The 72,089-nt window shown below is 41.4% G+C and overlaps 1 pseudogene; it reads right to left on the reverse strand.

Annotated features, from left to right (window-relative positions):
* Positions 1–35,712: 35,712 nt before the first annotated feature.
* LOC130835545 (ankyrin repeat domain-containing protein 13D-like) lies at positions 35,713–48,100 on the reverse strand (annotated as a pseudogene).
* Between the last annotated feature and the right edge of the window lie 23,989 nt (positions 48,101–72,089).

Genomic DNA, 72,089 nt, shown 5'->3' on the forward strand with positions numbered 1-72,089 from the left:
GAATCAGGGCACAGGTGTTGGAACTGGAAAGAGAGAAGCAGAAAGGTGAGACCTTGAAAAGGAAGTTGATAGGACCAGACAACTCAGTGGAGAGAAGGGAGAGGAATGAGGCCAAAGAAGACTCCCTGGTTTGTGGCCTGGGAAACCTTGTGAGTGTCACTACTAATTGAGGTACAGAGCACAGATTAAAACTGGATATGAGTAGTTTTGTTCTGGGTCTGCTTAGTGTGAAGCATGTTAGAATGTCTAAGTGGAGAGGTCCAGTAATCCACTGAAGATGGGCATGTGGTCCTAGTGGACCAGCAAGGTGGGTCTTGCATGCAGATGCAAGTAGCAATAACCTACACGTGTGATTTTGGAAATTCACTTGTCCTATTCGCTAACCCAGTTTGACCTCTGAAATCCAACTATTAGCACTTCACACGATTAGCTTAAAGGTAAAGCCCCTTAAACTTCTGCACTTGTGTGTCTCCTGTAACATGGGAGACTGGGATTGCCACCTTCGTCACCACTTAGCCTGAAGATGGTCCTAAGCATTTACATGTCCCAGTTACTCCTGCTCTCAGATCTAAGACTATGGCCAGGAAGAACTAGAAATAGAGGTAGGTACCTTTCAATCCTGCATAATGCAGTGATAGTCAGAGAGACATGGAGCTTTCGTAGATAGAATATCCCTGGGGTTTTTCTTCTGTCTTCACAGGCTCCTTTCCTGATTTAGAATTTTTATTTCTTTATTAATAATTTGAATGCTGAAATCTCAGGAAATTCCATGTCTATTTCTCCCATCAAAATGAGAGAAACTCATCAGATAAAGTCATGAGTCCATTAAGATTGAACGGTGCATCTCCATTAAACCACAATTTACATTGTAAAACAGATGAATAAAAGTGGAAGCACTCTGTTGGAAGGCAAATATATAAAAGAATCTTTTAGGGCTATGTAAATTACATGAAATAATATCATGAGAAAACCCAGAGAGAGAGAGAAAATAAGAGACCGAGAAAGGTATTGACTAAGAAAAAAGCAGAATTGAAAACCTGCAAGCCCATTAAGTGGTGTGACTCACAGCTCCCAGTTTTCGGCAGACAGCTGAAGCCACAGAATGTTCGGAGCTGCAGACAAACACTTAAATTAGGTGTCCTGGTAGAGCAAGGGCTCCCACTGCGAAAGCCTGTCCTGCAGCTCATTTGAGGTCATCACTCGCATGTTAATTGGTAGAGCTCCCAAGAGCCCCTCCGAGCCAAACGCAATGGGTTTCACAACTGGCTGCAGGTGGGCCCAACACATCGCTCATTTCAATCTGTCCCAAAGAGTTCAAGAAAACAATCACATGTCAAGCACTATGTCATATGTGCCATAGAATTCTGGTTGTTCCAAGTCATTAAAAAGTGGGAAGAAGTGGAAAGTAGTGATTCCTAGTGCTATTTCATAGCTCTAGGATGGTTTGGGACCTAGAACCTTCCCCAGTCCCTCACTCAGGCTGGCACTGCTGTTACAGGAAGAGCTTTGCCCAAAAAACCACTGGCTTAAAGGATTGGTATGTCTGATAGGATTAGATGTTAGATGGAAACAAGATACATAAAGGGACGTGAGAAAGATCAGTGGTCATTTTCCCCTGAAGAGGGCTTACGTCAAGGATGTGCTGGAACCAGCACACGTGTACCAGCTCACGGGAAACAATCGTGGACGTACATGGCTTCCCATCTCTGCACTCAGTGACGTCACGTTAGCAGCTTGAAATTGGCTATGGGAGAAGTATTTACACCACTGACATTGGCAAATGCCACAAATCAGGGCCTTTTCTTTTTCTCCCCAGAGAGCCAGTTATAAAATATTTCTCAGCATACCACTGGGACTTAATCCAAAGATAATTTGGCGAGCAAAACAGCCACAACCCTGCAAATCTCTGATCAACGGCCTTCTGGGTACGGTCAAGTTAGGGGCTATGTGGAAGTCTGTAGAATCTGGAAAAACAGAAGGAGTTCTTCTGGGAAAACACACCTTCATTATGCAATCATAGATGTGGCCGTAGACCAGGGATCTGACAGTCGATATGGAAAGGGCCGTGTAGAAGGTACTGCTCAGGCATGGAGAGGGGATGCTTTCTCACTTGACTAAGGACTCCAGATAGAGGAACAGATTGGGAGGGCCCAGGGAGCTGGGCTTCAGGAGGACTAGTGGACAGGGCTTCTGACAGCTAACCTCTGCTTGCACTGGAGTCCAAACAGAAGAAAAATGGGCTCCGACAGCACAGTGCTTAGGCACCACAGAGAATGTTCCCAGAGCCAGGGTCAGCAAGCCCTGGGCTGAGTTCTGAGTGACGTGGCAGAAGCTCCTTCTGGTGGATCCCACCTGCCTGTGAGTCTGCGCTTCCCACCTGGCTGAAGCAAAGGTGGGAAAACCTCTTCTGCTCCTTTCCTGGGCCCGAAGACTCCCCTTTCTAGACGTATTATTCACCCTAAAGGGGCTTCTGATGGGGTGGAGGAAGAGTAGAAGCTGTCAAAGGCAGAATAAGAAGGGCCCTGAAGGCAAGGGGAGGGAAGTTTCCTTCCACTTGGAGGGAGAAGTCAATTTGTTTGAACAAGTCTGGGACGAGCCGGCCTTTGCCTGAAAAGCCCTCTGTGAGTCCTTTTGAGGCATATGTGTTGAAGATGCAGGAATCAGCTCAGGCCATCAACACACACAGCACCGTGGGTCCACGGAGTGAGCTTCCTATTCGAACCAGCTGCCTGGCAGAGGTGTGTCCTTGCCGTTGGGTAGCATGAGAGTGCAGGCAACCGTACCTGTTCACCTCAATCCTGTGACCCAAGTTCAAAGGCAATGTCTTCCCCAAGAAGGCTGAGCACAGGTAGGTTTTTCCTAGAGGGCAGCACACTTCCCTGATGGCTTAATCTGGAAGAGTAACCTTTGCTTCCTCAAGAAAGCACTGACTTAATTATAAAAAGGACATGAGGACAGCTTTAAGAGCTGATATTCAAAATATTTCACAAGCATGATATGGACACAGACCAATCAGCACAGATGCTAACCTCAGTGCCGGGCTCCTGGGGACCTGAGGGCCAGGCTTAACTCCTTAGGTGCTGGATTGGGGGAGGTCTGAAGGGTCCTGGAGCTGGAGCGTGGGTCAGTGGGCAGCAGGAGGACACCCTGGGAGGAAGGGGAAACACCAGGCACTAGAGAAATACTGCAGTGTCTTAACAACCTGTCAAGCTGTTCCTGTACATCCAGCTATGAAAATCTGACCATCAAGGATCAAAGGGGAAAAGTCCCTCCTGGTTGTGTTTCAGTTTCTACCGTTGGTAAGCAAGTGCCTGGCCTTGTGAGCTTTGAGTTGAAAAGCAGCAGTTTGGGATTTTTATTCCTCACATATGTGTTCAAGTAGGTTCTTTACTTTCATCTCTGTCTTAAACTTTTCCATTTCTTAAGAGCACCCTTTGATGTCACTTTGATGACATTTATTTATTATCTTCTCCAAACCTGCTACGACACTGGTACCTTGAGTCACAATACTGATCCATGCGCGATGTTCTATATTTAGCAGCTACCTCAGCATATCTGAGTCTGCATGTAGCCCTAAATAGCTACAAATAAGGGAGCAGCAGCAGCAGCAGCCCTTCAAAAGCCTTTGTAGGAAGTGTTGTGCCAGGGGTGGTGTGACACGCAGGGAGCTACAGGTGTGCAGAACAGCTACGGGGAAACCCAGGTGGGAACTGATTACAGAAACCGCACTGTGCCCCGTGAAGCACGTTCCCCTCTTTCTTTGAGATGGGTTGTAAGGAAACATCGCAGCGTGTTTGTCTGTCTGCCCAACCCTATTTAGCAAGAAATGATTGCTCTTTGCTTCTTGTTACCCTGCTCAGATGATACTATGGCAACCAGGCTGCATAAAAAGGAGGGGGGGAGGTAGATGCTGCTTAGCAACTTGAAGATTTTTAAAAGGCAAGTCCTCATTTTAACAGCAACAGTTTTTAAAATGCCAATTTCGAAGAGAGGAAAGAGAAGAACATTAGAGAAAGCAAATGGGAATGAAACAGGAGAGGAGTTAAACCAAAAAAAAAAAAAAGAGAGAGAGAGAGACATCTGCACGACACCTTCTCAGAGCTCTTTCATGTGCTTCCTCACAGAAATCCTGGGATCTCGGCAGGGTCTCTGTCCGCTGATGGGGAAACAGGCTCACAGGGGTGAGTGGCATCCTGGAGGGCTCAGCTAGTTCGTGAGGAGCAAGGCTGGAACTAACATGCAGAAAAGCCTGATTCCAAACTGCACACTCTTTATCACACCAGGTTTAAAAAAAAAAAAAAAACAAAGATTCATACAATCTGAGAAGAGGAAAAGAAAATAAAACCCTATGAAACTGTCAACAATGTGAAAAGAGACAGACATCTGTTTTCAGGTAGAAGCTCAACAAAAAGGACAAAAATACATTTAAATATATTCACAGAATTCAGTTCAAACTAAGAGGTGCCATTTGCTTATTTACTTACTTATTTGGGGCACAAAGGGGTGACCAGAAGACTGTGCTGAACTGCAGCGTCCCTTGAATGAACTGGAGGTTGCTTGCTTCTGGAAACCAGAGCATCTGGAGGGGTTCCTGGACATTGCAAAGATTCAAGGCAGCAGGGGTGAAGAGGAAGGGAGGGGAGGAGGGGAAGACTTGCTCTGACTTAGCAAGAGACTGTCCAAGTGGAAAAATGGGCCTGAAAATAGATGATCACATTGTTTTGATCAGGACCATGTGACCAGAGAGGCTTTAAGCGCCTACCCCGTCCTCATTGACCCACAGTACAGTTCACAGCTCCTCTGCCATGCCGGCCCTCCACTCTGGGAAACAAAGTACTAGATGGTTTAAAAACCAAACAGGCCTCCAATGAGGAGTGATTGTGGTGGTCAGCTTGATCGCAGTGTCCAGTAACAGGTGACAAGGACAACAATGGGGAAACAATCTGTCGGGCTCATGAGCGTTCGCCGATGCAGAGCCTGGCAGAATGAGTTTCTGTACATTACGCCCTTTCCTTAACATCTCAGGGTTTAGAGATGCCACTCAAGATGGAAGGGCTGAATCAGGACTGCGCTGGTGAAAGATCTGCCCTCGTTTGGAGGTGGGGGAGTGAGGGGTTGAAACAAGCTGCTGGCTGAGTTTCCTTGTCAGTCATTCCTCCGCGAGCATTTCTGGAGGCCCTCCATGTGTTGGGCCCCAGCGTGGCCTCCACGCCTGTTCCCCTCACTCTCAGACCCTCGGCCGCCCTGAGAGGGGAGGACCCAGAGCTCCGAGGGCCTCAGGCCTCCCAGAAGAGGCCACCATTTCCTTCCTGCTTAATAACACAGTGCTGACAAGACAAGTGCTGTTTTGGGTTCCAGCGGTCACAACCAAGCTACGTGCTGGCTCTTCTTGGCATTGTTTCCACTCGCTCTTAATTGAATGGATGCAGAGGCAGAAAGAAACAGTAAACAGACTGCTTTCTCCTGGCCTCCTGGTAACCCAAAGGGTGTAGGGGATTCGCAATGCTCCTGACCAACCATCAGCCACCAAGGATGAGTTCTAAAGGGCCAAGAGTTTGCAGGGTGTGGGATTGCAGGGGTGGGACTGGTCTTCCTCATGACACAATATATATGGAAAGAGTCAGCTTCTGGGTTCTAGTCCTAATTGTGCCATTGGCTCCCCTATCCAGCTTTGCATCAACCCCGTGCCCCTACGGAATTTCTTAACAGCCCCAAACATAATTCCCCCAATCTGTTCATACTGTCCATCAAACCACGCTGAGCCCTCCCCCACAGGGCAATACTCGTTCCATCTTGGACATTGCAAATGGTGACAAGTTACAACTGACATTTGTATGGTAATTTCAAATACAGAAATCATTTTCAAATTCATTGTCTCATGTATAGAAAAGCAGCTTTAGCTGCTTAGAGAGCAACATCCCCATTTTATAGATAATAAGTATCAGAGAGATGTAGTTTAGCTGGGCTCCTCCAGGGTCAGCTCAGCCGGGTGACTGGTAGGAAGCTAGTAAGGACTGGGATAAGGTCCAGCTCCAAATCCTCTGCTCTTTAAGGATTTGGAAAACTTCTCTTGTGGCTTATGTTAATTAAACCTAATACCTGCCTTTTAAAGCAAAGCAAAACAAATATGTTCTCTTTTTCAAATATTGGCCCTCCAAATATTTGAAGGCAGCTACTGGCTGCCCTCCGGGGCCTTGCTCCTCACAGTTGAAAGTGCACAGAATTCACCCGGGAGCGTGTGAAGCCACAGGTTCTGATCCAGCAGATCAGGGTTGGGGCCTGAGATTCCCTTTCCTAACAAGCCCCACCTCCTCTCAAATCAGTTGCTCAGAGCAGGAAAAACCAGTATAAAATTAAGAAAAAGCCTTACATATTCTTGTTTCCTGTTCCCCTGCGTTTATAAAAGTCCTAACTTACATCCAGCACTTAATAAATGTGCGATGTTTGGACAGAAGGAAGACGGACACAGCAAAATCAAATACCTCCGCCTTCTTCACCCCAGCCGCATCCTGGGTTTAGAAACAGCCTTTGCCTCTCACACCTTACTACACTCAACTGAGTCACACAGCTATCGTGTCTCAGTCGGAATAACTGTGATACCCATCAGTTGCCTCGCACAGGTGTCGGGCACACGCTCGAAAGATGCCTCATAAAAGCAGTGATTCCCTCTCAAACAAAACCGAACCAAAGAAAGCAGAAACGTAGAAAGAAAAATGGCCAAAACACCGCGTCCTCATTGCAGTGAGACAGGAAAAATGCCCCACTGAAAAGAACACGCGGCAAGGAGAGCTCCTTACGCCTCTCCCCGAGGGGAACCGCGCGGCTCGCGGGGCGCAAAGGATGCTGCGGGGGAGCCCGGGCCGTGCTCTGCTGCCCTCTGCTGGGCGGAGCGCCCGCCGCGCCCGCGTGTCTGGTTGCATCGCCGCGGCTGCCCGGGGGGCCTGTATCCTCCGCCCGCAGGTTACGCAACATCAGACTGCAACCAGAACGCGTATGAGAAAAGGAAATCACGGACCTCTTGGCGCTTCGATTAAATCAAAAATATAGGAGAAGGAGAGGGCAAGAAAATAGCAAGTGTCTTCCCAACACACCAGGCATCGAGCAAGGTACTTAGAAAGTAGTCTGTGCAGGAACCCTTAGAAGCAGGGGGACCCCTCCTGTTTTGCAGATGAGGAACCTGAGCCTCGGGGGAGATTGGGGGCATTACTGAGGGGAGCAGAGCTAGGGAGGGACCTAGCCAGGTTTGAAATGAGGGCCTTTCTGACTTCAGGATACCAGGCTTCTATGCCTGGCTCTTTCATTCCTTAGCTGTGGGGCTGGACCGAATACTCAGCCGTGTGGGCTCTTGGCACTCTTCATTTTCCAAATGTGGGGCTGACTGAGGCGAGCTCTGAGTTCTCCGCTCAGCTCTCACATTCGGAGTACAAGCTTCTGTTACTGTTTGCACTAGTTAAGCAGGAGTAGACAGTGGAATCATCTCCCCCAGGGGACCAGGCATTCCTTTTCTCTTTTTTTAATTGGAGTATAATTGCTTTACAATGTTGTGTTAGTTTCTGCTGTACAATGACGTGAATCAGCTATATGTATACATATGTCCCCTCCCTCTTGGACCTGCCTCCCACCGCCACCCCCCATCCCGCCCATCCAGGTCATCACAGAGCACCGAGCTGAGCTTCCTATGCTTTGTAGCATGTTCCCGCTAGTTATCTCATCTACCCACGACAACGCACAGAACTACCACATGACCCAGCAGTCCCACTACTGGGAAGATACCCTGAGGAAACCATAACTGAAAAGGACACATGCACCCCAATGTTCATTGCAGCACTGTTTACAATAGCTGGGACGTGGAAACCACCTAAATGTCCAACGACAGATGAATGGATAAAGAAGATGTGGCACATGTACACAATGGAATATTACTCAGCCATAAACAGGAATGAAATTGGGTCATTTGTAGAGATGTGGATAGACCATGCATTTCTCATCAAGCAGGGCATACTGGGGACTAGCTTCCACCCCCACCCTGTAGCCTTCAGTGTGCCAGGTCCCCAGACACATTCTCCAGAGGCTACCTGGCTTTCATCCTTCTCCAAATCATGTCAAAGGCTTAGAGCTGTATTCTTGAAACAAGCCCTCAAGTTTTAAAAATTTGACCATTGGTGAAATTTACCAGAGAGTCAGCCTTGCCCACCCAAGACACACAGTTGATGTTGCTGAGAAAGGAACACTACAAACTGAGCAGGTTCATCCCATGCCTGTCAGGGTCCAGGAGACAGGAACATTTTTATATTATCTGGGGCGAGTCCCTGAGGTCCCAGTTAACGAGCTGTTGGAACTTTTAATTTTTTTGTCTGCTTCATTGAGGTGAGATCAACATACAAAAAGCTGTAGATATGTAATGTATACAACGTGATGTATCTGGAGGTAAGTATATGCCCACGAAACCATCATTATAATCAATGCCATAAATTTATCCATCACCTCCAAAAATTTCCTTCCCCTCTGTTTCTGGGTTTCATTTCATTTTTTTATCATTCACCATTTGCTTCAGGCAGACTTGCTTTCAGTCTGAATCAATCCTCAAGGAGTTTTAGTTTGGTCCTTTACTGATATGAAGTGGGTGGACGTTTCAGTCCTGTCTAGTTTGGATATTGACTTAAGACGTTCTTCAAGTTCATTGTGATCTTCAGCTCATAAAATATATAAGGATGGCTTTGTCCACATGGGGCTGTGAAGCATCTCTGCCTCTCAGACAATTTAATGGAAAATTTCAAAATCCCAAAACAAACAAACTGGAAGACACCTTAGAGATTATATGATCCCATTCTCTCATTTTATGGATGACAGTTTGAGCTATTTGTCCAAATAAGGGTAGTTCTCTAGAAACAATAAAAGGAGACAGACAGAGCATCTTTTCCAGGGCTTCGGATGGCACTTTCCTACATTGGGAGGAAGGCACTAGGAAAGCTGAGTCAATACAGAATCAGGGCAGCCATCAGAAAGTTAGGATTCAGCCTGATTATTAGGTTCACCAGCTAAGAAAGTCAGATCTAGTGCCAAAAATAAATTAGATCTTTCCCAGAGCTCTCCCTCTGAACATGGCGCCTGGAGGGCTACTCTAGTTTCATGAAAACACTATACCTCACATTATCTAAGAAGGCCCAGATGATGTCCACTCTTGAACCGATGATAAAATACCGATCAAACGCTAATCAAACCCACTTAGTCAGAGGCGGCCAAGTTGCAGTGAGAGATGGTATCTGGCAGAGTTTCCGGACTGAGAGCGCATGCCAAGCGTAATTGAACGTGAGTATGATAAACAACGATGGGCCTCTGACAGACGGTGATGCTGTCAGGACAAGGTTCCCAGCCGTTTGGGAATTATGGTGAGATGCTGGGAGGTCCAGCTACAAGCCCCAAATGCTGTCATCCCAGCTTAGAGAAAACTCCTCCCCCTCTTCCCTTAAAAAAAAATAACTGCTTCATTCTGGTTTTCTGTTTGTTTGCTTGTAGGGTGTTTTTCTGTCCCGTGCACTATTTTCCCTAGTAACACTGAATTTCTGTGGCTTGTCTTTTATTTCATACCATGTGGAGAAATAAAACTACACAGGAATGCACAGCCCCCCACCCCCATCCCCGGGTGCTGGGAAGTGAGGGCGTCGGGCGGGGGCATTCGTGAAGCCCCAGGATGAACTTGGCCCATGTTCCAGGAACATAATTGTAAATCCCAGCTTTTATTTTTTGCAGGGGAAAGAGAAAGAGATAACACTGATGTATTATGGAGCAGCAAGTAAATTTTACATGGATTTTTCAGATACAGCCGATTTTAAGGAAATTTCTTGTTTGTAGCTGATGGCTTCTAGCTATTGACCCCTGAGCTCTTGGGGGCCCACGCCTGAAAAATGTCAGATTAGACATTTCATTCCTTCTACAATTTTTGCCTTGCAAATAGGATTATGACTACTGCTACCAGGACTACTTCTACTACTTACTCATCTTACGATTAATACGACTGCTACTTCTGCTATTACTGGTGCTCATAATAACATGCACTCCCATTTTCTTCTTTTTTTAAAAGCTGGAGAAATCCCGGGTCTCCAGGAGGATAGGACGGTTGGTGAGTTCTGCAGAGCCTGAAAACATGATGCTGCCTTAGGCTTCCCACCTAAAGACACATCGACATAAGAACGAATGACGGCTAAAAGTAATCATAAGTCACACAGGCCAATCCGCCTACACAGTGCCCATCAGTGCTTGCCAGCTTGTTCAGACCCACCATAGCCATGGCATGCTGATGTCTGTGTGACACGCTGGGGTCGGTGGACGAGGCTGTGCGTGGCCAGCGGTCTTGGGCAGGGGTCCAGCTACCCCAGGCCTTCTCTCACTGAACTGAAGGGGCTGACGTCCCACCTGTATCCCAGCTGTGGCACACTAGAACATGATCTCATTTAGTCTCCTCGTGGCAGCAAACAATGTTAACAGTTTTTCAGTTAAGAACACAGAAGACGTCTCTTTGGACTGATTAATCACAGATGTGAAGGAGCTTTTATTGGGAATACGTCTGCACGTGACAGCAATCACACAGAAGTCTGTTGTTTTCCCTTCCGGGTTCTGAGATGCCACTTGCTGGTGTTTCCCAAGGGCCGAGGCTGGGTCTCCTCTGAACTGGAGAAAAACGTCATTCATTCGTGTGTTCATTCATTCAACAAACACATCGAGTTCCCCCCATGGGCCGTGTCCTCTGCTAGGCACGGCAGATGTAAGAGTGCACAACCAGGATGTGTCTCCTCCCACCGTGGAGCTTTCCATCTAGAGAAGGACACAGATACACAAGCAATTTGAAGTAGAAGAAATAACAGTGAAAACGGAGTGGAGGCCTGACTTTGGGCATCAGGAAAGATGTCCGGAAGGAAGTGCAGCGCCCAACCCAGGAGCCGATAGAATTAGGCAAGTTAGATGAGCTGGGTGGTGAAAAGAGTTGCAGACAAAGATGGCAGGGACTGGAAGCCGCTGGGGGTGCTGAGGGTGGAAGATGGGGAGGAGAGCAGGAGGAGGTGGAGACGGGGGTTCTGGCAAGGGCAGGAACCAACATCTGCATCGTCACTGTCACTGCAGCCTAGAGCGGCAGGGCCACCCCCACAGCACGGTCCATCCTCACTGTTTTTGGCTGAAGAGTCAGGCGCACCTCGCCCCTGTCACTTAATTTAACCGGGGGCTGTCCTACAGATACACTCGCAGTTGCTGGGAGTAGGAGACCTCATGTGAATAGATATAAAAGTCTACTGGTAGCTGGATTAATGTTGGCCACTTTCCCCCTAGCTGAGCCATCCAGGTGAGGTCCAGGCTTCCAGGTCATCAGGCAGGCAGACCCAGGGGAGGGGAGGGGATATTACCCAAGCTGGAACTATGCCTCAGGAGAAACAAAGCACGTGGACAGAGCTATGGTGCTCCCTTTTTGCCTTCCTGAGATGTATACCTAGATGTTTATGATCTCAAAAACTTTTATCACAAAGTGTTACACATGTGTGTGTGCATTTGTGTGTGTGTATGCATTTATGTGATGTGGCCTTCCTGTGTTCGGAAGTATTGGGACCAGAGTCTCAAGAGTCTGAACATTCCTGCTCCTGTATATTCAGATTTGATCCCACGAAAACACAGAAGAAGCCTGAAGGCTAAATAGAGAAAACACAGCTCGAGCTGGAGCAGGCTGCAGGCACAAAGCCTTCCAGGTATCGGTAGACTGTGGGCACCTTGGCCAGGCCCTGCCTGATGCTGGAGGAGCCACGATCATATTCTTCTCTAAATTCAACTTTTTCACAGCCAGCACGAACTTATTTATGAATGCCAGTTTGCCTTTTCTTCTTGTGTCCCACAAATATTTTTTGAGACCATCCTATGCACCAGATACTATGTTGACAGCTGGAGACAACCTCATACACTTGATGGTGGGGATGTTTAACGGTGCGGCAGCTCTGCAAAGGGCCAGGCAGGGGGGTGAACTTGACTACATTAGAATGAAGAACTAGCGTTCACCAAAAAACTCTACAAAGACAAATCACTAGCTGGCACACACACTCATACAAACCTACCTATAACTGGAGAAAGACTTGGTATCCAGAATATACAAAAACCACACGTGAATCAATAAGAAAGTGACAAAGAAAACAAAGCGGACCCAAAGCTTTGCCCAAAGGGAGAACATAAATATCCAAATAAAATCTGAAAAAATTGCAAGCTTTTTAGTAATCATGGAAATGTAAATTAAAACCACAATGAACTCCATTTTCCTGCTATCAGGTTGGTAAATATTCAAATGCCTGATCAATTCCAAGTGCTGGTGAGGAGGAAGAGCTGGCAGGAGTTGGTGGTAGAAACCATCTGGGAAACAATATGGTGTTATCCAGGCATGTGGAGACCTACAGCCCCTAAAATCCAGCCTTTTCACCCTTCTATGCGAGAGGTAAGAAGCACTTTTGAATCCTTGCATCAAGGACACGTAAAAATAGTCATAGACGCCTAATCCATATGGGTAACACTGGATACACCCAAATCAATGGTTGAATGAGTAAATAAGTGTGAGGTATTCTTAGAATAGAATATTATAGTTAGAAGCATCGACATAGTAAATGAATCTTAAAACTTAATGTAGATTGAAAATACCAAATCATTAAAAAATATATGCAGCTAATTCAATTTATATAAAGGTCAAATAGATAGTGATACAGAAAAGCAGGGTAATTGGATCTTCTTTTTACTCTTTTCCCCCCTTGGAGGTCCTAAAATGGAAATTCATTACCCGTATAATAAGAAAAAAAGGTTTGATGAATATTCTTCCACAGGTGTCACTAGTAGGAGGACTTGGTCCTTCTGCTGTTCCATTTCTCTTCTGCCCCTCACCCTGGACTCCATACTAAGACCTCTTACTCGCCATGAAGTTTCTTTCTTCTGACCTCTACCCGAGGCTTTATGATCTTGGGAAATCTCCATTTACACAGGACTTAACTGAGAGGGAGTGAGACAGGACATGTGAAGTCACTTGTTCCACTGATTTGGGGAATGTTGTAGGAAGAATGTGTGAGGAGATCTCTTCCTGGCACAGAAACATGGATACACTCAGAGGTTAAGTTCAAGAGGGCTTCTGAGACACAGGCATTTGAATTACAAGAGAACACATTGCAAATGGGGACACTTCTTGCTCTTCCAACTATACTTTCCATTTTTTCTGGTTCTATCAGGGTCTGTTTTGCATATCGAAAGCTTGTCCTGTGGCTTCAGAGGCAGGAACTCTAGAAGGCTTAAACTAATCTTGCCTTGAAACCTAACAGTTTGAGTCTTTCCTTAGCACTGATATAAATCCACATCGCCTCATAATGAAAGTTGCTTCATTATATAAGAAATGGGAATGCTTCACCCTTCTGCATCTTTGATCTTAATATAGTTTTGGAGTGTTTTTCAAATACTTAAATACATTTATTTATAGTTATTTTAAGCACATCTTAAGGAATTCCTTTAATTTTTTAAAGCATTTTTTATTATTGTAGAAGTTAAAGTATTAAATTGTGTGTGTGTAGATCAGGGATTCTCAATTGGGAGTAAACATGCTCCCCAGGGAACACTGGCAATATCTGGAGACAATCTTGGTGGTCCCCACTGGGGAAGGGATGCTACCAGCATCTGGTGGGTGGAAGCCAGAAATACTGCTAAACATGGGACAATGCACACAACAGCCCTACACAACAAAGAATATTCCAGCCCCAAATGTCAGGAGGGCAGAAATCGAGAATCCCTGGTGTTGATAGAGCTGATGGGTGGGCATGCCTTTTTCTTTGTTTTGAATATTAGAGTCTGTTTCATGGTTTTACGGTTTCTTCCTAGGTAACAGACATTGTGGTTGTGGTTAGCTGACTGGGTCAAGACTATGTTTCTCAACAATCAAAATACCTCTTTACCTAGTAGAACTCCCTATTTGAGAACTTTTCCTTTGGTCCTCCACTACTTCACCTGTTGTCTTAGCTGGGTAACCAAGTTTAGCTGCATGCACCCTCCAGGAGTCACAGAGCTAAATGTGTCTCATCTCGTATCATTGATGAAATTTAATGCAAAGACGGAGCGGATATTGGTGTCCCAGTGATTAAGGATTTCTCCTTTTTCCTTCAAAATCTAAGCATTGCCATTTTCCACAGCAATTTAGTTGTGTTAATTTTGGATAATGGATGGAAAACATTCTAATTAAAAATAACCCCCAATTCATGTCAGTGTTATTTCTCAGGCTATAAGTAAACTAATCAGAGACGACAGCAACTTCAGAAAGACAGTTACACTCTGTGTAGCCTAAAACTCAATTCTTTTATTTTAATTAACTCTTTTAGGGGGTCTGGCAGACTATTCACCTGGGTCTCAGTGAGTTGAATACTGCAGATCCTGGAAAAAACACCAGAAAGACTTTAAGACATTGTTTGTACAGCAGCCTCCATGTTAATCTTAATAAAAATAGTATCTGAAAGACTCACGGGACACCTTTTTAAAACAATGCAGATTTCCAGGTTTGCCTTGAGAGCCTCAGATCAGGAGGTCCAGGATGGGAGCCCAGAATACGTAACAAGCCCCTCGAGATGCTCTGAAGCAGGGTGAGAAGCCGTGGCTGAGTACAGCATGTTTAGACTGCCTTGCTTGCCCGTCAGTAAGTTATTAAAGGCATTTCCCTTTCATGTCTGTCCTTTACTGCAGAGATAAGTAACAATGATTTAAAAGAAGTAACCTTGATTAATCACTGCTGTGGACATGTTTGGCCTCAGCACCATCTTTTTTGCCAAGGCAAAAGAAAATTCGATGCTACGTGTGAAATGCTTTATAAATTGTAACGGGGAAAATAAGCCTATTTTCATACACTCAGCGAATAGCTTATATGTTGCCTCTCACAAGACAAGGTGTTTAGAGGCATGACTAAGCAGAGACAAGCTACAGAATATCAGGATGTGACTCTGCCTTGTCCTCTCTCATTTAAACCTTCAGAAACAAGGAAGGATCACTAGGGACCAACAGCTGATGTTCAACAGCATGAGAGGAGCCCCCGGTTCAAACAAGGTTTGAATCCTGGCAGCCCGTCAAGGTGCAACGTCATCATTCTGCCGAAGACTCAGCAGAAATATGTAACCTGCTGAGAGTACATCAGCAGATTTTTTTCTGGAAGACTCATGCATTTGGACTTAGAATCTTCTCGAAGGTTTGGGGGCCTGGCCTGGCCACTTACTCTCTTCAGTTCCGCTCAGGAAATTACTACATACCTGACCTTGACAAGATCCTTAAATTCTCCAAGATTACTTCCCCCTTTTGTGGCAATGAGGACGACTGTTTCTACCTGAGACAATTGCTATGAGGACTGAAAGAAATAATGTGTGGTAAGAAACGTCTACACCATGCAGCATCTGTTCCCCTCTGCTTGAGACCTACGTACCAGAGCATAGGATCGGGCAAGGCTCAGAAAGGACCGGGAAGCCACGTAGTACCTCAAAGCCAACTTAATGTCACACACCATAGCAGCCAGCTGTCACGGGAGCTTGACAGAGGAGTACCGAATATGTGCAGTGCTGAAGGGCTAACTGTTGGTACTTGAAGTCATATTCATTCCATCTGGTCCATCTTGACGAGCACTCCTGCTCTACCCTTCAACGCACACAGACACACACACACAGACACAGACACAGACACACACACACACACACACACACACACACAGAGAGAGGGAGAGAGAGGGAGAGGGCTGTAATCTCATCCTGCCCAGCAAAGGTCCCTCCACGTTTGCAGCAGTGTTCGTTCTACGTCTGAACTGGTTACCATCTTCTATCATCTTTTAGCTTCACTGAGAGGTCACTGCATCCTAAAACTTCTCAATGAAAACCTGAACAGGGCTGCACCAGCAGTCAACTCCCACCCATTCAGTCAATTATCATAGCTGCCCTGGAATTGGCAAGGCCTCATGGGCATCGTAAATCATACATTTTTCTTGCCCGAGGGTGTGATTTATCGGCAAAGGACAGTTGGAGTGAAGTGAAGAGTAGCACAAAGCAGGAAACAAGGTGGACGCAGGTTCCCATAGAAATCTTGCCTTAGCCAGTTAACACGTGTCCGTGAGCTCTGCTTGTGTAGGATGGGGGCTCTTTCCACTGGGAATCAGAGCTCCGGCATTTATTTAAAACTACCTTCAGAAATAGTTTAAACTCAATTGGAAAAGTGAGTTTCTTGACTCTACTTGCACCTCTTTTTAAAACTAATTGTGAGACTACCCCGCTTCACCCGTCTTAATCCTCTGACATGGTTCCAAATGCCTGTTTAAAAAGCCAAGTTCACCTTCACAGAATTAAGATTTGTAAGCTCTGAATATATTAAAAGACTGTGCCACAGGCTCTCAAAGAAATTCTCTAAAAGCAGTATTAGAAACGTTTTAAAATTAGAATATGTGTATAATCTTCAAGTTAATTGCTTTGAAATGTAACAATTATGTGGAAGGGATATTTGATCTGTTTGCTTAAAGGTATCAGTTACACAATTTTTTTTAAATAGAAGAATCATAGTTACATTTCTTCAAAGACATATCAGCCATTCTTTGAGCAGCACATAGCTGCTGAGTATGTTCTAGGGATACTCATTGTTTTAGGTGAATTCAGGTACTGAAAGGCCACTTCAGCGTGGCTTCTTTCTTCCCAGAGAATAAAACTGTTCGGTGTTGGATGTTGTCTGAGTACAAAGGAATTCAAAGCAGGGACAGAGGGGTAAGGAAAGCTTCTAAGGAGATTGAGATGGACCTGGAAAGATGGCTTGAATTGATATCAGCAAAGGGAAGGAGGAGGACAGCCTCACAAGATCATAGAGGTTGGGGTTTATGAATAGGCCCACCTGCTGGTGTGGTCTTTGCACCTGGAGGGATAGTGAGAAATGAAGGTAGGATTGGGTAACATTGTAAAATGCCTTTAAAGATGGGAAGAGGAATTGTGTATTTAATAATACCTTAGGGGAAAAAAAGTCATTATAGATATTGGAGCAGGAGAAATATCAGGATAAAAGAAATGTTTTCAGAAAATTAAACGGAAAGGACATCTAGGGATTTCGAGCAGGAAGTGGAGGAAGCTATTTTAGTGAGATAGCTATGAGACGACTGGAGTAGAGTAACAAGCATATTGCTCACAGCTTCCACATTTTTCTACTTATCACGTTTTCCTCAAAATTTCTATAACACGATCTCCACTATTTATGTGCCCCTGCTGTACCACCTGTGTGATAGTCATCTTTTTTGGCACTTCAAGAGATCGCATGCCTTCTCTGCTAGGTTACACATTGGGACCATGTTATATATTTATACTTTTTAATGCACTGATATTCCCCTCAAATGGTTTACCCACAGTTGGTAAAGAAGAAAAGCAAAAATTATTTATGTGGACTAAATCAGAGGAATTTTTAAAAATCTTAATACGAGAGAAGTTAGGGGAGATGGTCAAAGGTTATCTCCCAATTTTCTAACCCCAGCAGATTAAAATAACAGTGGTATACTTAGAATACGGTTTGTTGTAGGGAAAGTTGATGAGTCAATGTTTTAGCTGTGTTGATATATGTAGAAATATGGCATGTATAAATATCATGTCAGCTTTTGGAATCAAAGAATATAGGTTTGAAATCATCCATACCTCTGCCTTTCACTGTCTCTTCTTGTGACATTATCCTATTATGACATTATTGATTCCTTATTCTGTTTCAAACAAATGTTTTATCTCTGTAAATATGGTGAATGCAGGATCTATTTTATCTTTGTAGATAAAGTCCTAATTTATCTTCATCAAAATACTCAGCATAGTGAATTATACATGATAGGTTATCAATAAGCATTTGTTCTATCAGTGAGCAGATTGACAAATGTTTACCAGGGTTTCTCGACCTCAGCTGTATTAACACTTCGGGCAGGTTAGTTCTTTGTCATGGGAGCTGACCTGTGTATTGTAAGATGTTTAGCATCATCTCTGGCTCTTGTCCACTAGATGCCCATCCCGTCCTCACTCCCCAGGTTCTGACAACTAAACACGTATCCAGACACTGACAAATGTTGTCCCCTGGGGGGCGACATTGGCCCTGGTTGGAGAACCACTGGTTGAGACAGATGCTGAATTGGAGATAGCAATTTAGGAGTCATCTGATTAAAGATTATGCTTGAAGTCTCAGTTCCAATAAGAAATGGAACATAGAGAGATGTCCCTGGCGGTCCAGCGGTTAAGACTTCGCCTTCCAATACAGGGGGTGTGGGTTCGATCCCTGGTCAGGGAGCTAAGATGCCACACGCCTTGCAGCCAAAAAACCAAAACATAAAACAGGAGCAATATTGTACCAAGTGTAACAAATTCAATAAAGACTTTAAAAATGGTCCATGTCAAAAAAAAATCTTAAAAAAAAAAAAAGAAATGGAACATAGAGAAGAAATGGCTGGTGGCAAAGAACAAAGCTTTGGGTAATAAGTATGAAATTATGGTTGGGGGTGGGGTGAAGCTAGTAAGGGAGTTTCCAAACAAATTGCTGATTCCAGGATGCCTCTACCTATAGCTTGTACTCAGTGTCAGCCAGCACTGTCCAACAGACACATGAGCCACAAATGTAATTTTAAATTTCTCAGTAGTCCTAGCTTAAAAAGTAAAAATAAGCTGATGAAATTAATTGTAATGATTAACAATTTCACTTATTTATGTATGTCCAGAATATCACCATGTCAAGATGTAATCAATATGTAAAAATTATGAATGAGCTACTTTGCATTTTTTGTGTGAGGTCTTTGAGATGTGGCGTGTACTTACAGCACACAACTTGATTATTTCAAGTGCTCTGTGGCCACATGTGACAAGGGCTACCGTATTGGATGGATTGGAGCAATTCAGTCATTTTAAATAAACCTTTACTTGTCCCTTTAAATTACATTATTATCCTTTTCATAGAGGGAGCTACAAGGGCTAGCGATGTGTCTGAAAATTTTTATAAATTTACTTGAGAAACAGCAGGTGTCACTTTTTTGGCACAGAGTTCCTGTGAGTTTTGATGAACATGTGGAGGCATGTAACCATTGCCGCCGTCACAGTACAGAACAGTTTTCTCACCCCCGTCATTCCCTTGTGCTGTGCTTTTACAGTCAACTTCTCCCCCACCTTTACCTTCAATTTTTTCTTTTCTTTTCTTTTTTTTTCTCTTCTTATCTTTTTTTTAGGAGTAAGATTTTCCCCTTTTACCAATTACAACTATATGTATGTATGTATATATGTTTATATATATACACATATACATGGAAAAAAAGATAGAGGGGAAACAAACACAGTAGAGGAGACAGAACCCCATGACCCTTGGCATCAGGAGTGTATTCTTTCCAAAGCTCATTGCTCAAAGTGCAATAAGCCCTGCTTTCCTTGCCGTCACAGGAGCCCACTCAGACGGGGGACCATGTGTGCTGCCTTCTCCCACGTTCATCTGTCATTCCTCTGCAGGTTACAGGACTAGGAAGGCCTCTCCTAGAATACTCTGCACGACAGATGGCAGATTTCACCAGGAGAGACCCAGAAGCGCAACACCGGCAAGCCCTCCACAGGTGGGAGGAGACCCCCACGGCCTGCTAGGTATTCCTGACACTCCAGGTTGTGCATTCTCAGCTGTCTCCATCCTTTCATGGCCTCTTTGCTTTACTGAGGAGAGACGCTCATGAAAAATAGCCCTTTAATGCATGTGCGGCTCCTGCAGTGGGCGGGCCTGGGCTGCTGCTCTCAAAGTGTAGATGCTTGGGGTTGTGCCAAATGCCATGAGGGCAGGTACCCTTGGGCCAACTGACAGCAGTGGCCGTGGCTCTGTCATGCCTCTCAGCATCCATTCTGTTCACAAAGCCCAGGAAGCAGATGGGAAGGGGCATGTGGAAGCACCTCCCTCACCTTTATGTCACCGTTGGCACCCAGGTTGGGCAGGGGAAGGTTGCCTGTTTGCTTCGCGTCGTTCCAGGAGCCCATGCCTGCCACGCTGTCCTTAGAATCATGCTCCAGAAATAGAGTTCTGCAAGCCGCTCACACACCCACAAACACACACAGACACACAATACGCACATGCAAGCCCATTGCTGTAGTTCATATAGTTGAATGTGAACTTGGCAATTTATCTCAGCAATCTGCAACTGTAACAATGCAATCACGGTTCTTAGGGGGTCTGTTCTTGGACAGCTTCTTAGTATTAGCCACATTTTATACACTTCTCCTATTACTTCTTTTTACCTCTCACCCTCCCTCGCATAATGTTTTGAAAAAAAAAATCAAGAGATTGCACCCACCCTTCCTCATATAAACATAAAGTTTTGAAAAAAAAATCAAGAGATTGCAATGACATAAAGGAAGGTACTGACCTAAATATACACACATTAATTGGCCAAGTAATTTGAGTGATTATGTTGTAAAATTTAAGTAGGAAAGCAATTCCATCAGAACCAGGAAATTCTTTTCACCTCTTATCTCATCCCTCCCACCGTCTTCCAGCACCGTGCTTATACTGGAAAACCTGGGGACCGTCTGAAAGCCTGCTTGTGTGCAATGGATGGCTAGCAATTAGTTTATCCAAGTCATTTCAGGTTTACGGTGTAGTTCGAGTCGTGTCCTCACTGGCACACACTTTAAATGGGGAATGTCCTGGGGTCACTGGGACTTTGTAGACAAAGAAGAAAAAGAGGGAAGTCATGGCAGAAGCAAGACTATGTGTTCACGAATTTCCATTTCATTTTCCTCCTGGGCATGTGGGAAGGCCCCCTTTTCCCCGTCTCCCCTGCCAACTGAATGCTGGCTAGGAGATGTGGACTGGAAGTGACACGTGCCCCGTCCAGACCTAGCCTAGAAAACCATCCACCAAAACCTGCCTGCACTCTCCTTGTGGGCCAGCCAGATAACAAGACATTCCATGAGGACTGAGGCCCCTGGAAATGGCGGAGCCATTCAGTGGAAGGAGCCTGGGTTTCTGCTTGAGCAGAGCCTCTACCTCCAATCCTCAAACCGCACTGGACTGTGAGATGAGCAAGAAATAAAGCTCTGTGAGTCACTGAGCTTCTGGAGTTGTTTGTCACAGCATTTCTCATTTCCAAATCAACACAGGTACCAACACCGGACTCCCAACTAACCTCCCCTCTGGTCTCAAGATAGGTTCATCATAACAGGTGCTTGGATGTAGCTATGAAGATATGTTGCTCATGACTCTTTGGGGACGTGAGCTTGTCTACTGCCCTGTCCAATTCTACTACTGTTCAATGTACTAGTGCCTACTGCCCAACTTTCGTTTGCTTGGTTTGGTCTACAGGGGAAATCAGTAGTGAAATCACAAGCTGGGTCTCCTAACGTCACTGGGGCAAACAGCAGTTACACACCTGTTGAAGCCTGATTGGTGGTGAGATGTTAATGTTTAATAATTGGGTCTTAGGAAAAAATCACAGGCATATATATATATATATACACACACACTAGTCTATTATTAATTTTACTGATATTAATAATTTGTAGCACATAATTTACAAAAAAATACAATGCACAACACTTTTTAGTGTACATTTTATATAGCCAATTGATTCTCATAGAATGCGTTCATCGATGTTTCTGCCAAATTCTTGCATCCACAACAACCTGTTATTGCAATTCGATCATGATTTGACAAAGCTACGTCCCAATCTGCTCATTCTTTTCCTGATACATTTATTGTTATTAAATCTGATAGTCTCCTATTTCTCAGCCTCGAACAAATTACATTCACTAAAATGAAACTTCTTTTTCAACTTCAGCACTACCTATATGGGCACTTCACTCATTTGTAAATTGCGTGAGCAACTTCTTTTGCTGAATTGGATAATAGTTTTTGACTCCAAGAAGAATATTTTGACAGGTTTTCATGCTAGTCACAATGTGATGGCTATATGTTTGACCTGTATTATTGTCTCCATTAGTTTCTTAAATCTAGATAGCAGTTGGCAGAAATTTTCTGTAAAGGGCCAGATGGTAAAAGTTTTAGGATTTGTGGGCCAGATAGTCACTCTCACCACTACTCAACTCTGCCATCGTACAGTAGCAGTTGTAGACAACTGGGCATGACTGTTTTCCAATAAAACTTTACTAAAACAGACCACAGGCTGAATTTGGCCCACTGGCTGTAGTTTGCCAAACCCTGTCCGGGTAATCAACAAAGCAATAAGTCAAGGCTTGATATGTAGTGTTTGCCAGTTTGTCTGGAGTAAATACTCCCATCACGGTCAGTTTCAGACTTCTCCTGTGACGTCACTGAATGCAGCGTTGTTAAGAGAGGTGCTGCAGCAGAACACTGTGGGATATTTCCACCAGATACGGTAGAAATAACTGCAAGACTGTCAATAATACTAAAGTGTAATGAAATAATTGGGAAATGGCATTGATTATTTATCACCTTTGTTTTCAATGCAATTAATTGTAAGACTATGTAATTTGATTTTTAATAATGGCTGTGTTTAACAACTCGCTCACAAAATTCCTGAAAATTTATTAATTGGATGTCACAAGACAATATGAAGTGCTTCTGACACAGCACTTGATCCTGAACCGTTTTCCTTCTCCATGGCTGCTGGATCGGAATAGGGACACATCTCCCATTGACTTTTCTCCTGAGGCAGAGTTAGAGTTGCTGGAAGGTAAATATTATTAAAACAGTTATTTTGCTCAAAAGGTAACTTAGCCAATATTTAAAACTCCAAGCATCCATCAGTTCTTACACACATCTTCAAAATTATTACAGATTCATTGCACATTTTCAACCAAAACATGCTAAGTGTTTTCCTTAAACACAGTGTGACTTCAACTTATCTTTACTTAAGGGTGGATATGATATGATATTACAATGAAAAATCCTCATGCACAGTCTTTTACCCTTTTAAATATCCACCTCAAGGTGAGGAAATCAAAAATTCAAATGTAAATACACTACGGCAACAGAGGTCCTTACACTGAATGTCTATGCTTGAGGCAACATGGTTAAATTGAAAAGGATACCATTAGAATCAGAAAAATGTAGGTTCAAATCCCTGCTTTGCTATGTGCTCACTATATGATTTAAGGTAAACTTTCTAATTTTTTCAAACCTCAGTCTCCTTTTCTGTAAAGTTGACCGTGAGATTGTTATGAGGGTTTAACGAGGAAAAAATTCTTTAAAGTACCCCAGTGTTCAGCTCTTACAGAGCACTTGGTAAATGGCAGCTATTAGCATTATTTACTGAAATGTTCATCCCACCCTGTTATGTTTTCTAATCATGAAGCTGATGATTACAATAGTTATTTAAATGCCAATGATTAGTCACACTTTTAATGGTTCAAAATTTGGATGGCATGCCCTGTATTTCAGATACACATGTATCCATCATGCATTGGGTACCAGCAGTTGTGCTGAATGTTCAAAATTTTTCAGATCTACAAGGTTGAATGGGCAATTAACAATTATCCATGTGGTAAAGTGAGCTTATAAGCAGCATAAGGCTTTTCAACTATATATAAGATGCCGAAAGTGGCATGCTACTGCGGTAGGAGATAAATGGGCCTCTGGGCTGGACAGCTGGTATTTGTCAAGTGGAGTAAAACTGAAGCTTTGTTCTCACCCAGACACTCCAAGGACAAAGCTGGAGGTAGAAGCTGAGCTCTGCTAAAGTAAGGAGATAAGGCACCCACTCTTGAGGTCAAGGGAAACTTCCCTGTCTGCACATGTGCAGGAAGGCTCCTTGGGGGTCAAAAAGGGAGGGGCCACCATCCCAAAATATGTATGGACATGCACCCACAGGCCTCTGCGCTGGGATCCATCTTAGCAAAAAGTTGTGCACACATCTTGGGAAGGGTCCTAGGACCAGTCATGTACGAAGAAGGAAACGAGATAATTGGCTAAAGGTAAACAAAGACCCGGAAGAACTGTCCTATATAAGTGATTTAAACCACCTCCTTACTGCGCTCCTCATTCAAGACGCCCGCACCCTGCTCTGGGTGTGTACCTCCGCCTATTTTCTGACTTACTGCACTCCTTCTCATTACAGGGGACTCCCGTACCCTTTCTTTCTGGGTGTGTATTTCTGCCTTGCTTCTGTCAAATAAAAAAACTGTTTCTCTGTGTGCTCTCCCATACATTGTACTGTGTCTCTAATAAAAAACTTTGTACCTGTTTTACAGTTTTTGCCTCCTTGACACATTCTTGCTCTCAAATGGGGGAAAGAGCTAGGGCCACTTTGCTTCTAGCCACAAGCCCCTAGTGGTCTAGCAGTTAGAATTCCTGGGTTTTCATCCAGGCTACCGAGGTTCAATTCCTGGGTGGGGAACTAAGATCTCTCTTCAGGACTGCTCACTGCTGTTTCTCCGAGATCACTACCACTGAAAATAACATAGTGGCTTACCATCTCAATGCTTTGTCCCTACTTGGTAAGGCTATTTAAGGTGGCTTGCCGTAGCTGAGTGGATACACTCAGCTTCAGATCAGCTTTCCCTTTCCCGTTCTGTCTCACGGATGGGTCACACTAGATTTGGCCATGGTATCAAGATTGGAGCATCTGTTGCCTTTTGCACTTTTATAGGAGCATCCTAAACATCCACAAATGTTCAAATAATTCTTTAGGAAGATTTCTCTTATTAAGTTCAATATGGGGTAAGCATGATGCCATCATGTGCATTTGAATATTCGGACCCAGTACTTAACGAGCAGGTAGGCATCTCCTGGTATTGTCTAGTATTGTCTTTCCCCAATAATCTCTTCATCTCCTACAGCTCTTAATGGTGGTGGCACAGCCACATTAAGTTTTTGATTCACTCTTGCACTTTAAATCTTCCCAAGTTCCCATTGAAATGTCCTAAAAATAGAGGTGATCCCAGACGTTTAATACAATCATCTGATATTATTTTATCACACTTTAGACATGCATGCAGTGAGTTAAACTCAAATTCTTGACCATTTAAGAGTGGCTGGTGATGTCAAGCTAATGTCATCATAATGATAGATAAACTTGATACATGTGGTGAAAGTATTTTCTTCACCATACTTAGCATATGTAGTTGAAAAATAACTATGTGCTCACTCATTTTATTTCTTTTAACAGGCTAAATAAAACAGTCACTAGGCCCAATATTGGTCTAAGAGCTTTCTGAAAGGAAGGAACAAGTGACTTTCTTTATGATTCTTTTCTTATTTCTTTTTTTCTTTCAAGCAATATGTATTTAAACAAGACCTCTATTGGCTATATTTTGATAATCAGATACCTTAAAGCAAATATCTTTACTGAGCTGAGTTGTATTTTGCTCCCTGTATCTTTTAATTCTCCAACTTCAAGCACATGGCAAAGCCCTTAATGTTTTCTTGCCTAAGGATTTTTGAAGAGCTGAAAGCAAAAGCCCTCAGCTCTTCCCGCGTTTTGTGAAAACCCAAACACACGGAAGAGATTATATTGGGCTTCCCAGAGGGGAACTGGAGAAAAAGGCAGCACTTAAGAGAGAATTTGGGTGAGGTGAACAGGGGAAATACTCTTTAGAAATGGGCTTTGTGAGACATTATCAGAAATGTTCATTGTGAGCAAAACTGGTTTGGCAGTTAGGGGAAGAAGACTGGCTTTCATAACCCCAGAGATCCTGAGGATGGAGCAGGTGCTCACTGAGTTACAGGGGTCCCTAACAAGAGCAGGGCAGTGGCCAACACAGACAAGAAACTCCTCGACAAGTAGTTGAATTCTCTCTTGAACAGCTCTCTTCACAGGGAGATGAAACTCTACCTAGGCAAAAGATAGATGATTGACAGATGATAGATAGATAGATGATAGATAGATAGATAGATAGATAGATGATAGATAGATGATAGATAGATAGATAGATAGATAGATAGATAATAGATAGATAGACAGATGGATGATAGATTTTCCGCCTTCTTCTTTAAGGATAAAAAGATTTGAATATATAAATACATATTCATTTTCAAGACAACTTATTTGATTTGAGCCCCATATACTGAATGTACATAAGCATCTGAAAGGATAGGAAAACAAAGGAAATATTATACAGGAAAAAAAATCCTGTAGCTCAAAAGAAGGGCATACATCTGAGTTATCAGAGGAAACAGTCTGTGATGAAACAGTTTAGGCACCAAGCAAAATCCAGGAGAAAACTGTCTTTAAAATCTAATTTATATTCTCAATATGATTCCCTAAGATACTATATAAATGAAAAAGGAAAAAATTGAGAGCAGGGAAGATTGCTTTGGGAGGAAAATTGTTATACTAAAAGTGACAAATACAGTGGAAACCCTAAACAACAGAATGAATAGTAAATCAAGAAATTAGATAAACAGCTCGAAAAATCCTCCTAGAGCAAAAAAACAAAAAACAAAACCCACAAGTAATGACTATAAGAAAAATATAAAAGGCAAAGAGAATAGATCCAGGACTTGTAATAGAAATAAAATAGGACAGCACTTTTCATACATTTTCCCACAGGAAAACAGCATAGAAAATAAATATATTTGTATACGTCTGCAGTGGGGAGTCAAGGAGTGGGTGGAAAATGAGGAAGGAGAGGTTCTGACCTGGTATAGAATATCAAGTGATCCACAATGAGTAAAATATGTATTGTAAATCTTTTATGTTCTCTTTAAAATTCTTGCAAATTTAACTTTTATCCCCAAATATATCAAAGTTTATTTAACATCATGAGGGGGAAAAGAAATGTTTCATAGCACTTTCTGCTACTTGTATTGGCTGCTGAAGAGAACTAAAAAAAAAAAAATTGGATGAACTTTTAGAGTATATTATTGAAAGTTATAAATAGAGAATAAATTCATAAGTACCCCCAAAGTTAAGGAAGCATGGATGTCTCTTGCCTTGGGGATTTGGCAATTGCAATATATTAGAATCATATTTTTGATGGGATTCCAAGTTGGAAGAGATGAAAAGCCATCCCAGGGTCTGTACAAGATGGGGCACGCTATAGGAAACTCTCTGCAGCCCACTTCCTCTACTCTCCCTCCAAAACAACCCTGGAGACTCCAAATGGCCATACATGCAAGGGTGATGGCAAATCAAAATGGCAAAGTTGATGGTGGAATGTCGTATTGGTTTCAAATCCTGTGGTTATATGGCTAATGTAAAGTCTTGAATTTTGTTTAAGGATGTCATGGAATTATAGTGACTCCAGGTACCTTGAAGAAGTAAAAGTAAATTTACTTCTTTCTGGAGGAACACACCTTTACTATGTGCCTTAAATAATTCCTATAAATAATTTTTCACATGTAATGTAACACACAGCTCAAGAGAACTGGATCCCCAAGAAAATCAGTCTTCAAGATAACTGGGTACCTAAGAAAATTAGCTTCAAATACACTCTTCAGTATAAGCTCCTCCATCCCTCCTTCTTCTTTCTCAAGTTTTACACCGGAGGCCACATGTTCCAGAAGGTGGTATGAGATGGCAAAGGGCTGCCTAATCCACACTGAACTTGGAGGGATTAAGCGATGAACCATTACTATTTTAAGCCTCTGAGATTTAAGGATTTGTCTGTTGTAGCAGCAAACCTTAATTATCATGACTAATACCCATATATATAGAAAGAAGCCTATACACCTATGCATTAAAATATTAATTATGATTAACTTTGAATGAATTTTCATTTTTCTTTTTCTTAGCTATTATTATTATTTTAAAGCACAAATGCTTTGAGGTGATCTTCCCTTGCAGACTTAAAACAATATAGGTGTTCAGTGCTGTGTTAGGATTTTTTAGCCAAATAGATGCAAAGGTCACATTAACTACTTGAAGTTCAAATAATATATATGTTTACATTGAAAATCTCCATGGATCAGAGGTAACTTCTCATTGATCAGCAAAACAGACCGTTACTGACTGTTAGTCGATAACTATATCCCTAAGTAAGAAATAGCAGTTGAGTCAAAATCAGAGATAGCTAATATTTACCGAACAATTACGATGAGCCCGGCACATCTACTAACTCATTTAACGTTCACAATCACCCTGTGAGATGGATACCTCTGTCATCTCAGTTTCCAGAGGAGATGGAAGGGCAGAGAGGTACAGTCACTTGCCCACGATCTCACCTGTCCTAGCTGCAGGGAGGATTGCAGACCTGGTGGTTTGTGTGAGTGCTGGTGTCCTCAGCCCCACGCTACATTAGACCCTCAGCGCACGCCTCTAAATGCATCCCAGGAGGAAATGTGTCTTAAGAGGTAAGTCCCTACTGTGGATATACTATTGGGGAACACAGACCCGTATGTTGGGGAAAACAGACCCGTACGAAGCAGGGCTAACTGACCAAAATGATATTAGAGAGGGCAGGGAGGCTAAATGTACATGGCTAAGGTGCAAGGTGCTGCTAGATCACCAAGTCCTGATGAGAAGAAATGGTTGCTTCAGCTCTTCTAAGTGTGATAGTTAATTTACGTATCAACTTGAGTGGGCCAAGGGACACACCCAGATATCTGATTAAACATCGCTGCTGGGTGTTTCTGGAAGAGATCAGCATTTGAATTGGTGGACTGAGTAAAGCAGGTGGCCCTCCCCAGAGTGGGTCATCATCATGCAACTCATTGAGGGCCTGAAGAGAACAGTGGAGGGCAGTCGAATTCACCTCCTCTCCACTTGACGGATTCACCTGAGGCATCATCTCCTGTCCTCGGCACTCCAGGTTCTCAAGTTTCCAGACTTGAACTGGAATCTGCGCCCTCAGCTCTCTGGCTTGTGGGCCTTCCTTTGAACGACACCACTGGTTTTCCTGGGCCTCTGGCTTGCAGGTGGCAGATTGTGGGACTTCCCAGCTTCCATGAGTGCAGGAGTCAATACTTGATACTGATTCTCATTATACACACATGAACACACACACACACACACACCTCCTGTTGGTTCCGTTTCTGAAGAACCCTAATAAACTATGTATATCTCGTTTACTCCCATGATGTTACCAGCCCAAGATGGTTGCAAAGACGCCCCACATAAATTTCAAGCCTACCAGTGGACAAAATGGGGCTTAGACACAGCCTACGGAAGAGAATTCAGGGAAGGCCCATCTAACTTCCATCCTAGGAACCCGTGACCCCCTTGTCAAAGTTAGCTGCGTTGGGAGCAAGAATAGAGGGTTGGGGTCAGGGGTGCAGGGAGTGATACCAAGTCTATTCTGTACTTTTTAGGACCCTTCATTTGACATGTATTAAGAGTGCTATCAGGGTAATTCAGTCATGAGAGGGAACTCATGAGTAGTAAAATATGGACTGTTGGTAACATTTTAATTAATCTGGTGATTCTGCACAAAGCAGTCCCCCATGTAACCTAGAGACTCTCAGGAGAAGCCTTGATAGCTGTTAATTAGATAAATCCCCTCTGCTTCAGAGCTGTTACCTGAGTTGCCCACAAGAAGCTGCTCGGTTCCAAGCGTTGTCACCTCTACCCATGATCTTGATTTGGGGCCTGTGTCTGGAGAGCTGTTGTTTTCCTGATCCATGGCCTCTCTAATTACGCTGGCCGACTCGCCCGATTGGTAGTCACATCACTTGCTTTTGGCCCCACATCAATTACTCTGGAGAACAACCATAAATCTCTCTAATATGCTCCACGCCACCCCAAACTCTAACAATGTGAATTTTGAGTATGTTTAAGACCTATGTTTTAAGTTAAATCATCCCACTGCTATCTCCCAATTTTTATAAAATTTGGCAACAGATAGAAAATTTTATTTATAGAGAATTTTTCCATTAAACATGGTTCTCCATTAAACATTTTGAAAAGACTAAAAAGAAATACCCCCAATAGGATAAAATTGGTAGTATCTGAGTGATAGAATGACAGATGGTTACCCCAGATTTTATTAAGTGTTAGATTACTTTAGTAATGGTAAGTTTGAATAAATAAGAAAGCAACCTGGTTCTTTCACAGAAAGTTTTATAATTGTTAATAAATGAATTCTTAAGATTATATTTATATATATGCATATACACACAAAAATGTGTTATATGTGAGTGTGTGTATGTCTGCAAGTGTATATATTGATATATATGTGCTTATATATGCATACATATATACATATCAAGTATTAGAGCTAGAAGGACCTTAAAAAATAATCTTGCTTCCTTCACAAAATCTAAAATTATCTGTTGTGGCCTGTGGTCATTTTAAACCTATCTATATTTTAATTTTTATAATAATCAGCTGGTTTGCTGGGAATTGCAGAGAAGCAGGGAGTCATTGGATATTAGAGCCAGAGGAAACTTAACAGCCTCAATTCAGGCCCCTGCCAGGGAAATGATGAATTTATAATCATTAGCAAGAGGTGACTAAGGAAATCAAGCTCAATTTTATTAACAGGTGTATCTTGGGAGTAATTATGTCTGGGCCAGAAGCCAATTTCAAGATTACTCTCTTCTTCTAAGTAGAGTTTCACATTCAGTTGCTTTGCCATGTTTTTGTAATGCAAACCTGGCAACTGAAACATTTCAGTCAAAATATCAAAATATCGTTCATCTAGTAGGTCAACATGATACCAAACCATCATATTAAGAGACTTTTTTGCCCTAAATTGAGCATGTTTTGGTATCTACTGGCATATTCTTTCTACATAATATTTAGGACTTTCACCTTCAGATGCCGTACACTCCAAAGTATTATCCAAGTCAGTTTTAACTCACATAGACACACACTCAAAAATCAGTCAATTTCAGATAGACTGAAGACTGACAATTGTTAGAGATAAAATAGGAAAGCTTCTGAAAGATAATATGGGGGAATATTTTCATGACCCTGAGATAGGCAAGGATTTCTTAACAGTATACCAAAAAAGCACTAATCAGAAAGGTAAAGATGAATAACTTGAAATTTTCTCATCTAAAGACATCATTTAGAGTGAAAAGGCGAACCACCAAAAGATAACTATTTTCAATGACAGAGAACCCATATCCAAAATACTTACATCACTTCTATATATTAATAAGAAGTGAATAGATGAACAAAAACATGGACAAAAGATTTGAACAGGAGCCTCACAAAAAAGGATATCCAAAAAAGCCAATAAACATGAAAAGTTATTCAGCATGGTTAATCATCAGAAACAGACAAGTTACAAACTAACACAAGGTAGCGTCGCATACCTAGCAGCCTGGCTGTGATAATTGGATGACCTGACATTACCGAGTGTTGCTAAGAACGTGGAACAATAGGGACTCAGGCACACCGCACGTGGCGAGGGGGGTAAACTAATGCAGTGCTTTTCAGCAGCGGCTGGTAAAGCTGAACACTGGCACACCCAGCAATTCCACCCCTATATGTGCTGACACATGTATCAAAAACAAAGACAAAATCCCCATAACAACAATATTCATAACAACCACGAACTGGAAATAAGCAAATGTCCAGGAATAGTGAAATGGATAGATGAATCGTGATATATTTATACCATGTAATACTACAGGGCAATGGATGAATAAATGACGGGTCTATACAACACCTGGATAAATCTCATGAACACATTGAGAAAATAAACCCAACACACACAAAAATACAGTATGGTTTCATATATATGACGTTCCATACTACATTATATATCAACAAGCAATATTTACAAACACACACAAGCAATATACCCAGGTATGTTATAGGCTTGGTCTCAATACAAAGCACTTAAAAAGCATGACTCACACAAATACAGAACAAACACATACTTAGATTTGTAACTCGTTAATGAGGGAACCAGTTAAAAGGTAGAGCTGGCTCAAGCAAGAATTAGAAGAACAGGATTATAAAATCCACCAGCAAAGACAAACTGAAATAACTTTCTGAGTTACAGACAAATCACTCAATGTCCAACAGGGTATGAAAACTAACCTTTATAGTTATCAGCTCTATCAGACTGAAATGTGCTCCAGTATGACACTGAACGCACCCTGAGCTATCCTTTGTGGGTATCGATGCTATTAAGGCTTTGATTGATCATGTTGAAGGATTGTATGAAAGGAAGTGAAGACTGAAGGAATAAATATTTAAATACTTGGAACTACTCTAGGTCATCAAAAATAAAGTTGAAATTTTGTAAACATGGATTCACATTTCAAATTTTCTACAATTCCTTCCGGGCCATCTGCCGGTATATCTGAATGAATGATATACCGTTAAAAAATAAATAGTACTTGATAAGGGGGCAGGGAAAATATGAACTTCTTACTTTGCTGAGAAATAAACATGAACTAAGTGGGCTACGAGACTGCTGTGGAGACAAGCGGCTGATAGAGTGAAAACCATGCAGCTCCCTCACCTCTCTACAGCCACAGTAAGTTTCGTGAAATGCCTGATGGTGTCATGTCACTTAAATTGTTTTTAATTTATAAAATTATGTTACCCCTTCCATGTGGTCTCAGGCCATTCAGTACTCAACAGTCAGGGAACTCTTTCAATGTGGCAGGCACTGTTCAAATGCCAGGTGGCAGAAGTCAATGTGGAAGAAGTGAGTGGATACAGTTTGGATATATTTTGATGGTAGAGGATGATTTTCTAATGGATTGAAAATGCGTGGATAGGAGAGAGAGACGAATCAAGTGATCCTGGGGTTTTCTCCTAAGAAGTTAGAAGAATGGTATTGCAGTTTACCAAGATGGCAGAAAAACATGGGAAGATCTGATTTACAGGTTGAGAAATCTGAAGTTCCCATTTGGACTTGCTGGGTTTAAAATGCTTCTTAGACATCCATCGTGGTGATACGGATCAAGCAGGTACATATAAGAGCCTCAAACTTAGGAAGAGGTCCAGCCTGAAGATATAGACACGAGTGGTTTTAAAGGACTGGATGAGAACACCATGCAGGTATGTATGGGCAGAGAAAAGGACTTTGGAGTGAACCTTGGGAGTCCAAAGTTTAGGCATCTGGACCATGAGAAGAAGCAAAGCAAAGGAAACAAAGAAGGGACCAGAGAGGTAGCAGGAGAACCAAGAGAGCCAGTCCTGGAATAGGAAGAGCAGGACAGGCAGTTTTCAGACCGCTGCAAGTGGGTTGATCGAGGACAGGTCAAAATTCTCTCCTGTTTGCTTCTAATTTTCAGTAAAATAGGAAGAAAGCTTATCTGCTAAGAGTTAGGATGGGGCAAAGATACAGGATATGGAGAGAGAAAATGTACAAAATAGTCTATGAGAGCGGGAGAGTGAATTAAGGATGGCTGTGGTCCTAAAGGGACATGACAACGTGGTTTTGTGTTTTTCTCCAGTCACAGCCAGATGCTTCAGTGAAGGTGAGGAGAAGGCAGGGAGCTGGATTAACCCAGGGACTGGCCCTTCTCTAATGCCTAAAGCAAAGAGAGAGAGAAGGGAGCCGAGGATACGTGCAAAACTTGTGTGATGGACTGTGAGGCTAAGCTGGGTAAGGACAGTGCCTCTGTGAGAGGTGGAGGGGAGTGGAAAGGTCGGAGGGTCATTGGATTATAAATCCCAGGAGGTGGTTAAGTTTTTGAGTTGGGGTGTATGAGGGAGGGAGCTGGCACAAGATAAGGGGTGATCGCAAATGGGGTGACACTGAAGTCAGGAAGGGCTGCAGCACTTAACAAAGGGCTAGAATAGAATACACTGTGGGAGTGGAGGGCGAGAAGAGGGCAGAGGATTTGGTCACTGGAGAAGAGGAAGCCGAGGAGCTGCGGCCACGGGGGGCTGGGACAGTCGTTACATTGACCCATCAGGAATTACTGCAGGACCAGCTACAGTTTGCTATCAGAGAGGAGGGCCCAGGTCATCACATAAGGAAGCTTCATCCCAGTGGAGGACTTGGTGGTGGGGTCTGATACATGGGCATCCATGATGTGGGGAGAGAATGGTCTGAAGGCAGCAGTGAGGAGCCCAGGCCCGGGGATGAGCGGGCAGAGGAGGAGGAAACCACCAGCAGGGCCCTGGGCACAGCACCATCCTCAGGGGAGATTGTGTCACATCTCCTTGGAACAACAGATTGAGGACCCAGTGGCTTTTGCTACAGAGTCGCCTGTTCAGAGAGCATAGTGGAGGGCAGGGGTCTGTGATGGGGTCAGGTTGGGGGTGTGTTTTTCTCCAGCCACAGCCAGGTGCTTCAGAGAAGGTGAGGAGAAGGCAGGGAGCTGGATTAACCCAGGGACTGGCCCTTCTCAAATGCCTAAAGCAAAGAGAGAGAGAAGGGAGCCGAGGATACGTGCAAAACTTATGTGATGGACCGTGAGGCTAAGCTGGGTAAGGACAGTGACTCTGTGAGAGGTGGAGGGGAGTGGAAAGGTCAGAGGGTCACTGGATTATAAATCCCAGGGGTTGGTTAAGTTTTTGAGTTGGGGTGTATGAGGGAGGGAGCTGGCACAAGATAAGAGCTGAGAAACAGGAAGAACAGGTATCTGCCCCAAACTCTGCCACTAACACTGATGTTTCTAAGTCAGGTGGAAATTTATTCAGCTCACAGCACAAGCCCATGTGGTCACTGATTAGAATGGCCATCGGGCAATAAAAGAGACAAGACTCCTCTCTGCTGAGGGCTGAGAATAGGGATGGGAATTTAAAACGTTTCCTGTTTTTATGACAAATCAGGGCACTGGGCAAAAAGACTTTGGACACTGACCGTTGGTCGAGGGGTGCCCGTTGGCAAATGGATCCACCTGTTGCGTTTTCAACATCAGAAAACATGTGGAGAATAAATATCATGCCTACCCAGAAGCAAGGGAGTCCTTATGGATGATGAGGAAGATAGAACACCAAATTCAGGGGTACCCATGGCTGCTGCTATGGGAAGTAAAACTGTTTGAAGTCTAATGGGAAGTGGGGAAAAATGGAAACTCGGCCAAGAATAGAAAACTTCACTTTAAGTGGATAATGGATAATGGAGCCACTGCTGTCCTAAGATGCTCTCCTCCCAAAAGTCACCTTTTAAGTGATTTGATTTCACCACTAAATTGTTTGCCCATAAGATAAGTGCTCAATTAAGGCAGAGAGGGAGTTGCATTTGAAGAGATGAATGTTTCAGGCTTTTAGATCCCATGCCGAAGAGAAAAAAAAAAAAATAGGAATCAACAGTTTCTTTAACCTGCCAGAATGATGCTTCCCTTCCTCCAGGTAATTGCTGCTTGACGAGCCCAGCCTTTCTGAATTAGCATCCAACCTGGGCCACTTTCCTTAGCGCTGATTACTGGTAGGGCAGCTTTGGAGAAGGCCTGAAATGGATTCACAGTGTTGCCTTATAATGGTGGCACACCTTGTCCCAGAAAAATCAGAGGGTAATTTGTCTGTAATACTCCTTGGCTGGCTGGAAATGTTTACTTGGTTTTTAAACCTTAGGTCAGGTTCCCCAGAGTCCTGGCATCTCATCTCTAGGAAGCAAGATCAGTTTTAATGGTGGAAATTAGAATGAAGGAGAAGGGGTGAGCTTCAAGGTGACAGGAGGTAGCTGTTTAAATACCTACAACGTTTACTTTCCCCTGATGCTTACTCAGGCATTCCTGTTTATTCTGGGGAGTGGACTGGAAGAAGTCCCATTGGTGGGGGGAGTTGGAAGACTCCACTGTACAGGAGAGTGCAGACATTAAATTCCACTTAAACACTGGATGCGTTAGTCTCTAAATGGTTCTGGGCACAGCTACCCCTCTCCCCTGCCTGGGGAGCTCACTATGTGGAAGGTCCCAAAGAACCGTTGATTGTACTGGCTTTCCTTGTGCTCATTCCTTGTCAAGCTGGAAGGCCCAAAGCAAACTGAACGTTAGTGAGCGCAGTGGAGCTATGTGCCGCTCATCAGATTTCCATAGCGCCGGAGGAGGGCGTGTGGCCATGATGATCACGTGCTCCGAGAACTGTCCAGATGCTGGGTGAGCAGGTGATTCACTGCTGCGGAAAGCCAAGAAGAGATGACTAAAGGGAGCAGGCCCCAGGAGATCAGTGACGAATGATTTCCTAATGGCCTGAAAGAGCCCCAGTGCCTCCCTCCGTACCTAACACAATAGCAGGGATGCCCTTTGGACTGGGGAGGGAATCTGGATCATTAACCCTAGCTGGATGATTTTTTTCCCCTAGTTGGATGGTTTTTAAGGGGAAAGAGGATGGAAGCTGTGGGGAACTGTAGGTAGTCGGGAAATTCTTCTTCACTGATGCGGATGCATCATTGATTTATATTTGTGATTTCTTGAATCATGGAACACTTCCTTGTAAAACATAAGGTTTTGGACTCTCTCATACTGCAGGGTGTGTGCATGTGTGTACATATACACATATCAGATTTTACATGCAGTTTCAGAGAATTTTTCTGCTCCAAAACTTACCCATTATTCCCAGTTTAGGAAATTCTGCCCTATATAGAGTATGAGGCAAGTGCTCTATCTAAGAACAAAATTCCCCCTTTCAGAACGTTTGAAAATATTTAATTAAGGGGGGTGGGGTGGATACTCCTCATTAAAACTAATAGGTAAATATGAGTTTTTAAATTTCCGATTGAAGTTAAATTCCTGAATATTTGTTTTTAGTTTCTCTTCCCAGCTTCCATTGTCAATTTGTCACTTCCATAATTAAATATGGGTAAAACTTAGACATCTATTAACAAAATATGTATTTAGCATTTATAATGTGCAAACAAATATGCTAAGAGCTCTGCCAAGTATGCAGAGATGAACAAGGCATGTTTTAGATGCTCAAAGAGACTCTGAAAATGCTGTAGAAATGAGATACTTACAAAAGCAACTCTGATACTACATCAGATATGGCTACAAGACAGGAATCCAAGAAGATCAAAGAGGGAAAGTTCATTTCCGGATGATATAAGCTGGCAAGGCTTCATAAGTGACATGCAATCTAAACTGATGTTAAAAGTGGTTTTAAACTATTTCATCCTGAACCTTCAGTGAGGAATATATTTCATGTCACAGTGTAGCACACATATTCATATATCTACCTGAAATAAACATTTCACAAAGAAATATTTTCCCTTATTGTGGGCCAATATACTCTGTTATGTCCTATTCTCCCCTATTCTACTGTTTTCCGCTTATTTTTGTGTAGCCAAAAATCATGCTTGGAATCCATAACGTTTATCTCACAACCCAAATGTTGTCAATAATTTGATAAACACTGCCTTAATGGATAGCAGAGGTGGAAGTACTTTGCATGATTAAGGTCAATTGACATTTTCAGAAATCCTATGCTGGGTACCATTATTATTCCTGATGAGGAAACTGGGACTTGCAGAGATTAAGTCACATGTTGGCGATTATGTGGCTCTTTGGTAGTGAAATAGGAACTGAACCCAGTTAAGTGTGACTGTGTAAAAGCCAAAGATCATGAAAAGGTACAGAGGGAGGAAACAGTGCTTGGGGCAATGTGCAGTTTGGCTGTAGCATAGAGGATACATAGGAAAGTTGGGAGATATGATTAAAAAAGGAGTCAGAATATTATTTTGAAAAAATAACTTAAGTAAAATTCTTCTTTGTCTTTAATTCCTTGTCTCATTCTCAAAATCCTCCTGGAAAATCTCCCTGCACCTTTAGTCTAATTCTCCCATACTTGATTTGCAGTCACATCTGTTAAGAAATACAATATGACTCATAGGAGATAGTCGAAAACTTATGTGCTTTAATGCTCAGGAGAACAGAAGAAAAAATATAACAAGAAGCCTGTTCTCAAAAAATCTTACTGGGCAGATAGAACTTACAGATGTGAAATAACTATAGATCTACTAAACACACACATACACGTAAAGTGAAATGTTATTTTTAAAAATAAAATGTATAGGACAAATTATAGGTACAATCTGGTAGTCAAGAAAAGGAGAAAACATTTTACGTTGGCTCCTGAAATGCTTTAGGAAGTAGGTGGGATTTAGAAGGGAAAAATAGGAGCAAGGCATTCCAGGTAAGGTGATGACATGGTGCAGCCCAGAGAACACTTGGGTCATGGGTGGTGGTGGGAGGCAGAGCGAGAAAGGGGATGAGAGTGGAGGGAACTGTAAGAGATTAGAAGGGTGGTGAAGAGCGTCAAGGCTGGGCCCTGTCTGCTGAGGACCAGCAACGTAGTCTTCAGTAAATGATCACCTTCTATAACTAATAGTAAGTGTACACTATACATCTGATATACCTAAACTGAGATTTTCATTCTTATAATTGCAGAGAGAAAATGTCTAAGGATAAAAACAAAGCCAAAACCTAGGTTGTGTTTACGGTTTGAAAAATTATCTATTGCATCTTTTAAGTTATTGTCAGTATTATTTAGATGAAAGCACTCACATATTGAACTGATCTGGGGACACTTCAGAGTTAATATACAGTGACAGTGACTGTTGTATTTACAATCTGAAGAAATAATGAAACATTTTTTCTCCTGCTATTTCACTAAATGCCTTCTAAAGTAATGGAAGGCATATACCTTCAAAAGAAAGCACACGACTTTGGATAGCTGGCTTTGGGTTCTTAACTATGGCTATTACTGCAATTTTCATGGTACCACAGACAACAATCCTCTTTCTACTCCCAAAGTAAGCATTTTAATCTGTGTTAATGTGCTGGATTATTTGCCTTTTTAAGAATATATTGCCTGCTCAATAGAAAATAGATCTAAAAATATCCTTTTTATTTCTGCTTTACCTTCAATATCAGTATCATAGAGAGAATAATTCATAAAATAGATTCCACTTTGGCTGGCTATTTGGAGAAAACAAAGAAATTTAAAAAGATATCTTTAACAACTTCCAAATTCTAAGACAACATCCTCAGTTTCAATTAGAAATATGCTTCCAATAGCCCAGTACTCTCCTTCCACAATTGGTCCAGTAGAAAACAAGCAAAGAGGGTTCTTCCTTAATATTAAAGCACCACTTTGGTTACCAGTTGGGGAGTGTGTGTGTGTGTGTGTGTGTGTATGTGATTTTGAAGAAAGTAACTACCAAGACCTTATTTTATCTGTTTTGTATGAATATAGCTAAAATGGTTTGACCGTTACCCACTATATTTGTTCTCAAAATCTGCACCTGTCTGAAATACAATCAATTATTTCGTGGCAGTTATGATTTACAAAGTCGCTATGGATACCGAATTAGTGACTGCTAAATCATTGCTCCTAGGAGAGATACAGGGTTAGGTTCCCTTGAGCCTCTGGTAACATTTCTGTCAACTGATTAATATATAACTGTGTTTTATGTGTGTTTCTGTTTAAAGACATCTTATTTTAATATATATTACTGACTCATTGACATTGAACTTAGCCAATAGCACTATCACTCACGCCTGAACAAAGATTACTAACTTGAAGGCGTGTCCTATATACCTAAACACTGAAAACTGGAAGTTAAAGAATAATGTGTTTAGTGTCTCCTTTTCCTGTAAAAACAAAAAGCAGACAAAAAATGTGTATGTATGTGTGTGTTTGTGTTTGTACAAGCCTGCAAAACAGAGCTGAAATATAATAGCACCAGGCTGTTAGCATTATCTTAGGGCACATAAAGGGGGGAAAGGGGAGAAGAGTATTAACTTTTTCTTTATGCATCTTGCATGTTTTTACATGAAACATAAAATAAACGTGTTCAAAATAAATTAAAATGTGTTTTATAACATTTAATTTCTATTTATTTATTTATTTATTTATTTATTTATTTATTTAAAGAATAAAAGTGCCAATAAAATTAATAAACCACTGGCTCACTTTAGTTAGGCAGGAGGAACCATAAATTAAACTGAGGAGACATTATACGAGGGAAGTCAAAAATTACCTGCACTCTGGCTGTGGAATTTCTTTTTATTAACTTTTAGAAAAGTCAAATACGTAATTTTTCAACATGATATCCTTGCTTTTCAATACACATTGTCCATCTGTCAACAAGCTTTCCTACTCCTTCATTAAAAAATGTTTTAGGCTGAGCTGCGAGCCACCAATGTACCGCTGCCTTAACGTCTTCACGTGGACGGGCGTCCGGCTCCTTCTTGATGGCTAACACTTGTGTGACCTTCCTTGAACTTCTCTATCCATTCATACACACTTCTTTGCAACAAAACACTTTCTCCATACTGTGCACAAAGTCTTCAATAAATAACGGCACCAGGTGCACCCTCAGACCACAAAAAACGAATCACTGCATGCTGCTCTCCTTTCGTGCAAATCACAAGGGGGGCACCCATTTTTGCTCGCACCACAGTTACAAATGAACTGATGTAACACATTCACACCTGTACAGCAGTGACTGGGGAGACAGTAGCCTTGAATGGAAAGCGCTGGTAAGACAGTGTAGCCAACAGAAGTTTTAATATAACCGGAGTGCGGATAATTTTTGACTCACCCTCATATCTACGACTGCTAATGAGGGGTTTTTGATTATTTGAATTAAATTAGAATTAGACTAAAATAATGCTAATAGATTTGCAAATCTTGGTGAACGTTCGGTTTTATAGAAAATATAAATGATCAAAATGACTTGAGAAAAAAATAGAAAACCTGGAAAAGTAAAAACTTAAAAAATGAAAAAATTATCAAAGAATTACTTCTCCAAAGAGACTAAGTCCTGATGATTTTAGCAGCCAATGCTTTTAAACAGATGATTTCATACCATAAAAACAGTCAAGGGAAGTAAAACCTATAAAACTACTTTATTCATTCCATTGAAATACAAATACATACGTATGTGTGTCAAACACACACACACACACACACAAATAAAAAAGAATGCATCTATCACCTTGCTGGGAAAGAAGTATGAAACTAGAGAACCAGAAACATTGAACAATGTTTGGAAGAAAAAGCAGACTGGATCGGAAGGTCATGGAAACCAGAGAAAGAAAAATATCACACACGGAAAAGAAATATACAGACTAAATCCACACTTTCCCCCATTGAAGCCCTCAGGCCACTTAAACTTGGAAGGGCTCACACAATTCATAGAGCAAAAGTTGACTTTGAGTTCCAACCTGAAAAGGTAACAATTTAAATCTTGTATGCATTGAATAATATACCTTAGTAAAATTTATGGAGCTAACAATAAATAATAAAATAAATAAATACTAATAAAGATAACAGAAGTATAAGGAGAGATTGACAAACCTGCCAAAACAATGGAAAACTTTTCAACTCTTGAACAATTGATAGACCACAGACCAAAAAACAAAACAAAACAAAAAATCAGAACAGATACACAGGATTTAAACAACACAACTAATAAGTACAATCTCATGGATATTTTGATATTACTAAAATACTCACCCACGTATCTGTCAGCCAGGAGCCAATCAAGGAAGGAGAAGCCACATTAAGTCTTTAAAACAGGGGTGAGGGGATTTAGTGCAAGAAATTGGTAACACATGTGATGGAAGAGTTGCAATGACAGATGGATGTTGTTGAGCCAAGAGATTAGCAACAGCAGGAAGCCACCACCACGCCAAAGCTGGGATCAGTAATAACAGACAGCTTTCTCAAGCAGTTTTACCATAATTATTTGGAGAGGGATTTGGGGTCAGGGTTTGGTTTGCTTTTGCTTTTTTAAGGGATCTCTCCCCTTGCTCCTGGAGGAAGAGGTTTTAAGGCTTCTCTTCATGGCTGCTGAAGGTTGAGGTCCAAGGGGAGAGCAACTTAATAAAGAGCATGTGGTGGTCCAGGTCTGCTTCTTTACTTTTTTTCTTTTTTTAAAAAAAATGCCTAAGTATATTATATAAGGATCATTCTCTGAAACAAATCTGCAGACTGAAGCAGCAGCATACTGTGTTCCAGAAAACTATAATGCAGAAAGCTTAACACAGAAGCACATCATGGTGAAGTGGTTGAACTTCAAAGATGAAGGCTTTCTTCAGGCATCTAGACAACAGTATCATATCACCGAAATACAGAAAGCTGTCAGGCTGGCCTCCATCTCTATGATGATGCTGAATGCCAGAAGAATTCAATGCTGTGTTTTCAAGGAAAGAGTAACTAAGAACTAGCATCATCACATGGATGGACCTAGAGTTTGTCATACTAAGTGAAGTAAGTCAGACAGAGAAAGACAAATACCATATGATATCACTTATATGTGGAATCTAAAAAATATGGTACAAACGAACCTATTTACGTAATAGAAATAGAGTCACAGATGTAGAAAACAAACTTATGGTTACCAATGGGGGAAGGGGGGTGTATAAATTGGGAGATTGGAATTGACATATAATCACAACTATCTATATATAGAATAGGTAACTAATAAGAACCTACTGTATAGTACAGGGAACTCTACTCAATACTCTATAATGACCTATACGGGAACAGAATCTAAAAAAGAGTGGATATGTATATATGTATAACTGATCCACTTTGCTGTACAGCAGAAATTAACACAACCTTGTACATCAACTCTACTCCAATAAAAATTAATAAAAAAAAAGAACTAGCATCACCAAGCACCTTGTCTTTCAAGCCAACAGCTATATAATTTGAGGGGTCCCAAAGCAAAATGAAAATATGGGGCTCCTTATTTAAAAGAATATTGAGAACAGCACAGTGTTAAGCCGAGCACGGGGACCTTCTCAGTGTGGGACCCTTACGGGAGCACAGGCCCTACTTTCCAGTGTAAAGGAGACACCCAGGCATATATGCAAAGTACAGTGAGAACCCTCTTCAGCAAATTCCAGAGTGAAGCAAAACAAAGGACTTAGAAATGAAGAGACTGACCTGGTGGTGAGCATTAATTTTATCTCTATGTAAAACAAATACTAAACAACTTTGGGAATTACGGTTACAGAATATAAATATTTGACAATTAGAGGAAGAAGGAAATTGCTAATGCACTTACCCAGCCCTGCAGGTAATCAGCTGATACTGCCTAAAATTGTATTATGTATTTAATGAGACATAATGACTCCACACTCTCAAGGTTTTATTTATTATCTTTCCTTACTTTTAGAGGGATCTTTTGTTGAGAAATAGCTCATGGAATGAAGAAACATTCATGTAAATCTTAAGGGATCTCACTGGTTTTATTCAGTTTATTTTTCTTCTATGAAATTCAGATAAATTATATTTAATACTGTTTATTGAAAAATACAAGACCGTTTTTATGAAAGTCCAAGAGTTAATGATTATTCATAGATTATGGGATCTGAGTATTTTACTTTCATCTTTGCCTTTTCTGCAGTAATTGAATTCTTTGTAAGTGGCATGTGTAAACAAAAGCTAAATTTATTTTTATTTTATTTTAAAAATTTAATCAAATATTCTCCCAACAAAAATCTCCAGGCGAGGAGTTTATTGGTAAGGTCTAAAATTTCAAGCAACAGAGTTTCTCTATTTAGGTTGTTTTAAAGCACAGAGAGCTAGAAAATTTCCAACTCATTCTACCATACATCACTGACACCAAAACAAGACAATTTATTACAAGAAAACTATATACCAATCATTTTGAATATACATATAAATTGCTTTGAATATAAGTGAATATAACAACGCTAAATTAAATATTTCCAGCAGGCCGGACCCCTTCTGATCTGTGTGAGCGTGTGTGTCACTGCGAGCTATGCCACTGAGAAGCTGGGTGTTGAGACCAGAGCCTCCTGTGAAGTGATGTGATGGAGGTGTTCTCGGCTTGCATCCCAACACCCTGAAGAATCTCTGCTTGACTGAGGGACCTGAAGAGACATGAGCAACAAAGAAGTCTCAGAGATGGGCAGAGCCTAGATTGGACTGATGGGGTTCAAACTGTGGGGTCTTATCACAGTGTTTCTTCAGAGAGGGGATACCAACCCAGGTTCCTGGCGAATCAAGGAGGGTGGTAGGAGCGGTCCATCCAGAGAGCAGGCAAATAAGAGAGCGCATTGCCTGCAGACAGTTTTAAAAACTATACTAAAAACAGCTACAGCTACAGGTTAGTCTGCTTTTTATTATCTCCATGTGTTTTCAGTTCTACACAATGTCAGTGAGAAAATGCTCCTTTGTGAAAAAATCAGTTCCTTTCGAAACTAATTTTATACATATGTACACCTTAATTATCCTTCATTTAATAAACATGGCATTTTACATGGAATTTAACTCAGAGATCTCCAAGCTATACAGTCAGCCATAAACAGGCAGAATTAGCTCCCTAGGACTTTTTCAAGAGTAAAATGGCTTGGAATGGTTCGGAAATTCTGGACTTGCTTCAGGAACAATCTGTATCAAGAACCTCAGATGTGCTACATATGTTTAAATGGTAAATTATAAATAAATGATGCTGGTACAATGATTATGAAGACAAAGAAATAAAATGTTATTTCAATTCTGTCAGTCACGGGATCTCTTGGATCTTTTTTTTTTTTTTTGGATTTAAAACTGTGTGAAACAGAGAACTCACTAAAAGGTATAGTATCTTTGTTTGCTTAAATGAACATTTTAATTGGCACCTGAAATATGTGCATTTTTCTTCATGATTATTACTAAAGAGAATTTGGGGCTGATAAAAAGGAATCTTTCTCAGTGTGAAACACTTGCCTGTTACTGAAACCCCTGTTACAATGGTGACACGAGGGAGAAATTACAGCAACAGCAGAGAAACAGGGGGGAGAAGAAAAGTCTTCAAGGCATTGAGCACTTTTCCTGTCTTCATATCTCAAGTGGCAGAAGTCAGTACTGAGCCCTCTGGACTGAAGAAGAGCCCGAAACTATTCTAAGAAGGGGATTCCAAGGGAAAGAGAATGGATTTCTCTCGATTAGTTGGAAAGAGGTTGGTGTTCTTATTAATCTGGATTTTCTGTGAAGACTCCTGCTTCAGCCATAATATAGTAACTGGAAATGAACTTGCTTCCCCACCATAATCAAGCAGAAAACCAGACAAAATGAACAAGGCAACTCTATTCAGAGACTGGACAATAGGCAGTGCAGGACTGTGATTCCTGTGATTAGGGAAACAAATGATGTCAGCCTCAGCTTTCTTCTTAGAAAGACTTTCTGGATAATAACGCAGAGAGTAGGGATTTGGGGGGGGGGGTCTAAACAGGAGCAGAGGGGTCTCCCTGAGGTGAGGCAACAGAGATGGGAGTTTGGGAAAGATGAAGCATCTGGAATTTGTGAGGAAAGTACAGAGAGGAAGGTGCTACATAAAATAAAAGCCTATGCATAGATTTCCCCTGGAGTTTGAGGAGGAATATGAAGCTTTGGGTGTGTAGGAAATGGTATGAACTGACGAAAGAACTACCAGGGAGCTTTAATCTGAATAAGTCTCAGAGCGTACAGAGTGAGAGAACTTCTGATGTCAAGCAACCAGGGTAGAAGCTGCATACCCAGGCATCTGATAAAAACACCAGAGGAGTCAAGCTTTAGCGGTGGGCTTAGTTGGACCGAGAATAAAGACTGCTTTAAACACACCCTAACAAAATGCAAAAGTAAGCCTCAAAATCATCAGTTGCTCCACAAGTAATTTAAGCAAGGTTCAAAATTCTTTATAGGCAGGTAACAAAACCCAGAACTCCGCAATAGAAAATGCACTGCGCCCAGCATCCAATACAGAAGTACTTTGTAATTAAATTCTTCCCATAGGAAATGGCTTCACTGTTGAAGTCTATCAATCCTTTAAGGAAAAAATAATACCAAAACTTCACAAACTCTTCAGAAAAAAGATGCACTTTATGACGCATACTGGCACAAACCGAAAGACCTTATAAGAAAACTGCAGACTGATATTCCTCATGAAAATAGTCACAAAGGCTTTAAGAAAATAATAGAAAATCAAATGCAGCAATAAATTATATTAGCAGGTATATATACATGTATATTATACATATATACACACATATACATGTGTATGTGTATATGTACATGCATATCTACATATAACTTACACATCAATTTTATATATTAAATTTTTATAGATTAATTGAGCTATACTGATGTATATAATGCCTCATGTACAATTATAAAATATAAATAGAACCAATTAATTGAAAAAAATTGCAAATTCTGTATCTGTTAAAGGATTTGTATCTAGATTATATAAATAACTCATGACTGAATAGTAAAAGGACAACCCAATTAAAGCACGGGCAAAGGATCTGAAGAGCCATTTCTCCAAAGAAAAAACACAAATAGCCAATAAGCACATGAAAAATCTCAGCATTATTAGTCACTAGGAAAAAGCAAATGAAAACCATATTGAGATACCACTTCACAGGGTCTAGGATGGATATAATTAAAAAGTTAAATAATAGCAAGTGTTGGTGAGGATGTAGCGAAATCAAAACAAAACTTACACACTTATACCTCATATACTGCTTGTGGGAACGTATTATGAAATGCTGTAGACACTCTGAAAAAGTCTGGCAGTTTAAAGGTTAAACTATCAGCCCATCATTTGACCCAGCAATTACATTCCTAGATACATACCCAAGGGAAATGAAAGGCCATGCTCACACAAAATCTTATAAACTAATGTTCAGAGCAGCATTCTTCATAATATCCAAGAAGGTAGAAACACCCAAATGTCCATCAGCTAATGAATGAGATAAACAAAATGTGGTATACCTGTACAATTGAATTTTTTTTTGGTACGCTAATGTTTATAGCAGTGTTGTTTCTAATAGTCAAACGGTGTAAACAATTCAAAATCCATCAGTGGATGAATGAATAAACAAAATGTGGTATATTCGTACAACAGATTAGGCCAAAAAAGGGAAGAAAATAGTTGTATGCTACCACTTGGATGACCCTGAAAACATGATGCCAGTCACAAAAGACTACGTATTGTATGATTCTGCTCATATGGAAGTCCAGAATAAGGACATCTTTGGAGAAGGTAGATTAGCTGTTGCCTGGGGTGGGGGAGGGGACGAGGGGATGGTGGGTTAGCGGGGTGATAGCTAAACAGTATGGGGTTTCTTTTTGAGGCGATGAAAATTCTAACACTGACTGTGGTGACGGTTGCCTGTCTGTGAATATATTACAAACCACGGAATTGTACGTTTTAAAGAGGTGAATTGTATAGAATATGAAATTATATCTCAGTAAAGCGGTTTTTTTTTTTTTTTAAAGTCTGTTTTCTGAAGTCTGTTATTGGAACTGGGGCATATGTTGTCAGAGAAAGTGTCAGGTTCCTAGGCCACCTGCAAAGGACTCTGGTGCAGAAATAGCCCTGCCCCTGAGAAGCCAATATCGGGCCCTGAAACACAGCCTACATCCTTGTTTTTGTGAGAAAACGTGAGGTCAGACGTCAAGAAACTGGGGACCCCCTGACCTGGGCTCCTCTCCGGGATGCCAGCAGCCAGTATAGGTGGGCCCTGGAGGCTCAAAGGCGGCTGTCTGGGTGAGACTCTGGGCCTGCAGTGCACACCCCCTCCCAGCCCCACTGGGAAGCCTCCCAGAGGCCGGAACCAGGAGCCTCAAGGCCACCTCCCGTGGTGTGACTGGGCCCCAACTGGCCTCTGGAAGGCCACACTGCACATGTCCGGTTGAGTGGAGACGACGGGACAGGTGAGGCCACTGGCCACGTGCTCCTCTCCGGGCCACAGGGCCGCCAGCAGCGCTTCCACGTCCCACACCTGCCGGGGCAGCTCCAGCGTCTCTGGGGGCACCGCCTGCGGGCCATGGTCACGTCCATTTTCCAGGTTCCCTTCTCCTGGCCCTTGACGGAGCTTCTTGAGCTGAGCTGCCAGGTCAGGTGCTCAAAGCCCAGGAAACTGGTGTCTCCCACAGGCTCTCACCCCACATCCACACATGGTCAGCTCTGCACATGGTCCACATCACTGGACACATCTCGGACATGAGGGACACCCAGCTGGTGAACTTGCACTTCATCTCCTCCGAGGAATCCAGGGCCTGGCGGCGTCTGTTGAGCAATTCTGGAATTCCAGCCAGCCTCTGTGTGGTCCTCCAAGTCCCATTACTGGAACACCAGATGCAGCATCTCCGGGTCCCCAGGGCTGACCACCTCCTGCAGGAATGCCTAGCCATGCCGCCACTGTGTCCACGTGAAACGGAGGGTAGTTCTCAGTTAAATCCAGGATGCCACCGGCAAAGCCCTCTGAGGACGGGAAGGGGGTTGGTAAATAAATTAGATGGAATCCAGGTGATAAAGTCCAACCTCTTCTTCTGCGCTGGGTCTAGTTCCACGTGCCTATACGGGGCTGTGTGCAGAGGCCTTGCACCTAACATGTCAGACACGAGTTCCCAGCACAGCACTGCTGCACCCATCCCCTCAGCTCAGGGGGCCGTGTGCAAAGGTGCGGCACTGGGGCACCTCAATTCAAGATGGCGGCAGCGCCAGGCCGCGTGCAGAGATGCTGAGAAGGACACCGTGATCTGCAGCCTGAGCAGCACAGCTCCGCCCACCTGCAAGAACTCCGCCTCCTCCCCTGCTGATGAGAACCCTGTAACTCAGCCCTGCGTTGGCCTGTGGGAGAAAGCATGCGCTCTAGATTGGGAGCGCCTACCCCCATTCTTTGATCAAAGACAAAGCTTTCCTTTGCTTCTGAACCGAACTGGGTCTCATTCTATTGGCGCAAGTGACCCCGGGCAGAAGGACCCTCACTGGGGCCTGACTCTGGGGGGTCGGGACCAATTAGACCTTAACCTGCCTTCACGGATCAAGCTTCCTTTCATCGTGGCTACAAAAGACTTGCAAGTTCTCCGAGCCTCGTGCAGACTAAACAACGTTTGCCCGAGTCGTCTTCCAGGAACTTGGAGTTTTCTGTGTCTAGTTCGAGCTGGAGCCCCTTAAGACTGGTTAGGACCACTCACCCTCCAACTGCGCACGCGTGAGTGTCCAGTGACCTTCTGACGTCAGAGGGCCCCAAACTCCGCCCTCAGCGATTGGGGCCATTTTCATCACCAGCCCCTGGAAAACTCATACCCTTTTGCTATGCCGTCTCCTGGAGTGGCCGCCTCGTGACAAACCTTTTCTCTGCTTCAGGAGTCTCAGTATTGGGCTTGCTGCGGGTAGAGCAGACCGACCCAGTTCCATAACAGAAGGACTCTCAGGGACTGCAGGTTCCCCAGGACACGGCCAGCCCGGGAAGGTAGGCCCCCGGGATCCTCAGTTCCACGTGGCACTGGTAGCTGGGCAGTGCCACCCCCAGTCTGCCGTGCCACCCCCAGTCTGCCGTGCTGGTTCACCCAGACCAGCAGGTGCAGTGGGAAGGTGGGCCCCGGATGCTTGGCCTCAGCCCCACGTCAGGGGTGGGTGGGCAGGGGACGCTCGGCTTCCAGTGGAATATTATTTACCCATAAAAAGGAGAGAAGAAATGGCATATACTACAACATGGGTGACTCTTGCAGGTATTATGCTAGGTGAAAGAAGGCAGTCACAAAAGACGACATGCTGTGTGAGTCTATGTATATGAGATGTCCAGAGCAGGCAAATCTGTAGAGACAGAAAGTAGATTAGTGGTTGCCTAGGGATTGGGGGATGAGAGGGTTGGGGTGGGGAGTGATAGCTAAAGGGTATGGGTTTTTGTAGGGGGCGGCCATGAAAATGTTCCAAAATTGATTGTGGTGATAGTTGCGTAGCTCTGCGAATATAGTGAAAACCACTGACCTGTGTAGTTTAAATGGGGTGAATTGTATGGTATGTGAATTATATCTCAGTAAGGATGTACTAAACAAATATCAAAAAGAAGAGGAGGTAAGACTGTGGGAAAAAATGAGAAGTTTCAGATGCCGTGGATAGTACATTGGGGCAATGACTATGCGAAAGCAGTTTAGTAGCACATAGTAAAGTGAAAAATCACATACGCTGTGACCCAGAAATTCCACTTTTATGTGTGTGATCTGGAGCAGCGCTACTCAATCCATGAGGAGACAAAGAACTTGCACCAGAATATACATCAGTGCATCACTTCCTTTCTCTAAAAAGTCTTGTTGTGAAATGCCAAGTGAACTAAAAAGTGTGCTTTGTGGCATAGTTGACCTTTTCCATCACAGACTCCCTATCTTGCCAAGGACTACAATAATTTGTGGATGAACAGCCAGTTTTTGGACACACTTTCAGGAGCACCAGTCTGGAGAAACTCGCCCGTGTGCACAAAGAAATGAACAATTACAGCAGTTATGATGGTGAAAAACTAGAAACTGTCTAATAATCAATAGTGAATGAAGAAATTGTGGAATATTGATTCCATTGAATACCATACAGTCACTGAAAGGAATTTAATACATACTTATATATGAATAGGTCTCAAAGTGTGGAATTTTGAATATAAAAAGATAAAAGTTAAAATATGTTTTATATTTTTTATAAAATGTAAAAAATATAAAATATAAAAAATATTTTAAAATATAAAATATTTTTACATTGATTAATAATCCCACACAATTCAATGCTCTCTTATGCTCCCGGAAGCTTAAAAGCATTTTTTTGATAGATGAGAAGATATATACTAAATTCTAACAATGGCTACCTTTGGAGAGGAGAGAATTCAGGCTGGGAATAGAGAGCAAAGCGACTTCAATTTTATCCATAATACTTCATTACATTTAGTTTGTTTAAAAAAAGATTTGAATCAAATGTGTCAAAAATGTTAACAACTTTCAATACTGGGTGGTAGTTCATGGATACTCGATATGTGTTATTTGTACTTTTCTGTATTTTTAAATTTCTCAAGAAAAACAACACAATAAGGTGGCTGTACTTTTAGTAAATTATGGCTGCATGTTACCCAGATATCTGCTCCAGTTATATTGAGAAACTGGAAGTGTGAAACTCCACCATCTGTTAAAGAAAGCTTGACATCCGTGAAAAGCATGCAAACATCAAAGACTGACGTTTAAGCCAGATGACAGAGCAGATATAGTTGAGGACATTTGGACAACTGTAACCATTTGGGCAACGAATCCTGGAAACAAAAATCAGATTCCATCACAGAGCCGGAAAGGAGCATTTATCTCCAAGATGAAATTATCAGTGATATTGATTAAGGTTTCATTTATGACTTTTCATTAATTTTCCTGGGGGGTGGGACTGAAGAGCTTTTTTTAGTGGAATTAAATTTGTTAAAAGTGCAAGCTGTTCCGAGGAATCCTTATGTCTCTTCCAGTCTGTTATTATAGGATTAAAGTGTTAAGTATGGAGAGGAACCCAGCACCATTTGAAGAATGGCAGCTTAAGCCCACCACCCCCTCCACTAGAAATGAATTGTTTCTCTGACTCATCTCTGTGCAGACAAATGCATTAAAAGGCACTTGCATGACTGGGAGGTTATTTCCTTGCTAAACTTTTTTTTTTTTATTCTTTTTTAAAAATTAATTTATTTCTTTTGGCTGCATTGGGTCTTCGTTGCGGTGCGCGGGTTTCTCATTGCAGTGGCTTCTCTTGTTGTGGAGCACGGGCTCTAGGCACGCAGGCTTCAGTAGTTGCAGCACAAGAGCTCAGTAGTTGTGGCACACATGCCCCTAGAGTGCACAAGCTTCAGTAGTTGTGGTGTACGGGCTCAGTAGTTGTGGCACATGGGCTTAGTTTCTCGGTGGAATGTGGGATCTTGAACCCGTGTCGCCTGCATTGGCAGGCAAATTCTTAACCACTGTGCCACCAGGGAAGTCCACTTGCTGAACTTTTGAGCTGGAGACCTGCTGAGTACTGACCATGGTGCAAATTTCTGAAAGTAGGTCCTTGGTAAGTACTTTGTTTGGTAAATAATGCCCCAATTAATAAGTATTTGTGCAATTGTGAAGTAATTTTTTTTCCATGAAAAATATCAGATATACTTATGTTCCAATTCCATCCATTGGTTTAAGGCAGACAAATCTACAAATTATAAATCACAGTATTGATCTCTATGAGCTCATAAATCTTAGGACTTTTAGGTAAAATAAATCTTTGGGCTTTATTTATTAATTCAGTTCAACCCACTTTTATTTAGTGTCTACTGAGTCCCAGATACTTTGTAAGGCACTGAAAATACAAAAATGAAAATTACATTCCCTACCTTATACTAGTTGTCAAACAGTAAGGAAAACAGGTATGTAAACATGTATTTATACTTCAGTGAGATGGTAGAAGATAACTGGGAAGACTTTTAAGTCCCATAAATAAGGACCACCTTTTCCTTTTTCACATCGAGCAAAAGTACTAAAGAAAAGAAAGTGATTATGATAAAAGTCCTTTTTTAAATCAGATGTTATCAAGGACGGTTGGCGAATCAAAAAGTTTGGACAAAGTGAGTGCTTAAAGAAAAGAACATCTAACAAAACATAAGCATTTTATTTGAAATGAAACATCATTTTGTTTGTTTGTTTGTTTCAATCCTCTGAGAAAGGGTCAAGACTTTTTGCAAATCTAAGCCCACAGTTTGGAAAACTGAGGCCTCCTTCTTGTGTAAACCATGTTTCTAATGAATCTTTGATGATTTCCAGTTTCACTGTATTTACAGATCGGTGAACCCAAAATGACTTGGTCTATTAGTTTTTGCATTTTTGAAGATTTACCCTCAAGGAATCTTCTCAACAGGACATTTGAAGTGTTTTTCAAAGAAACGTATCTTTTTTTCCATGCAAATTTTCTTGGTTTGTGTAAGCTTTAATTTAATTACATGATTACCATAACACACACCAGTGGTGCAAGTGGTTTGAAGTGACTCTTAGTGAGCACATGCTAAGATGATGGGAGAAACCAGCTGGAGCACCAAAGAACATCCTGAAAAGAGGCTGCCCTAGGTGTGCAGTGGGCATTTTACAGAGCAAGGGACATGCTAGTTAATATGAAAAACTACAGAGTGGAGAATGTTTAGAGAGACCATCTAATGTCGATGAGTTGATGTCAAAGCCAAATTTAAAAGATGATTAAGATTTGCTAGACTAGGGAGAAAACTGTCCCAGACAAGGAGACAAGTCATGCAAAGATACAAGGTTCTTAAATAGGACTACGCTTGGGGGAATCTGGTTGATTGGGAATTGTTCCTCCAAGAGAGATATAACCAGGATTATCAACCAGTCTTTATTAAGGTGATTAACTGAGATAATTAATATAGCTGCCTGACCCTATTATGAGACGTAGCCTCTCTGCAGAGTTAATATTTGGCTTTGCATGGGGGTAAGAGGACAGAAGAAGAAGAAGGAGGGGGAGAGAGGGAGGGACTATATATAAATTGATTCAAAACAAAAACTTTCTACAAGAAAAATTCTGACTTACATGGTACCTTACCCTGGTATCTTTATCTAGAGGGTCTTTCATTTCTCTAAATTGGAAAGAACAGCTTTAGAAATTATTTTGTTTGTTTACACGTATCTTCATTCATATCCACCACCGGCCCAGCACACACACACACATGCATGCTTCAATCCCTTTATAGAAATATTATTTTATTTTAAAATATGGCCATAAGATCTATCATAATCTCATAATTTCAATATGATTGTATAGCAAAAAGTGATCATTATATTCCAATACCATACATAAATATCCATGAAGAGTCTTTCCCCCAGAAAAGTGGTATTTCATTATGAGGGCTCACAAGATTTAAAGAATTATTATTGTCAAATCATTAAAGAGCTATACAAGGGTGAAGGTCATCCCTCAGTTGAAAGTTTTTCTTTCACTGAGAAGTTATAATTTTGTATTCCAGAGAAGGAAGGTATACAAAATGACTGAAAGCTCACTGTACATATTGCTAGATTTTTAAAGGTTTTTCCAGCAAACTCTTCTCTTACAACGCTTAAATTCTCCTGTTACAAACCTTTGTCTCGTTTCAGAACACCTAGGTTTTGTAGTGGGTTTTAACGGGCCCATTTCGAACTGTACATAAATATTTTCTCAAAAACCACGGAAATAAGCAAGTAGAAAAATAGAAAAAAAAATTCCCTAAATAGTCATTTTTGCTTTTAGATTTCCTTCATTGCAGCTAGAAAGGGTCTATTTAAATGCTTTCCTCATTTTTTTACAGATAAATATGTATTTTAGTTTGACACCAAAATAAAACACACACATGCTTTTAAAAGTTAAAATTTCCAATGAGAGAAAACAGAGCTCTTCTGTCCATTTTTTCCCCTTCATTTAAAAATGTTATAGCCATTTTTTTCAGGAATTTACCTCATTTTTTTTTCATCAAAGTATGTTTGATTTACAATGTTGTGTTCATTTCAGGTATACAGCAAAGTGATTCAGAGACATATATTCTTTTTCAGATTCTTTTCCCTTATAGGTTATTACAAAATATTCAGTGTAGCTTCCTGTGCTATACAGTAGGTCCATGTTGTTTATCTATTTTATATATTATAGTGTGTGTATGTTAATCCCAAACTCCTAATACCCCCCTTCCTCCTTGGTAACCATAAGTTTGTTTTCTAGGTCTGTGGATTTATTTCTGTTTCGCACATAAGTTCATTTGTATCATTTTTTAAGACTCCACATATAAGCAATATCCTATTATACTTGTGTTTTTCTGTGTGTCTTAGTTCACTTAGTAAGTATAACATTCTCTAGGTCCATCCATATTGCTGCAAATGGCGTTATTTCATTCTTGTTATGGTTGCATAGTGTTCCATTGTGTGTGTGTGTGTGTGTGTGTGTGTGTGTGTGTATCTCACACCTTCCTTTATTTGTTGGTGGACATTTAGGTTGCTTCCATGTCTTGGCTATTATAAATGGTGATTTTCAAAAATGCATGCTTTCTTTGACGAGCATATTTTCTGACTGGATATGTAGTCAAAGTTACATTAAATTCTCAGGGAAAACAGGGAGGAAATCTCTTATGAGCCTGGATATAGTCACTTTTTCAGGAGCTGCATGAGAAAGGGAAGATGATGTTGTATCCCCCCCTTGTGGCTTATAATATGTATCATGCGGCATAAAGAGCCAAAACCCATGTTGGAGATAAATATATTTTCCATTGACTTACTCTAAAATGTGTCATCCAAATCATCCCCCTTCACCAGACCCCTCATCTGGCATACACTACACCTCTCTCTCTCTCGCTCTCTCTCTCTCTCACACACACACACACACACACACATACGAACAGCCTTAATCCTTGTTAATGACCTCACCTATTTATAGTTTTTCCAATTTTCAGTGGGCTAATATTTACACTTCAAGCAGATTGCAGTGTGGAATATAAACTTCAAAAGGTTACTTTAAGAAAGTCCTTTTTTCCACAAGCTTTTTTCCATCCCCACCCCCACCCCCAATCTCCTATTTTTGAAAGCTTAGGATTTAACCAGTTGAGTTTTGGAGTATTTGAAACTTTCACCTTCTCAAAAGCTGCATCTCCCACTTCCATGAAATTTCTATATAGGTAGCCATGCACAGGATAACGTGAGGTCAGATCCTCAGCTCTTCAGCATTAATCAACTACTGTGCAAATCAGGAAACCCTCACTCAATCTTTGTCATCCCTGAGCCTCACACCATCACCAGGGTGGGGATGGAAACAACAGAGGGTCAGGCACCATCTGGCAGACAAATCATAAAGGCTGTAGTCATGTCTACCAAGCCCATTGATCAATATACTGAATAGAAATAAACATAGCGTAGACTGTGTTTCTTTGAGAGAGAGGTCCGAGGTTTTGAGGTACGTATAATTTATGCTACCCAAGAACACGAAGATTATTTTACTTAGAATTGTTCATAGCACCTTCTGAGATCAGCAAGAGCAGAGAGATCCGTAGCTAATAAAACCATAATTCTAAGTCAGTATGAGTGATATGTCTTGGGTTGTTTGGAACTTGGGAGAGTCAGGGGTAGGCAAGACAATGATCACTACAGGTTTGCATTTAAAGAAGTAAAAGGAGATTCTTGTTTTGTCGAAGTAGAGACATAAAGCTTGAAAGGAAACTCTTTCTGGATGGCAACTGTGAATCTCTAGGAAGGAGCAAAGATGCTGAGATGTTCAAGTTTATCAATCGAGCCAAGGATTAAAATTATGATATAACACTTGTCTAAGCACGGGCAACCCTCTGCTTACTTTACGTTCTGTATTTAAAACCTTCATTAGATGGGGTAAATATTAGAAAGTGGGTTGGTGCCAGGTCCAAAGAGAGTTATTGGACAGTAAAAATGGTCTCATTCAAATTTCCAAACTGTACAGGAAATCACTTAATGTTTACATGGCTTCCTCTGTGTTATTGCATGTTATTATTTTAAGTCTTAAAACTCCTCTATGGTGATGGTTTTATGGGACAGACCTCCTTAAGATAAAAGCTGTTATAAAAAGTTATTTTAAAAAATATTTTCCATTTCCTTTTTTCACAATGAAGGTAATAAATACTTAGTATAAACAAATAAATCCAAACATTGATAAAGAAGAAAGTGGACATCCTCTCTATGTAGGGTGAAGAAGAGACACGGAATGAGGCTCAGGGCCTGGTGATTAAAATGCCCAGGAGCTTTGCAGTCTGACAGGGCCATTTTGTGGCAGCTCCATCAGAAAGCCTGTGTACGAATACTCACAACACCTGCCACGAGGGGGCAGAGAAGACTACTTTTGTGATTGAGTCTTCCAGAAATGGGACTGAGGCTTCAAAGAATTTTTTGCAGATCTGATGAGGAAGAAAAAAAAAAAAATCAGAAAAACGAACCAAAAGATCTTTCATTTTGTTAAAATTAAAAAATAAAGAAACAAAGGAAAGCTGGGCTGTATATTTTGGCTCATTAAGTTAAAAACACTGACAGCTGTGCATTTTTATGTATATGCATAAGAGCAAAACACAGTAGCGAAATAATGCCTAAGAGGGAGATCCCAGGACAGTCCAGGGGCTTGGTTCTAGGACCCCCGTGGATACCAGAATTCAAGGATGCTCAAGTCCCTTATATAAAATGTGGTACTATTTGCATATAACCTATGCACATCCTCCTGCATACTCTTAATCATCCCTAGATTACTTAAAATATCTAATACAATGTAAATGCTCTGTAAATAACTGTAAATACAATGTAAATGTCATGTAAATAGTTGCCAGTGTGCGGCAGCAAATTCAAGTTTTGCTCTTTGGAACTTTCTGGAAATTTTTTCCTAACATTTTTGATCCATGGTTGGTTGAATCCAAGGATGCGGAACCTGCAGATACAAAGGGCCAACTATATAGGACAATCGAGGTGAACGAGCCAGGCAGTAGGGCACTGAGAACCCTGTGTGTCAGGGGCGAACGGCCACACGAGGTTGGAGAGGTAGGCAAGGTCATGTCTTATGAGATCTTGCTGTCCAATGTGACTAGTGGTCCCTGCAATGCCCAGGTATTCCCCTTTCCTGCTGTGCGGTTACCTTTGTAAATGGCAGTAGGCTCCTTTGGGAAAGGACAGGTGATACTGATGTGGACAGGAAGCATTACCACGGCCCCTGCTGGAGTGAGAACACATGGGGAACTTGGACGGAGTTCTGGTCCAGGGCCAGCTCTCAGTGGGCCCACGGATCACACAGCGGCAGTCTCCTCAGTCCCACATATGTAATGGGAATGGACGTAGGTAGGTTGAAAGAAAAGATATGAGAAAAGTTATACTATGAAAATGCTAAGGAACTTCCCTGGCAGTCCAGTGGTTAAGACTTCCTGCTTTCACTGCAGGGGGCATGGGTTTGTTTCCTGGTGAGGGAACTAACATCCCACATGTTGGGCAGCATGGCCGGAAAAAAAAAAGAAAGAAAGAAAAAAGAAAAAAGAAAATGCTAAGAATAGGAAAGCTGGTGTGACTATGTTAATGCCAGTCAAAGCAGACCTGGAGACAAGGAGTACTGCCAGAGGTATGCAGGGAAATGTCATGACCACAAAAGAGTCATTTCATCAGGAGAACATAAAAATCACGCATGTGTATATGCCTCAACAGCAGAGCTTCAAAGCACACCAAACAAAAAGTGGCAGAATGCAAAGGAGAATAAAGACATACAACCAAATCTTGAGACATCACCCTCTCTCAGAAACTGATGAAACCAGACCAAAAAAAAAAAAAAAAAAGGTAGGGATGTTGAAGCTTTTAACAACATTACTAACCTTGCCTTATACTCAAAATGACAGAATATTCCATCTTTTCAATACAACATAAAACGTTGCCCAAAATAGACCACATGGTGTTTTATTAAATATATTTTAATAAAATTCAAAAGACTGCAGAGTATGTTCTCTGACCACAACGCCACTAAATTAAAAATCAGTGACAATAATATATGTTATTATATATATTATAATATTTGGCCCCAAATATTTGGACTACATTGGTCAAAGAAGAAATCTCAAGGGAAATTGGAACATATTTCAAACTGAATATTAATAAACATACAGTATATAAAAAATTGAGGGATGCAACTAAAGTAGTGTTAAGTGGGAAATGTTTATGTTAGATAAGGAGATAAATTCAAAATCAATGATGTAAATGCATCTTACAAAACTAGAAACAGAGTAGCATCTTAAACCTAAAGTATAAGAAATGAAACAGTAAAGAGAAGAAAATCACTGAAAAAGAAAAAAGGGCAACAATAGAGAAAATTAAAGCCAGAAGACAGTTCTCTGAAAAGATTAACAAAGTTGAGAAATAGTAATACTCAGGAAAAAAAAGAGAAAACAAAAATTATAAACATTAAGAATGAAAGAGCATGCTACTACAGATCCTACAATAATGAAAAGGACAAAATGGAAACGATATGAATAACTTCCTGCCAATAAGTTTTAAAAACTCAGATGAAAAATCAAATCTCCCAAACCTGGTATGAAAGAAATAGAAAATTTTATTAAGGATATTGGATTTGCTATCAAAAACTTCCTCACAAAGAAAACTTCAGGTTCAGACAATTTTGCTGGTGAATCCTATTAAACATTTAAAGAAGAAATCGTGCCAATCTTCCACACTCTTTTAGAAAGTAGAAGAAGGAACCCTTCTTAACTCATTTTATAAGGCCACCATCACCTAGATATCAAAACCTGAAACAAAAAAAAAAAGATTTTACAAGAAATGAAAAATTATAAGCAATATCCCCCAAGAATATACAGGTGAAAATCCTTAACATAATGTTAGCAAATTGCATCCAACAATATAAAAAAGGAATACTTATGAAGTGTACATGCTCATACTAAAAAAGTATTCTTTGTTAATCTGAAATCCAGTTTTTCCTGGTCATTCTGTATTTTTTTACTTGACACATCTGGTAACCGTATAAGTTTAGGATGCCTGGAGACATCTAAATAATAATGTTATTGAGGCAGTTGAGATGTATGGGTTGGACACTGGAGAGAAAGATCTAGTCTAAAGACTAAGGCAGGGCAGTCACAGTGAATTTTAAAATTTTGCTAGGGAATCATTCCACAAAGTAGGCATCACCATCCCATTTCAAACTATTTGTGACCTAGGAAATAGTGTTCCTTAGGAGATATAATTGTGAATCTCAGCTTGAGTGGAAGGGATCCTTTTGCTTTCCTCATAGCACTGAAGGTCAGCCTTTAGCTGTCTTCTCACTACCAACCAATCTGACCAAAACATAGCCCACATCAGAAGCAAAGACTGACATCATATCATTTTTGTCTATGAGCTTCTGAAATCATCGGACAAAGTTAGAAAAGTGTGCTGATTGATTGTAGAAAAGTCTTCCATAACGAACCCCAAAACAACATCTTAAAAACTTAGCTAGAATATATTTCCTGACTACCATGAGCAAGAGAATTTACTAGAATACAGCTGACCCTTGAACCACACGGGTTTGAATTGCACAGGTCCACTTGCACACAGGTATTTTTCAATAAACATGGTACCTGTGTTTGCATTTCACAATCTTCATGTTCACGAAGTGTAGGGGAAAGTTTGTGTTTCATTAGAGATCACAATATGTGGAATCAAAAGAACTAGGGTTTCAATCCTGATTTTATCCAAACTGTTTCAGCTTCCTGCCTTTGGATTTTTAAGGCAGAGAAGGCAGTACTTGGATTTTGGCCTGTATGGGGGGTCGGTACCTCTAACCTGCAAGTTGTGCAAGGGTCACCTGTATAAGTAAACATTTTTGAGGAACAGATATTTTTAGTGCTCCAAATAATTGATACATCTGTAGATAACTGTAGACAATTATTATTTAAAAGATATCCTATTACTTGATTATAGAATCGTTCAAATACTTAATGATTTTATCCTATTGTTACTGAAAGCAACGATCATGGCAATTTTTCAGAGTAGTAGGATATTTTTTTTGGTGGGAAGGGGAATGTACAAAGGTCACAGCTGTATTTTCTGGTTTGCCAGGATTGTTTGTGCCTTCCAGCTGCCTTCAGGGTGAAGGCAGGGTCCAGGGCAGTGTGTGGTTACTTCTGCAACCCCAGACGCAGCAGAGATGCCCAGAATGCCTTTGTGTGAGCCTCATTTCCATTGATTTTGGTCCCACCTGCCAATACAGAACTTTCAGCCTCTGCAAATTCTCTCCCAATTATTTCTAGGCATTGCTAGAGAGCGCCCTGCATGTGCTCACCACAAGGTCTGTTCACTACCGCCCTGTGGCTCTGGCTCTCTGTTTTCTAGCACTCGTGTTTCTCTTGAGTCCTGCTGGCCGCGTGGAATGAGAAAGGCTCTGTGCTGACTGCACAGGAGTTCCTTCCAGGCAGCTCCAGCCTCCCTCCAGGTGCTGCAGCCTCAGGTAGCAGAGGGGCACCAGGTTGTCCGAAATCCACTGGGTTCCCTGTACAACTGGGGAAACACATTCTCTCCATCTTCTGTATAATTCTCTGTCTTCATGCCAAAGCAATATTGCTTGTACGCAGACTTACAGAGATTTTTAGTAAATCTCATCATCTCTGTGAAGTTTATTGCCTGTGGATGGTAAACGTTCTGTACTAAGAGGCAACAGTGACATCTGCTGGTTAAGGGAAACATTTTCAGCTCCACCTTTTTTTTCCCTCCTCCCCTCCCCCACTTTTTCTTTTTCAGAGTTTATGAAATTTTGTAGTCTGGTCAAGATAACACTGACCAAAAGGAACAGGTCTAATCTCTGATTGGACAGAATTATTTTATTTTTAAAGTGTTGTGCTGTATATTTGCACTGCTGAGTATATGATATTTACTATTTAAGTAACATCATGAGATTCTAACCTAAAAGGGTGAGCGGGTCAAGGAATAGTCTAGAAGGTCACTGCATTTCTAGGATTTTTTAACATTGAAAAATACTAATTTGCCAGCTGTTTCGGTCCTCTGTACAGCAAGTTTCCACCACCAGTTCTACAAAAGTGCAAAATAAACAAATAGGCAACAAACATGAATCACACTGAGCCCCAGTGACATAGAATCGTAATTCGACATGTGATCTTTAGAGCTCTGGAGCCTGGGTTCAAATCCCAGCTCTGTCACTAACAGCTATAACCTCGGGCAAGGAACTGAATTTCTCTGTGGCTCGGTTTTCTTATTTATAGAGTGGAAATAAAGATAATAAAACCTACCTCATGGGAGGTAGTCATGAGCTAGTATGAGCCAATATGGTCTCTGGAATTTAGTAAACACTCTGAGTTATGCTATTTAAGTAGTGTTAGTAAATGCTTCATATTAATCCTGTGATTACCTGGAGAAGAGTCGGGAGTGAAAGAAATAAAACAAAGAACTTCAGGCATGTCATATATTTCATCATAATCAACACGAAAGCAAAATGAATCTGTCAGGTAATCCTAAAACTTACAAACCTTCTTGCAAATTTAAAACAAGAAATTTTTTGCTTTTTTAAAAAGTTTTACCAATTGTTTTATTTTCACTAGGCAGTGAATATACTGAAAAGAAATCAAGAGAAAAAATAGAAAGTCACCTTTGCATTAAGATAAAGTTTTCTTTCTTATGGAACTCCAAATGAATGGTTTTATTTTATAATTTAAAAATAGCTTTATATTTTAAGTATTTATGGATATAAAATCCTAAATTAAATATAAGCAGATCCTGCAGGAACTTGCATGTGGCTCCCATGGTTGCAGATCCTGAGTTACAATTGTCTACAGATCCTGAAAAATAAATAAAAATAAATAAATAAGTAAATAAAAGCAGATCCCCAAGACTAGAATATTGCATGGCATTGAGTAACATTGATTGAAACTTTACTTAATACAAACAACCACTACAAGTGTTTCTTGATTAAGAATATTTTGTTCTGTACATTAAAAGACAAAAAAAAAAAAACCCAAACCAATGACAACAATAGCCACAAAAATAACACAAAGCGTTGCCCTGTGGTCAGTACAGATTCAGCCTATACTTCTTTATTGCTTTAAAACAGAGGTTTGTACACCTTCTAGGGCTAGAACTATGTTGGAGGGACACAAACTCGCAGGAAAACTAAGCGACATCAACAATTTGGGGAATTTTTATTTTTTTTTTGTATTCTTAACTTTTTAATCAAACTTCTGCACCAGTAAAATTAGCAGAATTCCACACCTCCACGTTGTCTAATGGAGTAATTCGGGACAGTTTCAGAATTACTTTAAAAGACAAACTAATATAACAGAGCAAAAATTGATGAAAGTTTGTACTGACGTGCCTTCAAATCTGTTTCAGGTCAAAAAGAGGCAGCCTATCAAAAGAAAAATACTTGTCCTATTAAAAAAAAAACTTAAATTTTAATGTGCTGCAAGGACATACTTGAACATCTGAGGTTAATTCAATTTTTACAATATTTGGATAAAAGCAGGGGAATGAAGTACTAAGTGCTTTCCTGGTTTTTGTTTTAAATATGAAACAATGTTTTAAAGATGAAACAATTTTAAATATGAAATAATTTCCCATTTGCAGGGTATTTCATGGTAAAATACCAAAATATGTGAGTTGGTTGCCTGTTTCTAATTAAACTCCTTTTCAAATGAGAAAGAGGTAGGAGATTTGCAGATGGGACCTACCCACGGCAGCAAACCCTGCATCAAAACACTCTATCCGTCACTGCTTCCTCCATCAGAAAATGTCTCTCTTGATTTTTTTGGTATATTTGATGGCTAGTAAAAACAGGAAAATTCATAAAACTTGTTGAAAGCAAGCAAAAATATCTCTGGATGAGATGCTCAACTAATCCTGTAAGTTTTCCTGCACATTCAGGCCAGCCCTGAAGGTGCCAGAAGAGAGATGGGATATTAATAGAAGATACAGCTACACAAAATGTAGAATCAAAGACTGAAAAAAACTAACATATAACACATAACAAATAACATATAACAGAAGCTCTCTCTAGAGATTAAAATATCTCTAGAGAGAGAGAGATGAAATCACTATAACCTTGAAAATCAAGCTGAAAAAGATAGATGTCTAGCAAAAGTGATTTTTCTAATTGTCATAAGAAGAAAAAGGAAATACAAATGGACTAAAAACCATGTTAGACATTGATGCTGTAATAACCAAAAGCACCAGGCCAAAAAGTTTGTACAGGTGCATCCCACCAAGCTTTTAAGAGGCAGAGAATTACCTCTACTTGTCTTCTACAAATAGAAGTCAAGCGTTCTTTTCACTGTGCGGTGCAGCTATCTTTGAATCTCAATAGAAATAACAAACAAAATAAATTATAACTTATATTGAAGGATTATCCCAGTTTTCTCAACAATTGCTCTCTTGGTGTCTGGCTGATGTACCATATCCGAGGGCTACCACCAGCCTGGGTTCACGTCTCCTTTACTCAGTCCCGGTCCATGTGAAGGAGTGAGTTCCTGGCCACTCCCAGAGTTGAGCTGCTGATCCCACTGAGGCCAATAGATGAGACCACAACCTCCTGCATCTGCCAGGTTTTATTCAGGCACGATTATGGATCTGCAGACAGGCATGCTGAGAAGTTTCTTCACAGGAGGATTTTATGGAATCCTAATAATTTCAATAAACTGCACTTACGTGCTATACCAGCTCAGCCTCACTTTCACAATACACTTGTGAAAGCTTGGAACTGTGGGCTGAGTTCTTGCTAATTCATAGGTGGATCAATACAGACAGTTTTCAAGTGGTCTTTGATATAAAACACATCAGCTAAACTACTTACAGCTGTGGCCCACAAAAGATGTTTGCTAAATATATTGTCTGAATCAGGCAATTTTCTTTTTGCAGAACTGCCCTTGGCCCTAATTCATCTAGATATGTAAGACAGTACTGTGGTATTACTAGCCATTAAAATGCTTTTGAAGTTATACACATTTACTCACTCATTCCACAATCTTTTATTTGGCCAGCTATAGACTAGACGGAGTTCAAGATGCCAAGGAGAAAGTGGTGAACAAGACAGACCAGGTCTTTGCTTTCATCGAACTTGTATTCTAATAGAAGCAGACAAACAAGTAGCAAATAACACAGTTTCATACAACGAATAAAATGTAGGAAAGAAACAGGGTAATGAGATTTATTAGGCTTGGGGGGAAGGTTAGATAGAGTGATATGGGAAGACTTCTTGGAGGAGGTGGCACTTGAATCAAAACCGAATGTGTAGCACTTGAGAGTCATGGGAAGATCAGGGAAAACACATTTCAGGCAGAACAAGACCTACTGTATAGACAGGGAACTCTACTCAATATTCTGTAATAACCTGTATGGGAAAAGAATCTGAAAAAGAATGGATACATGTATATATGTATAACTGAATCACTTTGCTGTATACCTGAAACTAATACAACATTGTGAATCAACTGTACTCCAATATAAAATAAAATTTTTAAAAAGAACTTTAGCCAACATTAAAAAAAGAATAAGGTCGAAATTATCAACATATTCAATAAATCTGAAAAGGCCAAACATTTATGAGTGATGCTTATGTGTTTGTGGTGATTAGTTAATAAATTTAAGCCAGTTATTGAAAGATGCTAAAATATCCTTAAAAAAAAAGCCCCAAACAACAACAACAAAAAACCCCACCAAACCTAAAAGGCCTAAGTTTGGAATGAGCTTGCAGTGTTCTAGAAACAACAAGGCCAAAGTACCTGGAGATAGTGGATGAGTAAACAGGAAGAAGGTACAGAGAGGTAGATGGTGGTCCAATCATAGGGCTTTGTGAGCCAAGGTAAGGAATACTGTGAAAGACAGACACTAATGAACATTTAGTGAACATTTATTTTAAAACAATTTATTATTACTTACAAATTATTACAAGGAAGAAATGCTTCTTAAATTTCTTCCTAGGTTTAAAAGAATCTGCAATAGCCCTTTAATATGGGTTTTGGTTTTATTAGCAGTAGATGAGGGACGTCAGAGTAAAATGATTATCCCAAGGTTGTAGGTAAGAGTCAATCTCCCATGACAAAACTAGTAACAAGTTTAGGTGAACAAACATGTTTTTAATGACAAAACAATCTTATAAGTGTGATATACTATAGTAGGCATTTTTAATCCTTTAAGGATATACCTCAACAGTCTTAGAACTTTTAAGAATCCTTTCAAGATTATAGGAAAGTTCTTTGACCTCCTCAGTAAATAGACAAATGCAAATTCACCTATGAAGACGAAAGAATAAGCAGAGATTTTTCTTTAGTTTGTAGGTAACTAGCGTGTATACATACTAGCTACATTTTCCTCTCACTTATCTGACGACAAGTAACGATAGCTGAACAGTTTGTCTTCTCAAGCACCCAAATCAACCGTCTCCCCTTCTTGCAAGATTTCTTATGAAACTCTGAAAGGAGGTCTGTGGCTTCTAACTTCAGTTACATTTTCTAAATGAACAGCTATGGGGTTTAAAATTTACTTTTTCTACAGAAGTTTGATTTTATTCCAAGTGTAGCAGAAAGCCTTTGGAGGTTACCAAAGTAGGAGAGCAAGGGATGTAATTCATATTTTAGACAGAAGACTATAGCTGCTGTCCGGAAAAAGGGGTGTGACAGTCTAAGAGTGAAAGCAGATAGATCACAGAAGAGATTGGCAGCTTTCTAGTTCTCAGGTTGGTGACTCTATGGGGGAGAAGTGGTGATAAGCAGTCAGATTTGGTAAACATTTTGGGACTGGAGCCAAAAGGACGTAGTGATGGATTGAATGGGGACCTGTGAAAGGGGGTGGAAAGAACTGAATCAGAAATGACTTCCAGGTTTGACGTTGGAGCAATTAGATGAATGGTGGTATGATTATTTGAGATGGAGAAGATTTTCTGCAGGCATGGCGAGAAATCAAACTTTCTGTTAGGTATCTGAAGTTGAAAGTGGTCCATGAGACATCAAGATGGAGATGATTACTAGGTAGTTCATGATATGTATTTGGTAATTAGGGCCAATTTCTGGGCAGATATAAATTTATTCCATGGGATGGAATGAGATGTTCTAGGGAGAGAGTGTAGATAGGAGAGAAGAAAGGAGTGAAGCTGGAGCCCTGATGCATTTTGGCATTTCCAGAACAGCATGGCAGAAGGACCCAGCAAAGCTGCAACAAAGGACACACCATGGGGGTGAAGGGACACCGGGCAAGCACAAGGTCCCAGGAGACAAGTGACTAAACTATAAAGAATATATGAGCTTGAGAGGTTGCCCCTAGACACGGGAGTCTGTGTGGACTAAACAGGACAGGCTCTGCGATGCTGCAGGAACAAGAGGTCCAACAAACCTTTATTTTTCACTCATGCTCCCCATGCAGCTCAGGTTGGCTGGGTGCTTTGTTCACCGTGGTCACCCAGGGACATGGGCTGGTAGAGGTTCTGTTTTGACATATGGTTCCATGGCTAACTGGACAGGGGACAGGAACGGGGTGCTCACGCATTGGCCCGTAAAGCTCAGCTTGAAAATGACACAGGCCTCTCCCCTTCATGTCTCACTGGCCAAAGGAAGACATAGCCACAGCTAACTTCAAAAGAGGTAAGCAAGTGTGATGTCATCACATGCCCAGAAGGAGATGACAAGGGGGCACCTGTAAAGAGCCCTAGTGAGTCCCAGGAGGTGGGTTGCTGGTAATAACAGAAGCAGGACAGCAGTGGTGGCGTCCACCACGCGTGGACATTTAGATGCCAGAGCAGATTTTAAAGATGGTTCTAAGATTGACTTGCCCTTTCACTGGCTACAACACTAACTAGGATCAGTGACTTTCATCCACGTCATTTCACAATGACAGTAGAAAATTGAGGAGTGGGGAAAGTTCCAGGACTTTCTCCTAAGATATAGTTCAGGTGCAACAACAGCACATTGGCTTAAGTATGATTTCCTCGTCCATCACCCATGTTTCAAGATCCAGTCAGGAGACAAACATCCGAACAGAGAGAATTTAATGGAATTGTTGACTAGGCACAAGGCGATTAACTACAAGAAGGTGTGAAATAGAACTTTAAGGTTTAACAGGGGTAGCACCTGAAGATGGTAGTTACGAACACAAGGGCTGAGGGAAAAGTGACCAAGGAAGGGATTTGGAAGCACTGAGGATGGCCCAGCAGGGCTGAGATTCAGACTCTGGGCTGAAGGAGCGGTGGGTGGAGGAATGTGCTGCCCACTCCTGAGAGACCAAAAAAAGTCTCTGGAGTCAACATGCTTGGAACCTTGAGAGCCATGGCCACTGCAGTGAGCTCTGCGGCTCTGCTGGGACCACCACTCGCCTTGTGAGTGAATCCCACGGGGAAAACCAAAACAGAAAAAGAATAGTCCTGTTGTGGGTAGAACTGTATCCCCCCAAAAGATGTATTAAAGTCCTAATCCCTGGTTCCTGTGAATGTGACCTTATTTGGAAATAGGGTTTCTGCAGATTAATTACAGTGTGAAATTAGATGAGGTCCTACAGTCGTAGGGTGGCCCCTTACTCCAACAGGACTGGTGTCCCTAGAGAAGAGAAGGGACACAGGGTCAGACGCACACAAAGAGGATGCCATGTGAAGATGGCCATGCAGTGATAGAGACAGAGACTGGGTGATGTGTCTAGAAGCCAGTATATGCTGAGGACTGGCAGCAATACCAGAAACTAAGAGAAAAGCATGCGACAGATTTTCTTCCAGGCCCTTCCCTGAGAGTGAGCCCTGCTGACGCTTTGATTTCAGACTTCTAGGCTCTGGAACTGCAGGAGTCTACTTTTCTCTTGTGCTTTTCTGGGACTTGATTGAGACAGTCCTGTGTAACTAACACAAGTCCCTTCTGCCTCTTCCAGCCTTGTGGCTCCCCTCCAGGGCTTCCTGTTGGCAGGGAAAGGGGAAATGAGGTTTGTGGAGACCCCAGTTCACAAAGCAGGATAAAAAAGTGTGAGCTAAGAAATGCTAAAATAACATCTGGTACAGCCTCTGTGGACTTGGATAGTTTGAAAAGCTTCTGTGATGCTCCCTCTGTCCACATGTAAGCTAGGGAGAATAACATGGTGGGCCCTCATGAGGGTGTCCTGAGAATACACGCAAAGATGCGTACAGCTGACAGTTTGGTACCTGCAAAAAGAAAGCGCTTCATGAGATATTTCTTCATATACCGAACGTTTTCAGCACGAGTTGAAAGTGAAGGAAAAGGTGCTTTATTTCCTGAGAGGATGAATGGCATGCCCACACTACTTTTGGGGAAATAATAGCATGATAAAATTTCAAGTCTCATTACAAGGAAAAAGCCCAGCACTTGGAGATGGGGGAGGACACCTTTGTGAGCCCCACAAATCCATCCAGCCAAAAGATGCTAGTAACTTTGAAGTAACTTCCCAAATATCCAAATTACCATAAATCCTTAATCCTTTTAGCATTCCTACTAACAAAGTGAACCTGAGGAGGAAAACAGAGCAATAAAAAAAAAAAAAAAAAAGAATGTTATATAACAAACATCAACAATACCAATACCAAAAACACTGGGCTGCTTTAGTTTTTCAAGAAAGTGCCTACTGCTGCCTCTAACTTGTCTGGGCTGGAATTTTTTTATTGCTCTCTGGTCTCACAGCACATTGCCTACAAAGCTAAGGGTCATTGCTGAATCCATTTCATTCTCTTTATGTTAACAAGCTGAGTTTTAAAATGAAAAATAAAAAGGTGAAAACAAATTTGGACTTATTCTAGGAGACAGCTGGAGCAAGTTTGTTCAAGAGAACACCTTTACGGAGACTATAGAAGTACAGATTCATCTGTTTTTTTTCCTTAAACATGTCCAGGCTCAGAATTCACAAGGGTTCTCCAAGGATGCTGACTCCAAGAGGGGCAGCATGAAAATCTGGGGTCTATGAATGTACCGCGTATATTGCAGGGCAATTGCTGGGTCCTTCCTGATGATGTCTCTCTAGGTCAGGTCCCATTGCTTGATCCCTAAAGACCCCACCTCCCGGCCCCCAAAATAATAACTCTGATTTGTTCGATGGCTGCCGTGCACCAGACCGTGTATCAGGCGTAGGGAAGACAGTGGTGAACAAAGACTTATAGCCTAGAGGGGAAGACAAAGGCTGACCAATAATTGCAGGTGTGATTCCTTAGGAATTCTGGAAAGCACTTGTGTTCAGGTCATCCTGGGACTGGCCTGTGGTTCTTTGTTAGACCTTTAAGAGTTTTCCTTAGTCCAAACTTGTTCTTGTGAAGCTCAAACATCCTAGACTCAGCGTGCACAGCACGGCTGCACATCGCGGAGTGTTTGGCTTCTGCTGGCCTCCGGGGCTCTGTGGCCAGATCCCTGGCTAGATGTCGAATGTCCGCTTACTTCAAATGTATCAGAAATTCACCCAAGAAAATGCTCTGCAAACATCTGATTTTGAGTCAACCAGCTGTGATGCCCAGGATTCTGAAGGAGCACTCTGACAAAGGCAAAAATCTCCTAGGGATCGCTTAGATGTCTCATGGTGAATGTCCACCACCAAGTGGCCACCCAAACACCAAGTTCAGCTGCACAGGATTGGTGTCCGGTGAGGAGTGCTGGAAGCCCGATTGAGCAGTCCACTCACTCTTCAACACTTAAGCATTAAATGAACACTCATGAGCAAACTCACGAAAAAAGCCATGCAGAGAAAAATACCCCATTTTCTGATATCAAGTGGAGATCTGTAAAGTTTCAGCATTTCTATCTCAACCTCTTAGAATATGGCCTCTTTGCTGCATGTGGCCACGTGGGGAGTCAGCTGAAATGAATAAAAGATAGTCATTAGCAGAGGCAGAATTAGGGTCAGGCACATTAAGATTCTATTATTATTATTATTATTTTATAAATTTATTTATTTATGTATTTATTTTCTTGGCTGTGTTGGGTCTTTTTTGCTGTGTGCGGGCTTCCTTTTTAGTTGCGGTGAGTGGGGGCTACTCTTCGTTGTGGTGTGCGGGCTCCTCTTCGTTGTGGTGTGCGGGCTCCTCATTGCCATGGCTTCTCTTATTGAGGAGCATGGGCTCTAGGCGTGTGGGCTTCAGTAGTTGCAGCACATGGGCTCAATAGTTGTGGCACCCGGGCTTAGTTGCTCCGCAGCATGTGGGATCTTCCTGGAGCAGGGATCGAACCCACGTCCTCTGCGTTGGCAGGCGGATTCTTAACCACTGAGCCACCTAGGAAGCCCAAGATTCTACTATTTTTGGATGGAGGTGTCAAAAGACATAAGTCAAGATTCAGGAACCAGTGAGTTCTATCAGATGTGAAGAAAGAATGTTTGCCATTTTCTTCTCCAAAGCAGTCTTCTCACTAAGACCTCTCTCTCACTCTCTTTTTTTTTTTTTTTTCAATTGTGCTGCCTCTTGGTGTGTTCAAATTGCTCTTTATTATCTGACATATTTGTTTGACCCTGCAAGACCCAGAAATGCTGCTAGATTCTATTTCATTAGGCATGGGACCAGCATTGTTTTGCAGGAATGATGCAAAGAGCAGTGCTTTAGAGCAAGGGGCCATGGTGAAAAAGAGACATAAAATATACCTGCAAATATTGTGTCCGCAGAATCAGTCCCAAGTGTGGGCAGAACTATTGGCATCTGTACGACATGACACTTTCTCCATATGGCATCCAAATCTCCGGTCCTGAGTGTTCCACAAAAACCTCCATAAGGAGTCCTGAAATTTAAACAGGCCGACAGATTTTGAGGACAGAGGTGGGAGCGTATTAAGAAGGCTTAGTTTTTATGTTTGGGCTCTTACTGTGGCTTTTCATAAAGCTAAAGATAGGGCGATGAGGGAAAGTTACTAACAGAGGATCTTTGAAAGGATTACCACATCGATCTCTTCCATAGCTAATTCTACATAATTATTGTCTGTGCTAAGTATTCAGTACCAACAAAGGGAGATGGCATGGTGTCAAGGTGAAGTTTGGGCTCTGAAGTTAGACTTCATGGGTTTCATATTTTGGGGTTTCTTTGTATCTTTTTTTATTGACTTATAGTTGATTTACAATGTGTTAATTTCTGCTATACAGCAAAGTTATTCAGTTATACATATGTATACATTCTTTTTTATATTATTTTCCATTCTGGTTTATCACAGGATATTGAATATAGTGCCCTGTGCTATATAGTAGGACCTTGTTGTTTATTCATTCTATATGTAATAGTTTGCATCTACTAACTCCAAACTCCCACTTCATCCCTCCCACGTCCCCGCCTCCCCCTTGGCAACCACAAGTCTGTTCTCTATGTCTCTGTGTCTGTTTCTGTTTTGTAGATAGGTTCATTTGTGTCATATTGTAGATTCCACATATAAGTGATACCGTATGCTATTTGTCTTTCTCTGTCTGACTTACTTCACTTAGTATGATAATCTCTGGGTCCATCCAGGTTGCTGCAAATGACATTGTTTCATTCTTTTTTTATGGGTGAGTAGTATTCTATTGTACATATATACCACATCTTCTTTATCTATTCATCTGCCGATGGACATTTAGGTTGTTCCCATGTCTTGGCTATTGTGAATAGTGCTGCTATATGCACATAGGGGCGCATGTATCTTTTTGAATTATAATTTTGTCCAGATGGGGTTCATGTTTTGGACCTGCCGTTTTCCCATTTTCCTACAGCTACACGACCTACAGAATTATTTGCAATCACTGCATTTCATCACCTCATGCATAAAATGGGAAGGTTAGTAGAACCAGCTTTATAGGGTACAGTGTTGTTTGTCATTAACAATGCACAATATGGGGCCCTAAAAGGGCGTATTTGTACCACGTGCAGAACCTTTCCTCCCAACTAGGCTGTGAGCTTATTCTGACAGGCACGACAGCTTAGATACTGCGATTTCACATTGCCTGGCATGGTATTAGGCACTTGCTGATAATGCCTGCCTTTTCAATAGCTCCTAATATTTTCCTTTATGGCATATTATCAAATGTTCAGTTTTAAAACTTGTTCAATTTTTCCACAAACCATGAGGTAGTCAAGGAGGTATTTTCATTTCTAATTTATTATTGAGAAAACAGCAGCCTCGGGAATTAAATAACTTGTCTA

This window comes from Hippopotamus amphibius, chromosome 14, assembly GCF_030028045.1.
Source record: "Hippopotamus amphibius kiboko isolate mHipAmp2 chromosome 14, mHipAmp2.hap2, whole genome shotgun sequence".
NCBI lineage: Eukaryota > Metazoa > Chordata > Mammalia > Artiodactyla > Hippopotamidae > Hippopotamus > Hippopotamus amphibius.